Genomic DNA, 72089 nt, shown 5'->3' with positions numbered 1-72089 from the left:
ATAACGATTGTTTTTCTGCTGGCTGTTTCCCGCCCCCTTGATTAGCGAAACAGCCTTGGGTATTATTCATTCAAGATTTCAACATTTCAAATATATCAAGCAGGTCACCATACGTGTGAAATGAGTCACTGAAATGTGGATTGTGTATACCGAGAAGGTGTAAGTAAGGGAACGAAACTTTGCTATGCATGCGCAGGTGGAGATGAAATTGCGTATGCTCCGTACAAAGAGCAAAACCAAAAGCGGAATGCGTGTGTGATGGACCAGTAGTAATTGCGTGCAACTTCGGGTGCTATCTGGAGTAGACCATTATGTTCACATCTTCATCTGATTTGAATATACATCTAAAGCGCGATGCACACAATGCGTCATTTGCTGACGCAGTCTTTGACGCGCCTTGAAAGAGTGACATAGCACGCGATTTAAATGTATAGTGAACATTGCAAGCGTGTTGCGTTTAATATCTGTCTAATGTCTTCATAGGTTTAATTAGCGCAGGTAATAACGCAATCTAAAGGATATTGTTATTCATTGCGCCATACTTTTCTGGCTCCTTAATTAATTACCTTCAGAGGTTTGAATAGCGGGAAAATTAAAATAATAAAATAAAAAGTCTAGTATAAAACGAGTAATCTTGTTTATTGCGTCAACTTGCGTCAAACCACGTCAACCACGTAATTAAATAGAACACCGGACATATTTTGTACACAAAATAAGAAACAAAAAATGTGACAACGTGGGAACTCTTTCGTGCTTCACAAGAAGCTCACTGTTGATTACGACCATCCTTTTCCCTTACACGTAAAAAGTGAAGAAAAATGTTAGAAAAAGTCAGATATTGTCTACTGTATCGGAAATACTTTACGGTTTGCGGTTTTTGACGGTTGCTGGAAAGACAAGGGAGAGACAAGGCAGATGAGAAACCCGAACCCGTAATTCCTGCCATTGTCTTCAAGCCAAGTACACGGTACCTATAATGCTTCCCGTATGTCACTGAAAGAATTTCCAGCAGGCAGACATGCCCTCAACATACATTTTTACTTTCCTTGTAAGAAAAAAAAAAAATTACACAATAAATAATCAAATGAATCATTGCAAAAGAAAATAAACCAGGGGTAGTGATATTATGTATTTCTTGCTGCAATATAGACAATACAAGGAATAACAGCATTGATGCTGATGAGGCTTCCTTGTGTAAAATATATATATTATCATTGGTATCATCATCGTCACCACCATCACCATCGATACTACCAGTACCACCATCACCATGCTACCATACATAACCACGGAGGACCGTATGGCACTTTGACCCGAAGTACCAATTGATTTTGGAAGCTTGGAAAAACAAAGGTTAAAACCTTTTCACCATTGTATAGGACCAGCTTTTGCTTTCATTGGACATTTTTCTTTTTTCTGGATGTTGGAAATGTGTATTTTAGTGTTCCGATTGGTATTACAACTCCGATATTTTAACAGTTTAATGTAAAATGATACACTGTTACACTTGGTAACCCCCAAGCTCCTGGTTACTTCTTGCATGGCTTGAGCCTTGACTGTTTTAGAATACAAGACGAGCAGCAATTTTTTTTATTAGATTGCTTTTTCTCAAGTCCTGTCTTTCCTGCACGATGACCAACTATTCCAAGTATCATCGATGTAACTGAGGCTTTATCTCATCGCCAGGTAATTTTGGTAATCTATTGGAACCCATGTGAGATCATCATAAGAACGGACGTTGTCTGGGTTAATATTGAGGTCGCATCCTTCTCTCCCTGTCTCTCTCTCTCTCTCTATCCCTCTTGTCTTCTTATCCTATTTCATTTTTTGCTCTTCAATTTCACTCTCTATAGATATTTCATTTTCCTCTCTCACTCCCCGTCATTCTCTTCTCTTCTTTGGCTCGGTCTTTTAATTCATACCCATATCACATATTTATCTTTTCACATTTCTCCCCCCCCCCCCTCTCCCTCTCTTTTCTCTCTCACTATCTTTCTGTTTCTCTCTCTCTCTCTCTCTCTCTCTCTCACTCTCTTTCTGTTTCTCTCTCTCTCTCTCTCACTCACTCACTCTCTTTCTCTCTTTCTCCCTCTCTCTCTCTCTCTCACTCTCTTTCTGTCTCTCCCTCTCTCACTCTCTCTCTCTCTCTCTCGCTCTCTCTCTCTCTCTCTTTACCGTGCAAGAGTTGGAAGTACCCGAATAGCGACACTTCCTTCCGCGAGAGAAAGGCAGGACGATGGCACTGATCCTCCAGTGATTAACCAAGAAGAGAGGGCATGGCGTTGAGAAACACGGGGCGTCAATGGTCAGGAGGGGCGGGGTGGGGGAGTCCCCCTCAAAAACAGATGATGGGTGGACACAATGGATGTTGGGATAGAGTGAAATAATGTGAAATTCACTAAACTAGTTTTAAAAAATAGCAAATGAAACCTGAGGGTAAGAAGAGGGATACGTGACCTGGAGGGGTGGTAAATTTACACTTTCTATTATTATTTTTTTTATATTAATTAATAATTTTAAACATTTTAACCGGCTTACCAATACCAATTATAATTGACAGGTCAAAGGCTTCTTTAAGCAATCCTTCACTTTGCGGTGAACTGTGCATTGTAAATGTGTTTGAAGATAAGAGCGCCATTTCTAAATGGACGTGATTGAAGCAGATCTTGATATATTAATTCGATCCGATGTTAAACATTCCCTTGCGAAAAACGCACCTTAAATTCGACTGACCTGACCACTAAACCGAATTACCAAAATTATTCCTTACATTTTTGTTAAGCTTTGCACTTCTGCAGTTTTAGCCCATGATGGAACATAATGGCCTACACATACAACACATGAATATAGCACTGGCAACAGATTCGCGTCATCCTCCTCCTCCTCCTCCTTCTCCTCCTCTGTAAAGTACAGCACCCCTCTGACCCTATGTAGCTCCCCCGCCACCTTTGCGGCAGATCGCCCCGGAAAGTGGGACGCAGATAAAGGCCCTATTGGTTGGGTGAAGACGGAAAAGACCTAGATTGACCGATATATTTACTTTTTGTGTCTCTGGAATTCCTGCTTCGAATCGGATCTGATTTTTTTTTCATCTTCAACTTGGCGTTCAGATTTGCGTTCAAGACTGACTGCCAGTTGCTGCATCGCAAATGAAAATTGAAATTTACGGGGATTCCTAACTTTCTTTCTTCCTTGTTCTCTTGTTCTCTTGCTCTCTCTCTCTCTCTCTCTCTCTCTCTCTCTCTCTCTCTATTTCGCCTCCATTAACTTTGCCAAGGAAATGTAAGTTTCTATAATTCTATAAGAGGGCTTCCAAATGTTTTATTTTTCACAGAGAAAATAAATCAAAAACATAGATGAGATGAATTCGATATTAAAGTCGTTTTCATATTTTGCTTCTAAAATGAAAATATTAGCGTTTGTACGTTATGATACATAGCACTCTCAACTAAATGTGTTATAAGAAAAGCTTGACTTTGCCAACATTAATATCTAAAGAGGCATATTGACTATTAAAAGACGATGGGATAAATTAAAACAAGGACAACGTAGGTTGATTTGTTTGCAGAATAATTAACATCGTATGGAATATCAACTTTCATTTTCCTATACATTAAACGATACACGTTCGTACCATGTTTATTCGTTATAAATTTTGTCGGAAACACTTGAATCCACCTCGCATTGCGTGCCATATTTACACGGACATAACTTATCTTTTTTTATTTTCTCCTTCTTCTTTATCTTCCTGGAATTATTCCCCCATTTCCTCGACCGATGTCAATCAACCCCGACCCCTCGAAACAAATAGCTCGGTGGAAAGTTTACGACTTTTTTGTCAACACTCGAACTTGATGTACGAGGATCAATACAAATTGGGCGTACTCAACGCCAAGTCTAGCTGCCTCGGATGTAGAAGACGAAGAAGAAAAGAACGAGGACTGAGCTAAGATGAAGTGAAAAGAAGCAGGCCACCCAACACCCCAGACGTTTCCATCATCTTTCTTTCCGCCGAAAGTGAAAGATCGAGACAGAATTTGGAGGAATGGATGATGGGGATAAGAGATGGGGGAGGGAGGGCTGGAGGAGTAGAAAGCACTATTGGGTGGGATGAACTATGCCGCCACGCCTGTCTTAACGTGATGGAAGAACTTCCATTCATCTGCATCTCGTAACCACGGTAACCGAAGCCCATTCTCCATGTGCCAACTCAGGGAAACTGTTGGAACATGGTAATGAGTATGTTAACACGCGATTCACACATCTTGCATTGTGTAGTGCTTCACAATGCACTCAATGAGTCAAGAGAATCATAATTGCCAGGCATTGCCGGAACAGACATTTCGAAGAACTTGATGTAAGGAAATGACGGCAGAATGTTCTTCATGCTTAACCGCATTCTATAAATAAAACACTGATCCTGATTGACGAGTGTAACTACCAAAGATTTTATGATACGTCCCGATGTCAAAAAGCGAACCTCACAAAATGTTTGATCTAGAATAAATTATCATTTGAAAATGTGATAGAAAGAAAAAAAGATAAAGAATTTCGTGACAGTCATGTCAGTAATGACAAATCAAATATTAAGTGTTTGAACCTCGAACCTGCACGTGGCTTGATAGAGCTAGGCTACCAACCGCTTAACCCCCGCTGTCGTCCTTCAGCCATTGACCCTGGAGGCACATTAGCCCCATGGGAAGACAGCTAAGGCAGAATAGTGACCTTTCCCGGCATGATGCATGTGACATTTGCTATGTCTAAACGATCAGTCAAGTCTGAAGGCGTAGCCAGGGCACACCAGGGAATTACCCCCACCCCTCCCATCCCGTCCCGTGACCAGCATTACAGTACGGTTATACGACACTGGCTCCCGCGACAATTGCTCCTAACCCTAAACCTAAAGTAAAACCCTATTGGAACCCTTACCCCAATCCTATACGTTGGACGAAATAAAGCCCGGTGTCATTGTTGCCGGAGCAAATATCGGCGAAGTCAAGTGAGTTAAAAAAATGTATGACTTCTTGTTAAAAAATTGCATATTCTGCTTATAATTTATAAGCGCAAGAGGAATATCAACGTACAAAATGTGAATTATCATATTGAAAAGGTAATGCGACGTTACCGAAACATGTTTACCTCCAGCCTTAGACCATTACACCCCATTCCTGTTGGAGAACCTTGATATAACGACGTCGCGGTTTGATGCCGAAGAAATGAACTTGAGAATGGGATAAATTCGGGTTGGAAGACAAACTTTTATTGCCTTAAACTTGAGGTCAAAAACCACTCTACTGACTTGGTCATAGTCGACATATGGAAGCAGAGTTGTAAACTTTTGGGTGAAGGTATTGGTCCATTCCAAGGGCGGCTATCAATCAAATGGGAGTCCGGTATAGAAACCAATGCGAGAAGGCCTTCTGTGTACAAACAGGTAGACATGTATATGAATTATAAGCATCAAGAACTACATGTAAGTTTTGCCATACTTGATACCATGGCGATGATTTGTGAAGAATAATGAAAAAAAGAGAGTTACATCTTTTTCGTCTTTATAAGCCTCAGTTATTGTACCTCTTATCAGACATTGTACACACATCTGCACTGCACCTCAACAGCACGACAATACACCTGACGGTGGCCTGTACTGCAACTGAAGAAGACGATACATAAATAGATAAAGGAAATAATTGAAAATCTTAGAATACATTTCAAATCCAGTTGAGAAGGAATATGTTGTCACATTAAAAGCAAGAAATTGTAAACGTACCGTTTTTTTTACATTATACACGAATTCAAAATGTATGTTCAAATATTAATATTTGAGATAAACTACAGTTCAGAAATCGAGGTTGTCTACCCCATTTAACATTACACATCGAGCCGTCCGACTATCAACAAATCAAGTCGAAATGAGCTCCAAACTCCAAACAAGATTTCAAAATTTGATGAAAATCTATTTTGAATTCAAAGTCAGGTATGATAAAGAGTGTTTTTAATTTGCTTGTCACAAAATATACGTCAAAAACCTTTCTGGCTGTTTCATTCGACGTTTTACAGGAAATGGGTTCCTGGACTGAAATAAATAAGGGACAATATAGCAATGTTTCATTCACAGGTTTACAATGCGTCGAGAGTCGCTTAGAATGCCCTTTCCTTTTCGTCATTGTAATAAGCAAAGTTGGTTTCAATGGGACAGAAGTGAGTTGAAAACTTTCGGATAAAAACCTTCGTGTATACGGGCCTTCTTTCTCTCTTTCTCTCTCTTCCCGAACTATGGAATGCCCTGTGGGTCAAAAAGAACAATAAAGCCAATTTATGGTATATCATCGATGTATTAAATTCACGCTGTGTGGCTAAATGGAAGTACGCTAGGACCGTCTCAAGAAACCAACGTGGACTCGGATGACTGGGACTATTCAAATCAGTTTGTCATATTTGTTGTCTAGTGTGTCGTGTGTTCAGGTATAGCATAGGCCTACTGTAGATGGTATGATTATAACCCATACACCTTATCACCTTAAAAGGTTATATTTTTATTTGGTGCCAAAAATTAGAACAATCGGTTGAAATCAAGTTTATTTATCTTTCTCGAATTCAGTTTCTTGGGAGTGCACAACGTGGTAATAATGCTTGTGTATAGACGGAATGTGTTTACAGCAGACGGCATATTACTAATATAATCTTGGAATGAAATTAGTTCAAGGACATAATATGCCTATTTCCTTTTTCTTCTTCATTTCTTCAAGGACCCTTGGCTCTGGATGCTTGAAAGAATGACAACATTCAAATTATCTTGGTGATTATGACAGATACGTGAGAAAAGGATCTGTATCTTATGAGGGACAGTGTCTAGCTTTCATCCCCATCAGCTATCATATATTCATATTATTAAACAAATCTTTCTTTGGTATAAGATTACAATAATCTAGAAAAGGATGTATCTAAAAATCTGTATTGATATATTTATGATATTATGTATACTTATCACGTAGCAACACAGGATATGCCAAATGGGTGGCTATTTAAATAAATCGAAAGTGCTATTCATTATAGCCTAGTTATAATTATTTCCCAAAATTAAATCGTAATTTCTTACAGTAGCCTGCTTATTGAACATGAAATTAATATACTAACTGCACATTTACGATACACTTCAGTTGAATTGCCTATGTTTTCTAACAAATATAATTAAATGCTAATTAATTGGTCTCTTAGTTGATTTGCGATTTTCAGTTTGTTTATAATCCTTAAAGTAGCCGTAAACATGCCCTGACTTTACGAACAATCCCTTTAAAGCGTGTTTGAGAATGCCTGCATGTACGCAAGGGATCAATTTAACCCAGCTTAAACCCTCAAAATCAACAGTGCACTTTTCTGATTAGCAATCTATTTCGACTGAATCTGTCTCTGTTATTAAATGGCCATGAACCTGGCTCTCGGGTCCTTTCGGAACACTGAGTCTTCGCTCAGCCGGGGGTCTCGGCCTGGATGTCCGTCCAAGGCACCCCCTTTCATAGCTCCCCTTTGCTTCCTACATATTTCTTTCCAAAATTCCAGCTTGGAGGGCACGCAACCCTGCCATTCTTGGCCCGTGTGTTGTCCGGCAAGTTGAAGAATACCTGGTTACTCTTGTGGAAAATGATTGGGTGTCAAAAAACGAGGGAAGAAATTGAAAAGAAATGCCACAAGAATTCGGTGGAAGTATTCATGCAAGACGCTACGTTATGTACAATAACGGTCACATCACGCCAGTGCTTTACGATTTACTTGCTTCCGTCCTTGCATTTGTGAGCTATGTCTATAGCAATACTTGCTAGTAAACAGATATTTTTGAGTGGAATGCATGGATTTCGAAATCACACTGAATTGTTTAAACTTGTCACGTTGTAATTTATACAAGAGTTTTATATGTTTATTTCCTTACTACCTTTTCCGTCTAGTCTATTCCAAATAACCATAATCAGTAATTGATTTCAATACTACTATTTACTTGTTTAAACTTGTTATATTATAAATAAAGCTAGTAGTTACGTTTTAGTTATCAAAGGTTGAAAAAAAGGTGTAATGATAACGCATTCAGGTTTCAACTTATTTGAAAATCGACGTCACAAAATTTGTCTTACAAATATGCAAAATAGGTTTGAGCAAAAATAAAATAAAATACTGTTATCAATAAACATTACTTACCAGACCAACGTTATGTACATATGAGAGTATTGATTGTATTAAAGAAAGAAAAACAAATACAATGATTTTCTATAACGTTTTGGCAGATTGTTATTGTTTGGCTCAATGAAGGTATAGGGCATAAATAAATAAATAAATTCATTGTTTTATCACAATTCTTTAATATCCTTTCTTTCTTTTGATTATATAATTCCAAAGTTGAGGGAACTTAATGCAAAGTCGCTTTGAAATCAAACGATTTGAACGTTTGCATTGTTGTATGTTGAGTCCTTACAACTGCTATACCAGGTAAAGCCTCTCTGAAACGTCTCCCTAGCTATATTATAAACAGTCAGTACTAGTGAAATCACACGTGCTAAGGACTTCTCCCTGGAACGATACATACAACATCCATATCATGACTTTTTTTAACGTTGATGTTTTCAGAGAATACAGACTGGAGCAACCGCACAACATTATGTAAACATAGTACAACCAGACTCGCCGAGTTTCTTCCAAGTTCAAAGGTCATTGTTGCCGAGCACGACGAGATCGGTGAGCCCGATTAGATGCCCGAGATTGTGAACGAGAGCAAAATATATCCAAGTATGATATATCTGATATCAGCGTCTACCACGCTCAGCGTAGGTCTGTGATCAAACTTTCTTGGTAGAACCTCAATAAAAAGTGGTGGAAAATTGTTAAATTGTTCCATGATGGACCGCTTTGGCATGATTGTGGGGAGGGGGGGGGGGTAGCGTCTTTAGATTGACAAATAGCTATTGATATCAGGATACAGAAGACGATTAAATAAGTTTGTTTTGTATTAACCAATAACGGTTGCCAGGTTGTGTTTGCGTGCATAAAAATGCGATTTATATTATAAACAACACAATGATAGGCTATACGATGTTATGCTATATGTTATCAAATAGATCAACGTGGAAATTACTTCCTGCATAAAAATATTCTTAATTATTTCCTCCTTTATGATGTCAATCTCGAACCGAAGATCAATCTACATTACTCATCCAATCCTAATTTTCTTGTATGGTTGTATATAGTAGCCTCGACTCACCACACATGTATTATCACGTACCGAATAACATCTTATGTAGGGCATATTAAGTACTGATGATGAAACTGCATCTATAAAACAAAGTGCCTAGATTTAATAATTTATTTTTGATATGCAATGAATATCTATAATCACGGGTAACGTTGTTTGAAACTTTTTAATTTTCGAAAAAGTTATGAAACCTGGCTGAAGGTTGTGAACATAAAAGAACACTGCTCACATAATTATAACAACCATATCCGACTACTTGTACAGTGTACCACGAGTACTTGGCGGATTTGGTCCTAGTAATAACATGTTTCTATTTTTATTTTGATTATGAGACATTTCCACAAAAATCCTTTTAATGTTGCAAAGCTACATCGAGCTCGTTCACATACTAGGCCTAAGTTGTTAAAGGTTAATGTGTTGTTAAGGTGAGTTAAATAACATTATCTTTAAACTGGCAATTAACGAAAGCCTAGGTTTCAAGTGTAGTTCTCCTTTCTTAAATTTTCAAATATAATATTTTCGACAAGTATGTTTCCAACGCTCACAATTATCATCCATTTTAGCCCGTTGAGTACTGAATGATCATATTCTCCATATGTTTACTATAGGAATCACTTGGTTCCAATAAGTAAAGCGTTAATGTAGGCAGAAAAATAAATTTACTTTCAAATTTAAGGTTTTGAATTTGAACTCACCCATGTCTCCTTGCAGTCAAGTAATGACGCACACGATCCATCATGACGATGACTTCATGGTAAGAGAAAATGTTGCTTGTGTTGTAGACGTTGCTCCTATGATAGTACATCGATGTTGCTTGTGTTGGGGACGTTGCTACTATATGATGGTACATTGATGTTGTTAGTGTTGTAGACGTTGCTCCCATGATCGTACGTCGATGTTGATTGTGTTGTAGACGTTACTCCTCTAATGGTACATCGATGTGTTTGTGTTGTAGAAGTTGCTCCTATGATGGTACATCGACGTTGTTTGTGTTGTAGACTTTGCTTCTGCGATGGTACATCGATGTTGCTCGTGTTGTAGACGTTGCTCCCATGATGTTAAATTTAAGTTGCTTGTGCTGTAGACGTTGCTCTCGTGATGGTACATTAATTACCAATTTGAAGTCAGTCTCAGCGGGTATGATAACCGAAGTCAGTGGTCCTTGGGGTCCGTGTAACATGGAGATAACAGAGATGATGATAGTGATGTTAATGGCTAAGGATAATGACGATGATGGTGGTGATCAGAGTAACGGTGAAGATGATGGTGATGGTGGTGGTTGTGGTGGTGTTGGTGGTGGTAAGATGATAGAGATTATGAAAAGGAAAGAGATCTTGAGGAAACGGTGATTATGAGGGCAATGGTATTCCTGAAATGATAGAAGGCTAATGAAACAAGAGAAAAAAAAAGGAAAAATAGAAGGCAAATCGTCAACAATATTTAGTATTATGCCGGGCTAAGACAATAGTATTGGAGATAGCATGGTTTAAATGATAGTGGTAGAAGTAGTACTATAGTATTAGTAGCATTATTAGAGGTAGTAATAGTAGTAGTAGTAGTAGTAGTAGTAGTAGTAGTAGTAGTAAAAGTTGTAGTACCAGTACTAGTAGTAAATGGTGATACTACTACTACTACTACTAGTAGTAGTAGTAGTAGTAGTAGTAGTAGTAGTAGTAGTAGTAGTAGTAGTAGTAGAAGTAGTAGTAGTAGTAGTAGTAGTAGTAGTAGTAGTAGTAAAAGTTGTAGTACCAGTACTAGTAGTAAATGGTGATACTACTACTACTACTAGTAGTAGTAGTAGTAGTAGTAGTAGTAGTAGTAGTAGTAGTAGAAGTAGTAGTAGTAGTAGTAGTAGTAGTAGTAGTAGCAGTAGTAGTAGTAGTAGTAGCAGTAGTTGTAGTAGTAGTAGTAGTAGCAGTAGAAGTAGAAGTTGTCTAGTCATGCTATAGTACCAGACTGAGTATAATTTTTTATCATCGTCGAAGTAGTAGTAGAACTGGTAGTAAACGTATGGCAGAAGTAAACGCCTTCTTGATCTACCAAAAGGATTTTCATGCAGGTCCACTATAAATGACGTTAATGAATTAATGATCATTATACAGATGTTAATGACTATTTAAAATATTCTGATGACGGTTAAGAAAATGGTGGCATGCAGGAGATTAAGATAATGCGGAGGAGGTGGAAAAAGAGGAGGCGATGGCGGAGGCGATACTTCGGAAGGATACTTTGAGTGTATGGTTTATACAAGCTATAATCATAATTTTATCACTTTTTTATGAGGAATGAGGACGCGTAGGAGTTGTGGTAAACATGGTTAAAATAGGGAAATAAAAAATATGTAAAAATATAAGAATGTCACGAAAGCTCTCGAATACCGATGGTTATTTGGCACACATGGTGTCACGTCGATAATAAATGACAAAACAGATAACAGAGTAGAATATCGTGGATTAATTAAGCAGTTGAGTTTGTTGAACATAACGCTATCAGCATATTTCAAGATCATCAATTTCTGTTTGTGTAGCAGGCAATATACAATTACATTAGATTAGCTGTTTTATAGCTGTTCCTTTAAATCATTCTGGTCTAAAAAAAACCTACAAGAAAGAATACGGTCTTGTGGAAAACACCTGAAATATAGCACACACAGATGCAACAGATGTCACATTTTCCTCGCGAAAAACAAATCAAATATTCCACAGACGTAAAACTGCGGTAACCCCAAACATCTCTCTCCCTTTCAATCCCACCGAACACCTTGCCGAAAAAGAGATTATCGTGAGCTCTATTCGAATCAATATCCACTCAAAATCTTACTACATTTCCATCGTGGATTCCGTACTCCAAGCCAACACTTCTTGTCGTCTGCTTTTTATATTGTCGATGGTTTTTGGCGGGAAAACCGATCCGATCGATCGATAATGTTTGCACGATTTCATCGAATTTTGCTTCCACACTCTCCTTATCGGTTTGTGAAGAGTACTCAGGGAGCTACCGGTGTTTGTAACATTTGCATTCCTTAATTCTTCTTTTGGATTGTTGTCTCTATTTCTGCGTTTTCTTCTTTATTTCTTATATTTCACCTGGTTTCTGCTCTTAAAAGTGGTAGATTGAATAACATGGGCAAAGGAGACAACGCTCCCACACCTCCACATTTTGGTACAGAAATACCGGATAGAATAAGGACACGGAGGAGGGGGAGGTGTGTTATAAAACTAAAGGGGATATAACAATTCTGTACCATATGATTTAAATACACGGAGTATGTAAAATGGTGTCATTTGTCTCATCGCTTCCAAAGTTATCTCGCCTTTCAACTTACTAATTTTAGTATACAAATATCATTTAATTGATCTGAACTAATTAACTATGATGTTTTATGTTGAATTGTGTGTATGTGTATGTGTGTGTGTGTGTGTGTTTTCGCTGATCCAATGGTACACATGGACGTCTCATACAAGAGGGCTCAGCCAACCAGCTCCCTCTGATTACACCCGAGGTATTAACGTCATTCTGCCGTGTCTTCGAGGGTCCATTTTCCCTCATAAATTCATATATGGCTATCAAGTTCACCCCCACACACGTGTTCCGTTTTCAGAACACACCGCAGTAAGTGATATCTTACACCCGATCTTAAGCCAACATTGATTAAAATTCAAGTCAATTTTCATCGTATTCGCATTGCACGAGCCTAATTTTGTGTCGTTGCCGCTTTGAGAACTGAGATCCCTTTACCCCCTATCCTCCCAAACCCCCTCGAGTTCATATCCAGCTCTCGCTCTGCACCACACCGGCTCGATTGGACTAGAGAGTAGAGAACTGTTGGAGAAGGGGGAAAAGAGATCATCAGTAATGAATTTCGATATTTCCCCCTCTCTTTCAAGTCGGGGTACATGACAGATTACCGTGTACAAGAGCGGAGCGTAATTGATTTGGTGTGATATGATATCGTCAGCGAGTATATTCCGACCAGCGGATACCCGAGGTGCGGGGCTCCCTATGCCGCCGGGCTAGAGAACGCTCGGAGATCCGTAGTTTAAGGGGGATAGATACACACAATGATGGTCATACGGTCCATTTTGCGCTGCATCAGATAACGAAGGAGCGATAAACTCCTAATTGGAATCTGTGTGTTGAAGAGAGATCTTTGTGATACCCAGGACTAATTTCAAAGCATGTCAAGAAAGCCAATAAGTGGGTCTGATCTACTTTCACGTATTATCATAAATAATTGATGTATAAGGAAGAAGGCATTAATCATTTTGTAAGACAGAAGTGCATTAACCTTTGCATTCATTAAACTATAAACTTTATCAATTGTATTGGAAACGATATACGAAGAATGATTATGATTAGTGTGGCAAATCGAAATTGTTCATAACATTTAAGTGGTATATCCTATCACCTCTCCGAAGTGAAAAAAAATAAATTATTATTCAATGAATTACAATAAACTTTAACAAGTGAAAAGGAGATACAGTATTCTATGATGTGGCAAACACAACATATTTCTTTTACTTGAAGCATATCATTGGAATGTCTATCCTATAATAGTACAAAAGGCAGAACTATAACCAATACAAGTAAAGGTTATTATGTTTTGTTATCTCTAAAAGTTTGGGGCTCTGAGCTACAATAACCTATCAAAATATCATGAACAGCAAGACACTAAGAAAAAAAAGGGTAAAATCGACATATTTTGTTCTACAAAATCGACATTTGTAAAAGCAATTATGCATTTGATAAACAAAGGTAGATTACAAAGTGAAAGTAAAAAGTTTTTTTTTTTACACATTGAACTATAATCATATGCATTGAAACTATGCAGAATGTATTTTTGTAATAAGTTAAGAAGGATAGTTATTCAACACAACCCGCATCGCAGAAAATGTGGATATATGTACAAGAACACAAGCTTTACAGGGCTAAATATTTCTTCGTCATCATAATTATACATTTTTAATTGTTTATATATTAAAGAATTCTTATATGATTGCGTTCTAGTTTTGTATATTGGGTAAGAACCGTCGATAATAGTAAACACATGTATTTTCTTGAGTAGTATACTCCAATATATACTTGTCAGGGTTCAAACATTATACTGACTGCATTGAACCCTTCTTGCTCAACCGTGTCCAAGCTGTCGTGATTATAAAATCTTATCTTTACTTTTTTGTGTGACCTGACTTATACTTTCTTAGTAATACGGAAATGCATCTTTTCTCACATTTTGCCGAATTTCCTTCGTAATGAAATACCATACGTCAAAAAGAGGTCAGTGGTATTTCCACTTCCAAGCCTAATTTATATTTCAGACACAAAACCGAAAACAAAGATAACATATTTGCACTGAATGTTCAAAAAGTATAATTTTTTTTATTGAAATGATTTTTAGTAATTCAGTTATAAGTAAATTTGATTGATAATATTAATGAATCATAGTTGTACTGAATATTAAATTCAAGCAAGTTACGTATTATTTGCAAGTTCAAGTAAATAATTTGTTTAGAAATTGGATTGCACTGTAGACATGCAGTGAAAGGGGAAAGAAACATACATTCTTGTTTACCTTAACAACCAAAAATGATATCATGCCCTTTTAAGCATGAAATAATCTGATTAGGGGTTGATTATAATCAATCATCAATCAGGAATGTTTAAATTTGTGATTAATTTGTTAAAAACAGTTCATTTATTAAGATCCATGTGCAAAAAGACATTTTTGTAAAGCCTTTTCTATGTGGAGTTCTTTTGTGGCCTGTTCATGTTGACGAGTGTATCTTTGTCTGCTCTCGGTCTCCCCTTGGCACGCTTGGGAAGAATAACAAAGAAAGAGGAAGATAAATATTTGAATAACATTGTTCTCAAGAGTCAAATACAAGAGAGAAGTAATAGCATTCCTTAAATACACCTATTATTTACGAGCTCAATTAGACAGTATAGCTTCCTAGTATGTTTAGTATCAAAGCATATTACAAAACACGTACTGGGATAGTCTGTCGATTTGCGTTGAAATTATAATACAAATTTAAGTTTAAAGCCCCTCTAAAAGAGTTGAGAGCCCCCAAATTTGATGGCAAAATTTCACTTAAATTGAATTATAATATGAAAGAGGGTGTCATTTAAGACACATTTCTGCAAGGATTTGCAAAACAAATGTGTTTGAAGTCGAATATTGATGAAAAAATACAAAAATTTAGAAAACCGAAATTATGTTTTCTGTTATCTATATATGTCTTCAAAGTTCAAACAATTTTTTTTTTTAGGGGGGGGGGAGGGGGGATCTTTGCAGAAGTGTGTCCTAAATGACATTTTCTTTCACATAATGATACAATAAATTTAAGTGAAATTTTGCCATCAAATTTTGGTCGAATTTCGGGCTCAAAACACTTTAGAGGGGCTTTAACTTCAAAGTAAGAAGAAGAACAGTGACATGATCATATTTGTGTGTCAACTATCTCAATTGTGTTAGAAACAGCAGTATAAAAAAATATGGAATAGTTAAAATGATGTTTCATGTAATTAAAAATTATTTTTTTTTAGGATGATTATTGTTTAAACGGTTTTGTAATCACTAATCGCCATAATATTAATTTTAATTATAATAAGAGCCGCTTTGGTTCATGGAATGAACATTGATAATTCGCGATTATTCTCTCGAACTGATCCATTCTCATCAAATAATGTTGCCACACCGTAACGTATTTATATACGGGTGTTTTCATCTGTCTTTATTTTGCATCATCTCAGATAAACCACTGTCTTTAATGATCTTCATCGTCATCAGCTGGTTAGAAACATTACTGTCATCATGAACATCATCATCACCACCACCATCATCATCATCATCATCACCACCATCATCATCACAATCACCATCGTCATCATTAATCATATAGCCCATTTACCGAAATAAACGATTATGGTAAAGATTGTTATAAAGAATTCTATTTATATTATCATACCAAAAGAAAACAAGAGATTGTATTGTATGACGCAATAGCTGTTTCGTATACAATCTACGTTCATGAAATATGATCATGATAATGGAAGATTTAACCATAACAAATCACTTTCTTTTTGCAACTTCACATTTAGTGACAGTGAATGATTAATGAGCAAGTATTTGTATCTGCATGTCAGTAAAGTGTATTAAGTTTATAAATCGTATCTTGATTTGGATTTCAGCGCGTGATTAGTATCAAAAATATGATGCAATTTTGACAGCTTCATGAACTTTATTATCATTATATTCCATCACCACCAACACCACTATCATCACCATCATCGTCAGCATCATCACCATCAGCGGCAGCAGAAGCATTTCTTTTGGCAATCCCCAGGCATTTTGTCTTGTTGTTGTTCTTTTTTTAATCGTTTTGTATAATAATTGTTATTATATGTATTATCATCATTTTATCATTGTCTATGCGTTACATGTATAGCATTTGATGTTGTGTTGAAATTTGAAATTGAATAAATATATCAAAAAAATAAATCATCATTTGTATTAATATTATAGTCATCAAAATCATTCGCATAGTCATAATTAAACCGATCGCAAAGACTTTCGAGATATCAACTAAGGAGTTATTTTAATGCAATGTTGTACGTGATTACGTAATACGTCATTGTAATATTCGCACAAGGTTACTTAAATTGTCTTAGGTTGATGTTTCGTTTATTCTTTGCGATCGTGTATTCATCATCATCATCATCATTATCATCATCATCATAAAACATCAACGTCATCACTTATTATCACAATCAACAGCAGCATAATTACCACCAATATCAGCGTTATAATCACTAGTACACCCATCATCAAAAACGCAATCAGTCTCATCATCATAATTTGACGTAATAGCGGAATCACAACTATTATGATTATAACAAATTCCATCATCACTCATCGTCAATACGTGCATCCGCATTTCCTCCATGTTAAAAAAAACCTTAGACCAGTTCCCTTTTTTGAAATACATAAATTATATTACCGACAAGGGGCAAAATTATATTCCCATTTTGGCTTATAACAGCTCTTCATCCTATCATCTATCTCGATCGACCAACAAATCTTCCCTTGGGTATAATGGTGAGTCCTCTTTTGGGGGTAGAATGGGCTTTTCTTGTGGTTATATAGAGGATCGATAAACACCAGTAGGCTATGGGCAAGATCCATAATTTTATTCAATGATATCCTAGATTGCGAGAGATGCGTTCTGGAAGTGTAGAAGAAAAAAAAATCATATCTATATCTTCGTACCTAAGTGTTTGGTGGTGAATACTTACGGTATATTTCATTTCAAGAAAAAAAATCAAACAAAATATGAATTTTAAGTTGGAAATACATAATGTTGTATTTAGGCATTATGTCCAGGAATCTGGCAGGCTTGAATTTGATGGATGTAATGAATGAATTTAGACGATTTGCTCCTCTCTACACATGTCCTAACAAGTACCTGACTTTACATTTGGAAGATAGTTCCTATGCATGCATGTCAAATTGAGAATAACAATTAATGTGTTCAATTATAAAAAATTATTTAAAAATATTCAAGAATATTAGTTGATAAACCAATTTTCTAATTACAAATACGTATAGGCAGGTCAGGAAAATATGAAACATTGTAAAATAATAAATCATAGAAAATAATCTCTTCCTTTTCATTGAGCAAGAATGATGCCTCTCTTTATTTTCAATATTCATAAAAACAATAGTTAATATTTTTTCACTGAACATTTATAAACTTTGCTTGGACTACATCAATTATTGTCCCTGACATGAAAAAAGAAACACGATAAAAGAGTGATGTGACGTAAAAATAGAAAATCGAAATATTCGAATTCCCGAACTGACAACTGAAAAATTTCTTACACGAAACCGGCTGCGGAAATTAAATAGTAAATATACTATCCTTTGCTAATCTTATTAAGTTCTACATGACTTAAGACTACAAAATGTACACATTTGGGCCTTGTTATTAATTAATTTCACTTTGGCAAAAATTATTGCCGTTTAATATTACTAAATAAAGAAAGAATATGACTTAAGGACTACTTTAATTATATCATGGAAGCAACATAAACAAGGACTAATTAAACTTAACAGTGAACGAAAATGGTGACGTAACATTTACATGAGATCTTACAAAATAAACACATGTGAAATTACAAAAATAATATTTAGCACTGCATGGTCTGAGTTCTTGACGTTCTGAAATATGAACTTATTTTGACACAATAAAATATGACGTCAAAACAATGTTTTGGTATTCATAAACAGGAAAACTCAATACGACTAATGACAGCAATTCGAACGTTAAAATATCTATCTCAATTAAGTATCAGTGTTGCTTTTGGCAGACAAAACTTGATGTATAATGGTCATGATTTATGGCAAGAATAATTTACGTGAGCATACAGACAACACTCGAGTCTCCCCCAATCTAAGCCTGCATCACACCAGCCCTGCCATGCCTGCTGTCTGTCAGACGGGGTCGAGATTTCAATTAAATCGTAATCTCAAAACTCACTCATGGAAAATTAATCCGATTGAAACCATTTTTTTCTGTCTCTCCCCATACATTTTTTTCTTCTTCTTCTCCTACCCCGATAAGAGGTTCGACGGAGCGACTCGAATGCACGTATAAAACGTCGAGATTACAGACGCGTGAGCTAGCCCGAGTGTAAGGCTCAGGTGACGGGCAACATTTACATAGCGACACCACCTCACACTCTACCAAAACTGCCATATTGATTTATTTCATGTACGGCATATTAAGTCGATGCATGTGAATCGTGTGATGAAAACTATATAAGGGAAGAATAGGATGCCTTGAAATATGGCACTCTACATATTACGCCATAGTCTAATTCAGGTCTCGCGGGTTCGATTCTTAATAGGAATATGATTCCGTAGAGAGTTACCCCCAATTTGCGACTGCAAATTTGACTTGTTACTCTAAACCAGTCAATGATAGTGTTTATTTAAATTATCTTTTTTCTTCTTTTAGCACTTCGGGAGTTGATAACATTTTCACACATACTTAGGACGTTGCTTCGACCCCTTTTCAACATTCATTCATAGACGGTAGTAACGGGAATTAGAAACTTGAGAAATATCTTTTGTTATCAGGAATGACCTATTTCACGTGGTAAATTGGAGCAAAAGTCCTTCTTACTTATTATCTAAAGTTTATCTAAACACTTAAAAATATCCGTAATTTATTTATCTTACAAAAAAAAATACTTCACTTGAACTTTAACATCAAAATCAAAGTCATAAGGACGATTATTACGAAAACATAGATCATGTCGGGCTACCCAAAAGGGGGCAAGTTTCTTCGACGAGAGCGAGATATTGACAGTGAAATCTCCAGCCGCCCTCACTGAGATCACTCCCGTAACAATAGTACACCCAAGAGCCGAGACAGTATTGACATTTCTATTTATACATGGAGTTTAATCTATGCATTCAAGAACTAATTCAATTTGTACTGAAAGGTGAGATGAAATAGAAAGGAATTAGATCGGTTAGCAACCCCTGCTTGCTCTTTTCATTGGATAGTGAAAAATATAGTTTCTTCATCTTTCGGGTCATCGGTCGTTATTTTCTCCTCTCTATCGAAATGAAAATCGCTTACAAAATTCGTTTTCATAATCATGGGGATACAAGTGAGTTAAATTTTATGCGAATCGGTGTAAGAAATTATTCTTTATCAATAAAATATATGTAAAAAATTAAAACAATAAAAAATATAAATACACGTATGAGGAAAATTATCTGAATAAAGTATGACTATTAACGGTTGCATCATCGAGGTTCGGTAGACACTTAGGCAAAAATTAAGCTACGCTCTAACAGACATCTCTAATCACAATCAATAAACTCTTCTGATTGGTCAGATCTATAATGATATGCACATAAAACTTTCGTAAAAAGTATTAGAGAAAAGAATCCATTATCCATGAAGAACCCTGTTTTATCCGTGCCATAATTTACATCTCGTGCTTTGTGATGTTCTAGGTTTTGTTTGAGAAGTGGAAGACAAGACTTTGACATTCGTTATCCTTTCCCTCTTTCCCTGTCGACGATAAAAGTCTAAACCTATTACAGAACACAATTTCTTATCTCACAACAGATTAGAACAGGTACATGTACACGTACGTACACTACAAATATACACCCATGACAAATGAGCTAGAATTCTAAACATTCAGCAGCTCTTTAGTTTTTGCATAAGGTCTATATCAGAGAACCCTGCATTAGAAATACCAACGACACAATAAACACTTTACACAAATTCTCGTTCTAAATTCGACGATGAATTTCATAACAAACCCTTATAACAATGGACGCAATTGCCATGATTTTTGGAAAGGATTTTTCGACTGCTTTGTTTAAAGCTAGCCCCGAAAACCATTTAACTTGAGAAGATTTCCCAACCTATATACTGACCAGAATTTAAAGAAAACAGTAAATAATATGCAGAAGTTATGTTGGTTTATCGGAACAATACACCATGACAAGTGCGTCCGTGCAACGGTAACGTAAACCCCTACACCGAAGGATGGATTTAAATGGCAATACACCGTATGAAATTATTCTGGAACAAAATTAAGTTAACAACAACGTAAAGATAGTTTTCAGGCGATACATAAAAGAAATATGAATGATGCTTATCACTTTGTCATCGATATTTCCAACAACTAACGTCAAGATCAAAGGGACCGCCACATCATTGTCATTGTAGAGATTATAACAATTTGGTGGTCTACTAATTCTCCCCTATCACAAAGGTACAGCCCAGATTAGTTGATTGGAATTACACCTTTTGATAGCTTTTGTAGTCTGGTGCCTTGTTTGTACAACAAAGTGTAGGGAAATATTTTGTGATATTTTACTGTAGTCTGTTTACTAATAACTGTTGCTCAGTAACGTGAGTTATTGAAGACGAAGAATCCAGAAGAAAAATTATAACCGCGATCGTCAGATTTTTGTCTCTCTCTCTCTCTCTCTGTTGGAGAGAGGGGATTTAAAATTCTCAGGTCTGTAAATGTAAACTTTACCAAACTTGTTTTTCTTCAAATTTCCAAGAGATTTATTTGCCAACCGAAAGAGAGACTGACACTATCAGGATAGTGACAACTTATTAGCATCAACATTTTTCTAGTTCATACTACAAACAAAAAATAATTAAGAAAAAGAAAATAACGCGAGGTAAGATATAAGACATATACAAACAAACATTAGACTATAATGCACAATACCACCCCATGTTAACTTTGGTATATCAGGAGGAAAAAAAAGTATTTTTAACTTTTCAGAAAACTATCTACATGTACTTCTGTTACTTTCATGAGATTTTGTTTGTTAATAATTTGAAAGACTGTTACTTATGGGCTAAATTTTGAACAGAGAATATACGATTTTAACCATTCGGACCTTACACAGTTAATGTAAACATAAGTACCAGGTAAATATTATCTATATCTTCTGACTGAATTAATCATTAAAATTTTAACAGAGATCAACATAAATAATATATGAAATTTATTGTAGACTTGACCCACCAGTATATGTGTTTGTCTATCTGTCTGTCTGTCCTCTTGTTGCTCCTCCTTTCAAAGAAAGATGGAATATCTTCACACCATCACAATCACTCATCGCGAACTTTTGACTACACTAAACACACAACCAGACCATTGATGTTCATAATGATTTTGGTATCAAGCGTTTTTGTTTTTCTTTCGCCAATCGAAAGTTCAAACGTCATTTTTTTGGCATAGTCTCATCAGTACTTCGAACAATCGTAGCTGTAATGCGCTGATGGCGGGTACATAGAAGCTGGGGTCGAACCTGAGGATGATGACCGGTAGCTGCTCATCGCCGACATCGAGAGCTGGCAGCTTTCGTTGGCATTCGCTGAGGATGATAGTTGACCGTTTTGATGTGCAGCATGTGATAGAGACACAGATCTTTGAGGGTTGTACATACCGCCGTAATGGTCTTGACTCGACGTCGATGAGTGCACATCGGGACTTGTACCGTGGTACCATGAATTCGAGCGGTGTACATTCACGGTGCTCGATGGTGTGGTAAGGATCGGGCTAGGGCCGGGAGGGCTGAGGCGTTGATTGAGTCCATGCTCATGTTGAATTTCTTCAGGTGTTGGTGCGATGGCCATATGCTTACCCATCGCCATAGATTCAGGATCGTATGAAGTTGGACATTGGTATTGATTCAGCGAGCTGACCACGGGTCGCTTGGAGCAAGTGATTCGGTTGAACTGAGACTGATTGAGCTGCGGTGAGTACCCGAGCGGCTGCGGAGATAGGAGCTGACCCGTGCGGGGAGGTAAGGCCTGAGTGCTGGCTTGGATGTCGCTCCCCGTCCCACCGCCGACCATGGTGACAACGCCTTCTCCGCGCTGTCGCATGGCCATGAGGGAATCTACCGTGTAGTTAGCCGAGTGGTGTGAGGGTTCGAGCAGCGGGTTATCTACTGCCATCTGATGATGGGGTTGGGTTGGGGAGGGTTCATTTAAAACGTCCGAAGGGGAGTCCATGGGTTCTACTTTGGGTGTTATCAAAGCGGCACTCGTTTGAATCACATCACGATTTATGGAACTATCACCCATCTCACCAGTACACACAACCCCATTGGGCTTACCCAGTTTCTCCTCACTCTGCTGTCCAGTCGGATGGTTCACCCCTTCCTCTTGACCCTTCCTCAGCTGGTCACACTCACGGTCATCCTTGTCTCCTTTCATCATATCTTTCCTCTTGAAACGCTTTCTCCTCCTCAGATAACTCCCATTGTCGAACATGTTATAGCTATCAGGATCCAGACTCCAGTAGCTCCCCTTGCCTGGTTTCTTATCATCCCGAGGTATTTTGATAAAGCAGTCATTCAGAGACAAATTATGACGTATCGAGTTCTGCCAACCCTGTTTGTTTTCCCTGTAGAACGGAAACCTGTCCATGATAAACTGGTATATTCCGTTGAGGGTGATTTTCTTGTCCGAAGCATTCATGATGGCCATGGCTATGAGAGCAATGTAAGAATAAGGAGGTTTGACCATGTCCTTTGGGTTGGCTTGCTGAGGGGCATAAGGTCCATACGGTGATCGAGCCATGCCTGGATACTGCTCATGACCATACATCGACATCGGCATGCCCGAGTAGGTCGGGTGCCGATAGTAGCCCTGTTCTGGTGGAAACACCGAATGCATGACGCCAGGTATGGAAGGAGCCGCTGAATGATAAGGTTGCATCGCCATTCCTTGATTCGATACCGGGGCGCTGCCGGGGTGGACTTCGCCTGGCGAGGTGCGTGAAGCGTACATTGGCATGGAGGTTTATCTCACTGAGGCTGATTCAGGATTCCGACGTGCACCACGACAGAGATTCATAACCAAGAATATCCAACTCTGCAACCTATTCAAGCTATACTACTCTTTCACCATTTTTTCGCTCCGCCCCCATTCCCCACGTCCAGCCAATCAGCGCGGCCCATATCTACCACACATGACGAGCTGGCCACACACAGAGCGTACGCGGTCGATTGTAGCCGTTCATATATTGACAGCTACTTTTCCTTTACAAATCTCGACGTCCAAATGAGCTAATTGCTCCACTTATACCATATTCATCTTCAAGATTAATTATGAAACTTCACAGATATTTCATGTTCCAGCTCACTTGCACTAAGCACGAAATATACATCGAATCCTATCCCCATATTGATCTGTTTTGTACTCGTGAAACCAGTGTTTGTGTTCAACAGTTCTTGCTCGAAGAAAAATCACGTAGCCGGGTCATCATTAGGGGTAGGCTGTGTACATACATGTAGCAGACAAATCAGGGGCTAATAAGGGCTTAAACCGTCACTAATTCGACTAGTTTATTTGAACATTCACAGCTTACGACAAAACAGACTTGCCAATCTAAGCCCTTGTAACACGCAACATATAAATCTTCATTCCCATCGCTCTTGAGCAGTGCACCCGTCAGAAAAAAAAAAAAAAAAAAAACTTCCCGAGCAAAGAAGTATACACTGCATACATTTCTCGTCCATTCAAGTGCACAGAAGCAAATAATTTAACTATTTATCGGGTCAATTCTGTATGTCCACAGTGCGATTTACAGATAAGGGTTTTTTAATACATCAATATCTCTCGATTTAATTTCTCGTTGAAATTTCGGCAACAAAAGGTTACTTTATGCGAAAGCATTCTTTGGAATAATTCCCAACTTATAAATAGCTTAGGAACTAGAAAGATATGAGAAACTACGATGGATCAACAAATATTATTCACTGACCCTCTTATAAGTTATAAAGGAGTAAACCTATACTAGTTTGTTGTTGTCCACTTTATTTTGAAAGTATAATCTTCAAAGGTTAGGATGTGATATTACATTTTCGTGGCCGAAAATAATTTAAGCCTTCCTACAAAAACTAAACAAATGACATTTTTAGAAGTTACATATACATTGGGGATTTTGTTTATAGAGAAGAGCTGTGAGTAGACAATGATAGGGAATAATTACTATGGTGTTTGAATTTACCCTTGTGATTTTATATGCCCTTCATGTTAGCCTGTGTAGAATTTGATGAGCCTGTTACATGTTGACATTTGTTGGACATCATGGTTTCGTTTTATGTCAAGTTTTAACCAATATCTATGTTTCCCCAAATCACTTAAACTACCGGTAGAGGCTTTTAAAACTATATTTAATATTAAAAATATGGTTATATACAAATATGTTTTTAGATAGAATATATAAATGCTTTCTATTTATAACTACCTATGCCTTTATGATAGTACTTTATAATATAATTATTAACTCAAAGATGAAAACTATAATTTAATGTCGCTCTCCAAAAAAGAGAGACTCCAAAAAAGGGTAAATTAAGCAGATTGCAAACCCCTGGTCATGTATAAATTCAAACTTGCAGTGGATTTCACCATTCATGTACACCGTTTCTAATGGAATTGTAAAATCTATTCATTTGGATCACATTAATGTGAATGTCTGATTTTCTTTATATTCAATCTAGTAAAAATGATAAACAGCGATAAAAGTTCAACTCTCATTAATAATAATGTATATTCGTTATAGGAGAAGGGAATTTTGTAAGGGTACTACTTTTTTCTACTGTGATCATCCACCTAGCCTATCTATATTTTCTAGTACAAAATTAACATTAGCCAAATTTGTATAATCACGGGAAGAATGATCAACATAATTATAACGAATCCTTTACTCAGTCAAATCTCACATCATTGTTCTTTGTGATCATTGTTCTAAGGAACAATTTGAGCATAACGTCGTTGTATGTAGTGTGACGAAATCGAATTGTCGTGTTGTATACAAGCTTGGCTTCGCCTTTCCAATGGCTCTCCGAACGCTTGCTGATAACTCGACCAAGATTGAAGAACAGCTTTCTTTCTGGGTAAACTCTGATTAAGAGGATGAATGATAACGATCTGACAGGGATTCTCCTAAGAGCATTCCATCTTAATTGCTCTGTGTGCCATAGGATTTACGGAACACAGCTGGTTGTTGAACAGGGGGTGGCCAATGCTTATCGAGTCCGTACGTAAATGCACGGCCAAAGATCTGGCGAGCTGTCATAAGCGACTGACCGATAGACCATGGAGGGTCCATGAATAGACCAGGGACCTTTCGTTTTTTAATTTTTGTACGTGAACTGAGCAACCTACTGATAATTGAATGATGATTTTCGTAGCTATTAACACGAGCACGTACTTAGATATATAATTGTTATGTTCGGAAATCTTAACGGTTTGCGCATGTACATTTATTTTGTGTATAAATAAGTATTATAAAGCCCACTGCAGCAGAGCCGCTTATACATGTAAGTAATGAGGATTGATAATGTAAACTTAGGGAGGTGTTTAGTGTAATCTTTAGGTAGATCAAAATACCCACAGTATGTTTATTAAATGTGTGAAAGTTTTATATAACAGAGCAGTAAACATGTGAAAGGGTACCATGGTTCTTATATAGAAATTTTGAATTAATTTATTAAAAACAAATGTGATTTTTGCTTGGGGAAAAAATAATGGTTTTGGTTATAGTTATATTAACTGAATACAACGAGTTTTGTATTATTCAATTTACCCGAATATTGTCAGATACAGTCAATCTCTAAAGACAGCACTATATCCTGAGATTTATCTGTTTAGTACAATACAATGAGATCTGCATAATAATAAACTAATTACACTTCTTTGACGGTTGTCTTTGCTCTTGCAATGGATATTGTTGTTCCGTTTGTCTCCCCAAAACAGACGATTGGTTAGATAGTTTTCTATGTTTTTTATAGAGCTATATTTTTAGTCCTCGATATAAACAGATGAATGGAAAAACTCATTTTTGTTCAATCATTCTATTGATTGTCATAATGATAAAGGACATCGTCAGTCGAGCCAAGCCGTTTATTTTCGCCATCTCCGTAAAAAACGATCAACCTAAACTGAAGTGAACTGGAATTATCTGATATTTGATTGTGTTGAATCGGAAAATGGCAAAATGAATAAAGAAAGGGTTTGGGGAAAGAAATACTCGACAAGACGGAATTGAAACGCGAAAATGAGCTAATCCAAGACGGAGCTCTCAAACGTGGAGTCTTTCCTTACAAGTCCTAAACTTTCCCACGCCCAACACAATGCATAAATGAAAGTGCGTGTAATAGTATATGCCAGGCTACCTCGACCGTAGTCAAACTCAAAGAGGATATGGGGACTTCATTCTTTTTTTTTCCTCGTCGAAAATGTCCTTTCCGTTGAACCTGTAGCAAGCGAATTGAATGACCTGACAAAATGCTACACAATGATCAAATAGCTAGAGGTTGGTTTTGCTCAAAGAATGGTAATTTTCGAACAGACAAAATTTGCAAAATGCTACCATAAATAAGTTTGTATTACGTGTAATTAGCCTATATAGAATGTACCATATTTAGGTAAATATCATGAGAATTGACCCTGATTTCCAAGAGAGAAAAAGGGAAGTAACATTCATCTAGTTGGAAACCGCCAGCGAAATATGATGTTGATCTGTAGATTTAACAAAATACATGCACACAATATTGTATGCCAACACACACCAAGTACGATATTTCTTCACAGACGTATTGATTACAAAATTAAACATGATATAATTTGATACGATATATGATATCTTAAAACTATATTGCGTGTAATGTGAGTTGTTCCCCTTTTATGTCATACTGGGATTGTCGAACTGCACAAGACTTTGATGAGATGTGTCTAAAGAGGGCGATAGATCACTTCTCCGCACGGTGCGGTATCCCCGAAAATCACAACTCGTTCGCGTTCTCTCAGGCTTACCCCCCCCCCTCTCTCTCTCTCTCTCCCCCTCCCCCCCCCCCCCTCCCTCTCTCCCTCTGTCTACCTCTCTTTCTTTCTTTTTTCTCTCTCTCTTTCTCTCTCATTTCATCTCCTAATTTTCTGTCCTGATTTATTGTTTTCGTCTATTTCACAGTATTTTTTTTGGAATACTTTTTTTCTTATATTTATATATATATATATATAACTCTATCTAATTTTTATCTTCTCCCCGCCCCCACCTTCACACTTCTCTCACCCACCCCACTCTCAGCCCTTTCTCTTTCATTCCTTACCGTGGTATCATTTTGTGTCCTTTTCGCTATACATCTGGGGTTTTCTTTCCTTCTCACTACAATCTCTCATTTTCTCCTCATCCCTCCATCAACTGCACCGTACTTCATTTTCCTCTCTTCTCTCTCTCTCTCTCTCTTTCAATCCCACATTGCCTAAGGGATATTTTCTGCTTCAGACCGGCCCAGTAATCAAGACAGTGCCCTAATATCGCTTTGAGAGACAGGCCAGTTGAAAGAAATTAACTAGGGCAGATATTTTTCAAATGTTCACAAACAAATTCAGCTATTGTCCGATCCTCTAAGTAGCTAGAAGCTCTATTTTGTGTGGGATCGCGTTTTGGAGGTATTGAGGTCTGCGTTTTATTGAAGGTTTCCGTAAAATCCCGTCAGGTTCATCATGTGGGAAATGCAATTTCTGATTGATTCTATTGTGCTTTATTGAAAATCCGCTCGCATATTAGCTACAGCCTCGCCACCTCAAGCGTCACTCAAATCTCTCTCTCTCTCTCTCTCTTTCTCTCTCTCTCTCTTTCTTTCTCTCTCTTAATCCATCCCCTCTCTCCCTCTCCCTCCATCTTTCTATCAATCTACTTCCTAATATCCTTCCGTTCTTTCACGTTATTCCCACTCCCCTGTCTTTATTTATTCTTTATTTCTCTCCCTCCTTTTTTCTTCTATTTTTCTGTCTCTTACTCTCTTCATCTCGCTTTCTCTCACCCCCCCCCCCCCTTGTCCACCCTTGCTGTCCAGCCTTTCCCACATCCATTCTATTTTTACTTAACAATTTGTTGTCCACATATCTTTATGATTGCTTTTTTGTAGATCTCCCATTTATTTCTAAATACCTTTCATCTGATTTCTTTTCTTCAAAAGATACTTTCCATGTTATTGCTGAAATCACATTGTATACTAGTTGTTCCTTTACCCATTTACCATTACAGTACAAAGGGCACTCTAATTCTGTATCTGCTGCACATTTTATATTATTATAGAAAATAATCATTTACAATGGTATTTTCAATGATATACAAGCTTCCAGTGTTTTAATCACCATATCACACAGTCTGTATTTCAAACTTGAAATAACGATGTCTCATGTTAATATTATAATTTCTTGATGCCGTGATAACCTTTTTAATGTTTACTCATTTAGCTTATTGCATGCAACCATTACATATTTACCGACGATCGATGCGGTTGCTAGAGATTTAGATTTATGCGAATATATTTTTTTTTAAAGGCTTTTCATTATTTCTTTAATGTAAAAAAAGAGATACTGATATTCCCATAATATAACTCTTGAATACGGTACCCATCCATCATTTTGAACCATCATTTTGAACATACCAAAAAATAACCCAAACTTGTATTTTGGAAGAATATTTTTCTTAAACAGATTTATTATCTGAGAAAAGGATAACTCTTTTAACGTTATAATAACAATTATAGATAATAAGCCAGACCTAAGAATATATAAAAGATATAGGATGATCTTACCAAAAGTATACATGTACTATCACAAAGAAATCTACCTGAGGATGAAAATGTTTGTTGGTTTTTGTTGATTATAAAAAGATAACACGTAATTTTTACTACCATCACTAAATATCCCAGTACTTTCATATTATTTCGTACAATTTTTTTTTTCTCTAGGATTCATTCTAACATAAATACACAGACAGTAGGAATCGTATAGAATAATACTTTGTCCTGTTTAAATTAGAAACATTTCATAAGCCATGACTTGGGCACGTGTTTAAGATGAGCAAGCGAAAAGGGGCGATAATGTAATTTTATTCATGTTTTATTCATCATTTGGACGATTATCAAATTAATTTCGATTTTTGACTGTCGGATCTCGAAATTGGCAACAGTTTTCTCCTTCCCCTTCAATGCTGGGCGATGTGATTATGGAAGGCGGGAAAAAGCGGGAAGAAAAATTCATCTTTTTTCCACCTAAGCTAAAGACGAACTGCAGTTACTGAACGCATCGATGATTTATGACGTAATCAAGTGGATATTCTGGGCCAAATTTGTTTTATTGTGAAATTCAGCGCGCATTCTGCATTATTTGTTTCATTTTTTTTCTTCTTGATTTTGCTTCATTTATTTCTTTAGACTACTATTGCACGTACTAACCCCCAGTATTCCGGCTGCCTTGGTGGGATTGATTTTTGTTGCATTTTCATTGTAAAATTTGGAATCAATGTACCGTGAAATTTCCTATGAATCATTAAATATCATTACACTAAAATTGTAATGATAATGTTATCATAAATGTAAACATGGCAACAGAAAACAATTATTTGGTGAACATGATGAAAATAATCGCAGCTCAACAGATTTGCTAATTACTTTGAATTCGAAATTGTATTATAATCAAAGAATTTGCTTGAAAATCTTTTTTCAGGACAGCTGATATTTTCCTTTATATTTCGCGCCTTGTTTCCTTTAGTTTCCGTTTATATTGATCGATTTCGGCTTTCTGTTTCATTCTTGCATTTTACTCTAATGAGTGAAAGTCGAAAAGCTTTAGTATGGCTCTTTTCAACGCTATTCTCCGATTTATATTTCAAGTACAATTATGAGTCTAAACACAAAACATATTATACTTTAAGAGCACAAAATATGTTAATTTTAAGGGAATGTAACTCGATGGTTATGATGCGATCATAATTATTCTGCTGAACTTTAAAGCGTGAAAGTGTAAAGGCAACGCGATAAAGAAAATCTCGCATGGCTAGAATCTTATCATCCAAGATGATAAATACATAAAATTAATTTGATAAAAGAGGAGGTGGTTTGACTTTGAATGTATTATTAAATAATTGGGACTGGTAAGAGCAGGCATAAACTGCTTCAACTAACATCCTCTTGTGGTTACGAGGAATAAACCATAATCAATTATAGAAACAAAATAAAAGTACATATGCCCCTTCCTTACATTTTCACTTTCAGCACCTTTTTTTTCTTTATTTTTACAGGGTTTTTAAAACATTGAATTTCTTCTTGCTCATGCTAGGATTTTATCTGATTTATAGCAAAGAAGCTTTTTGTTTAAATGAAAATTATACCATGTGGACTTTAGTTGGTTATTAATACATTGCTTTCCAAATTCCGTAGGATACATATAAGTTAAAACCCTGAATGCTGGCCATTTTCTTCAAAAGAAAGTAATTCTATTTTTTAAAGGCCTTTTCTCCTTTTTATTTTTGCAAAAGATATGTTTTCTTTTATATACACCAGTCCCTAAATAAAATATATGTGTTTCAATTGTAGAATGAATTATAGTTATACAGACTATTTAAAGTGAACAGGGGGTGGCTTTCGAAATTTGTTATTGTTTTTTTACGGCGTTTATTATGTCATAAGAAGCTCCTTAATTCCAAAATGATTATATCTGAACGGGTCAGACAAAACACAAGTATATTATTTGTGTGTTATATATTGAATATTTGCAAATTTATTCTTAATTATGTATGTAATCAAGGACAGAATGAAAGGAAGAACTAATAATAGGTTAAGAAAAGAGAAAGAGAAACAATATGGTAAGTTAAAAACGATATTTTTCGTTGTAGACTCACCTGAAAAATCAAAAAGTCATATATACACCTTGATTCAGATATTTGGGAAGAGAGAGTTGCGTCATTTTACCTGGGCCTGTCTAATGAATTTCGAGATCTTGCGTGAAAAAGAAAGACTACAAACGGGCCAGTCAATCAAACAAAAGTCAGCGGATACGTTACCTATCCCCTTAGCCCGATATAAATAGCAATTGCTAGCTTTTTTATTTGAACGAGATAAAAGTTTGGAATCAATAGAAATACATGGATAAGAAATGTTCAGTTGGCGGGCTTTGACTAATCCCAGCACGTGTGAATTGGTGTTATCACGACAAACAAAACCATGTTTAGACGGTGAAACGAGAGAGCTACCAACTCGTGGCGAGTATTGACTTAACCAAGTTATTGTACAAATTACGGCGAGGCGTGGCGGACTCACTCCGCAGTCCCACGCATAGGCTTAAGTGACATCTTTTCTTCCTGAGCTATCAAAATCGTTCGCGCCCTTTTATTCTTTTTCATTGATACACAGTTTTTCCTGGTCCCTCTTTTGTCGAGGGAATCCCGGACTAATCGGTCGGGATGAGCAGGGTGTTTGGAGTGTCTTCGGGGCAAGATATGGCTCTGTTTATTGAGCGTATGTTTTCAATCGTCTTTCTTGGTGGACATGTTTTCTTACAACTTATTTGTCGTTCGATCTGTTGGACTGAGGGAAGTTGCACTTCTTTTCAGCTCGGAGCCCGAGGAGCTCGAATTCCAACAAGTTTAACAATCGTTTGGTTCTGCATTTGTTGTCTTTTAGATACATTTAACTACAAAAGCTTTATCTGTACTCATGTTTTCTTCTCTCATGCTGTTATATCCGTTTCCATAAGTATCGTTTAGAAGATGTGATTTTACTTTCAAATTCAAGTAGAAACGAGTTTTCTGTGTCTGCGTTATTTACAATATGAGCTATAAATGAATGCGTCAGAGGGCGTTATCACAATCATAATCATACTAATTGTAATTATACAATTTATGCAATATGCAAACAAATACAAACTAATAAAATAATCTAAAATGGCCATAGAACACCAAAAAAACAATCCTATCCAACGAATACGACGTAAGCAAAACGTTAATCGAATGCTAAACAGTCGTATTTGAGTAATCTTCTAATCGGGATGTATCCAACACAATGTAACAAGTTGTCCAACACATCATTATACACTGACAAAGAGCAATCAGTTCAAATGGAAAATTTTAATTTTCTGGTAACAATAATCTGAATTTAGCTACTTCTAATTGAGAAGGAGAATTTGCCATCCCTTAAAACACGCCCGTGGATGTACATATGAAATGATTCAAATTCCACTGGACAACACTAGTTAGCCGGGTCCCTATTAAAAATATCTACTTTTTTTACATGACCTATGCGTGGCAGTAGGCCAGTGTTGCACCATACTTTACTATTATTGTACAGTTTTATGGATGCATCTTGCCAAGTTTACTTGGGAGAACGAATTCTTGGAAAACGAGTGCATACATTTCAAAATAAGGAATGGTTTGATTGATAAAGGTAATTCATCGTTTGAAAACTACCGCGAAGAAAAGAAAAATGACATATGGAGTGATTTCAATCAATCAATGACCACTCGAGAGAAGTCCGAATCCCGTTTTTGACGTTACAGCCATTACATTTATTATTTGCGCGCGCTGTTTTTGGCGCGTTCGTCACCGCACCGCCGAAAGGGCATTATCATCATGGTTATAGCGTCTTTCTAGCAGTAACTCATTGTGGTAAGCTGGTGAAACATGGGAGGGATACGGCCCATTGGTAAGATGGATGGATGATGGGTAGATGTTTGTAAACATCCATGTATCATTTCATCTACCCTTCGACATGAAGTCAAGGTAACTGCAATTGTAGCGTGACTGTCAATCCATTCTGATTTGGGCCGGGATTGGGGAGCAGGTATACTGAAATTTGTGTTTAGCTCACTTCAGAACAGAACGAAAAAGCGGTCCGAAGGTGCTCGCTTGTGTCGAGTCGAGACGTGTCGTATTTGACATTATCTCGAGCATTATTTGCCAAAATTCATGGCAGATGTAGAAGAGGAGAGCAAATGAGATGAATAATTAGAGGCAGATATATTGTATTTTAATGGCGGAGTCGTCACAAATTGATGACCGAACCTGAGCTCTCGTTGTCATTTGCATTGCTATTATGCTGACTTTGAAACGACTGTGGCACACTTGACGTAAATAATGTTCACATTACTGGTATTGTAATGGCGATCCTTGATAGATAACCAGTTTCATAAACACATAAGTCTCATGTGAGACGCTTGTTATCTGCGTTTTATCTCGAAGGTTTCTATCTCTCCTGTCCTCCTAAAAATGACATTATTCGTTGTTTGGTTATATCGGTGTCAGGAGTGGGCTTAAGTGGAAAAAAAGTTGAAAGAATGTAATTCTGATCATGATATCCATCAGTCGTCTAGGTTTTATAGCAACCATTACAATAAATGAAAATGTTCATTGTTAGCTGTAATCCCTTAGCCATAATATCAGATTTTTAGATACCTTTGTGACATTTTGTCTGCATCCTCTAAGTGGCAAGCATAATATTTCCCGGTTTGTTGCATGTCAAAATATATGAAACTTTATCCTAATAACATCGAGTCACTAAGCCACCAACAATACCCAAAGGTTACGAACGTGCAAGTCTTTTTCGGAACCTATAACATAATCCATGGTATCAATGGAACAATACAATCATCGTAATCTTTTTTTGGCATTCAAACAAATGATGAACCTCCATATACACTGAATACTGCTAAGGAAAAATACGGAAGGTGTCAAAATTCTGTCTTAGAATTTTCCAACCGCAACCTTTACAATACAGTCTACGGCTTTTAACAATTATCATTTCATTTTAGACGAAAATCCCTTTTCAGAGATATAATTTAGTCCTTTGTGGCTCCGTCAAAGACCCCCATTTCTCCACATCCATTTCCTAAATACGTGACAGAATAAAAACCACATATTTCGACCATTGTACTGGGACTATTATATGAGCGGTTTTATGTTTTATTGTTTTCTTTGACACTATGGAAAACCTGTAAGCCAATTTGGGGACGTTCTTTTGTTGATATACAGTAAACTGCCCGGAGCTGAAGTTTGAGGGAACTCAGTAGAAAGAAAAAACAGCACTTTGCAAGATTTTCATATTTCATACTGCGTGCAGGAGCAAAACAATTTTGACAGACATTTATAAAAGCGTGAACTATAGACAAAGTATAGTTAATGCAATTAAATTTTGTTTATCATTCATAACAACAATAAATGTGTACATAAAAACCGTATTTATGTGCAGGAAGTTTTTAATGAAAAAAGTTGTTAAAGATGATTCAAAATGTGAAACACGAATGTACAATTAAGGCAAAGAAAATACCAAAGTTTGGTATGGGGAGATTGAAATATGGAAATATTCAACGTGTTAAAATATCTGAAAATGTCCATTATCTCATTTATATCAATAGGATAGATAGATAATTCGACTATCCGGACAGAAATGTTCTCGCTACATGTTTTACTTTGTTATATCTCTTCTGTCTCGCGATCCGCATACAATCATTTGTTTTTATTCAAAAGAATTTTACTTTTATCCCTTTTTCACTATCCATCATGGCTATTGATCCCCCCCCCCACCCTCGCTGTATCTCTTTCTCTTTCTCTCTCTCTCTCTCTCTCTCTCTCTCTCTCTCTCTCTCTCTCTCTTGACCTCTCGTTCTCTCACCACTATTTCTAAAGCCCCTCTCCTTGTCTCTCTCTATCTCTCACAACTCTTTCTATATAGTCTCCCTCTCTCTTTCTCTTCCCTCTCGCTTTATCTCACTCTCCCCCCCCCCCTCTCTCTCTCTCTCCCTCCCTTTCTCTCTCTTTCTCTTTCTGTCTCTCTGTGTATCTCTCTCTCTCTCTCTTTCTCTCCCCTTCCCCCTCTCTCTCCCTCTCTCTCTCGCTCTCTCCCTCCCCCTCTCCTTCCCCTCTCTCTCTCTCTCTCTCTCTCTCTCTCTCTCTCTCCCTCTCTCAATCACTCCCTCGACCCCCTCCAACATTCCGACCCACTATCCATCTCCGTCTTGGGTTTTCTTCCATAGTGTCCCAATCGCCTTCAGGTAGGATTTTGTCTTCGAGGTTTTCCTAGAGAACATCAGCAAGCGGAAGTGTTAGAAAAGGGCAGCAACCCCTCGTTTCTATCACTACGACCCCCTCCCCTGCAACCAGTTACAGTTTTGTTTTGAGTTCTGTAGATCTATCAATCTCTTAATTGTGTGCTCTAAATTTGTATGTAATTTTATCTTTTTGTCTACAATATTTTGTCACAATGTTCATCATTGTTATTTGTTATTACATTTTTACTTTCACTATTATCATTATAATTGCTATTATTGTTGTTATTATTATTATCATCATTATTGTGAGTATAATTATTGACATTATATTTACTATTATCATTGTAATTTATATTATTATTATAATTATTATCATCAATATTATCATTTTATAATTAGTGTCATTATCATTATTTCATCATTAAAATAATAACTATTTATAATTATTACAAATATTATTGGTAGTGGCAGTGGTATTATTATAATTGGTGTCAATATCATTTCTGTCATAAATGATTTACATGAAAAGCTCGAAAAATGTAAAAATACGAGAGCCCATGACTGTTACAACTTACCGTGGCAATTTGCAAGGTTCAAGTTATACACGCGTACAAATAAATTGACAAATTCTGGATTCGAGCCTAACTAATGCTATAAACATCAAGATCATTAATGTAAACTGTGTGTTCATCTTTTATACCTGTTTTTTTTTATTATCCTAATTATTCTCTCTTCACAAACCATTCCGTTTCTCAAAAACTATCTGCATCTAGGTCAAGACCCGAAAGAGTCCTTATTTTGGTTGGTTTGTACTTTTCGACTGAGCCATCTGCTTCTTCTGTGGGTTTCCAAAGTTTCAACACTTGATCGTCACCTCGCCTGACCACGCTTAGTTTCTCATCGCGACTCGAATATCGCTCCGAGTGTCTTGTGTTGTTGTCAGTGACCAGCTACTAAGTGCGACTTGTCTTTCAGCCTGGTGGATTAAGCCCGTCTGTGACTTAGCTAAGATGAAACCAGGGCAATGAGCCCAGGCCAGGTTGACCTCCGACGAAAAAAATAGAGAGAAATTAGAGTGAAAAAAGGGGGCCGACTTCGTCATCACTGGAACAATCGTGAAGAGATTGTCATGACGAAGATGATGCTAACATACTCGGGATTCCTGACATGTGTGACTTATGAAACATGTGTCACCATTACGTCACTTTATGCCAATATCGTTGTGACTACATATTAATTGTTTTATTGCTCTTAAAATGAGGATTTCTGTTTTCTGTTTAATTGAATAATACACTTGCATCTTTGCACCAGAATAAAATTAATCATTCTTAAGCCATGCCTATACATCTTATTGACATTGATGCTCCTATCAGCTCGCTATTAAAAACAACTACGTCTTTTATCAATCAAATAATGCATTCAATCCCAAATGAAGGGAGTCAAGAATAATACTAAAACTTCTTTAGACGCCCCCTTCTCTCCCCTGAAAGTTTCCTTCCAACCATCAGATGAAATTACTATTTTAAAAATACAAGCATGACCAGTCTCAGGACACTCTGTAGTTCTTCAAGGAAGGGAAAATGAAAAACATCATTATTCAACAACATTGTATTTTATTCTGTATGTTTTCATTTTGTTCGATTTATATCGGAATATAAATGTGCCAGATATGTTGTTATGCATTCCAGTGACTTTTAGTGGATATATCTGAAAATAAATCCAAATTGATCGAGGCTCGGGTAAATGAACACGCGTATGTCGTTCGCATGTGTGAATCTATATCCCCGCCAGGATGTATATACTTCATCTATCAATTTTTTTTATTTTCACCTGACGGAGAAATGTCTTTGTGATAAACTAAACGTATTAGTATCTTGATATTTATCAAATAGAATCAAAGAAATCAATTTTTTGGGGACTGAACTAAAACTAAAACTATACATGGGTTTGACACTATAAGGTCAGGAAAATGCGTCTTTAACTTGATATGGTTATTTTTGTTTGCTTTGTTACTTTTTGTTCAAACAATGAACAGAAACATTTCCAACAATTATCCCAACAGTGTAGTACAATCATAATCATGTTTCAAACTCTCTTCTAAAATTAGATTTCTAATTTTTACTTTTGTATATATTTACTTTTTTATCACGCTATAAGGAATTGTATAATCCCAATAAACAAAATCACGTGAAAATCACGTCAATATCAAGGTATCGACTTGAGGAGAGTTACGTTCTTCAAACACCGGACATTTACGTAAATGTGTTAATACGTTTATTGCATTAGGTAACTTGAAACACACGTACACTAAATCACGCAATTGTCACTGCAATATCACCATTATAACAACGTGATTATCCCTACCTTGGAGACCATGGTTTGTAAACCTAATACTCCCGTGTTTGTTCGGTTATGAAATTACATCTTCATACACGAAATTATCGCGTCACAGAAACACGTGAAGCGTTAGTGATAGTTTTAGTCAAAATATCTGCGTGAAATTCACGTGAATATTACGAGGCTGACTTGAGATGAATCATGTTCTTCATTCACGTGAAATTTACGTCGAAGAGGAAGTATGTTACTGTAACCCGCGTTCAACCCAATAATTACGCAAATGTTACACAATAAATGAACCAAAATAATGACGTTCTCATCCCGTTTCTGAACATCGTGTCTTGGATCTTCCATAATTACGTCCAGGCGCGCCGGAAGCAGTTTGGGATTGGAGGGGGTTGGGGGGGGGGGGGGGGTGCAAACATCCCAGATGAGAAAGCTAGTTGCAACTGGTCCAGTTGATGAACCATTTAATGCCAACTGGTAACCCTGGAAATTGAAATGGGCTAAATGATCCAGTTGATCCAGGCCAGTTATAATTCAACTGATCTAGCTGAGCCATTACAACCATTTGGTAAAACTTCCAACCAGTTGAACAGCATCAATACTTCAATACTGGTGCGTCTGTATTTCCAATGTAAGGGCATTGGTAATAAGTAGACTTACATAATTGAATTAATCGAAAACATTTCGTATACTTGTACTTTATTGAAATTATTTTAGTTCACAGTTAATGTTTCCCTTATTCATGTTTAACTATTTATACGAAGTAGCGAAATGTCCTAATAACTGGTAATTTATATTTGTAGTATTTTCGAAATGAATTGCATATAACTAAATCATCAGTAATTAAGAAATATGCTGTAAATTCAGATAAATTGTTTAAAAAACATAGATCTGCACGCACCCCATATTCAATATGCAAATGAATTGGTGTCAGCTGGGTCAACTCGAAATATGCCAACGCTCAGTCATCAACTGGTACAACTGGAAATATGCACACTCCAGTTATCAACTGGTGCAATGAAAATATGCCAACAGTCAGTTATCAACTGGTGAAAATAGAAATATGCCAAAAGTCACGGGATTATCACCACGGAACTTAAATGGTAACTGTGAAACCATCAAGACACGCAAGAATAACTCCTTTTCACACATGGAAAACACGGAATACCCAGCTTATATTAATAATCCGTTTGAGTCACGCGATCATCACCGCGGAACTGAAGGCAGCTTTGACTACGATTTAAATAGGTGTTTTGAGACACCTAATCATGACTAATTTTTCACACCTAAAAGTAACGTATACCCAGCTTAGATTAATAATCCGTTTGAGTCACGAGATCATCACCGCGGAACTTATGGCAACTTTGACTTCCATTTAAATAGGTGTTTTAAGACACCTAATAATGACTAATTTTTCACACCTAAAAGTCACGTATGCCCTGCTTAGATTAATATTCCGTTTGAGTCACGAGATCATCACCGCGGAACTGCTGGCAACTTTGACTACCATTTAAATAGGTGTTTTAAGACACCTAATAATTACTAATTTTTCACACCTAAATATCACGGATTCACAGCTTAGATAAGTAATCAGTTTTAACTACGTGATCATCACCAAGAAAGTTATGGTAACTTTGAAACCATTTAAATAGGTGTTTTAAGACACCTAATAATGACTAATTTTTCACACCTAAAAGTCACGTATGACCAGCTTAGATCAATAATCCGTTTGAGTCACGAAATCATCACCGCGAAACTTATGGCAAATTTGACTACCATTTAAAAAGGTGTTTTAAAACACTTAATAATTACTAATTTTCACACCTACATATCACGTTTTCACAGCTTAGATTAGTAATCAGCTTGAGCCACGTGATCATAACCAATAAATTTATGGTAACTTTGAAACCTTTTAAAGAGGTGTGTAAGACACCTCAGAATTACTAGTTGAATATAACCAGAGATTCACGGACAGAACAATAAGACGATTAGCCGGTGTAAGTAACGTGATTATTACCATCAACCTTGGATAACATGTGAAACCAATCAATAAAGGTGCTTACAAGACCAAATAATTACGTATTTATCGCCACCATCGGTTAACTGACAAAAAACTCGTTGCTTGGTCAAGTGGTAATTTGGTAATAAACACTTGATTTACAGAGGTAAGTGGAATCACGTTACTACAGTCGCGTGATAAACTGGTGGTTTTTAGGTTAGATGAAAACGTGAACAGGAGTACATTTTTTGTTTAAATGAAGGCACGTGTCGATAACGTTTAAATCTAGTTCAAAGGGCACTATACTTTAAAATCACTTAAAATACACTCCCAAAAGAGGTTACATTTTGGTGTTCTGTTTATTGGGATGTTTACAATTCAACCGTAAAGGTTTGCGAGTATTGAATTAAATAAATCTTGAACATACAGTCTTTTGGAGATGTATTCCCCAAGTACACGATTTGGCATGAAGTTAATTTGGAAAAAATGTACTTTGATTTGATTTGATTTGATTTGATTTGATTTATTTTCCACTCAAATATCCAAAAATTAAATGACATATATAAACCATACAGTAATACAATATATAATAAAACAAATTAATTATACAAGTAACGAAATACTGACAAGTATGTTCGTAATGAAATAAGTTTACAAAGTACATTTATGTTTTAGGATTAGACAACATATTTTAAATTGCTTGATTTAACTAAGAGGGGAAAAAAGGGAATCTCAGAAAAGCTAGGCTTGTTTAGCGAGATTCCCAGTATATATTAAATAATTGCTGTAAATGATTATGAGACAATTTGTATTCTAAACTATAAAATTAAAGATAAGAAGGTGGCCCATAATCCCAGTCCTATGAAATTCAACTTTTTCCAGAAATGTCATGACCCGTGTGAGACAATCACGGAAAAGTGGGACTGCGGATTGATGATTGTCAATTAAAACTCTGTCTGACTTCGCCATGCGATTTAGTAGGACTCAAACTATATAAGACTTTATAGGAGTTTGGTCTTCTTTTAGAAGAATCGTGAAAGTTCATCTCAGGTGTCATTGCACTCTCCAAGTTGAGCTGGAGGGAGAGGATGGTGGATGTGAATGATAGCAAAACAAGTCAGAGATAACCTAGGCTCATTCCAGTCATCCCTGATTAATATATATTGCTCTGTCAAACTGAAAGGACGTTTGCTAGAATAGTTTAAATCACGGCGCATTGAAATCAAGTTATGAATACATGTATAGTGAGATACATGCCGTTGGAATTTGTGTTTGTTTGAAGTGTTCTTTTAAGTATCAATTTGGATTTGTTAAGTGTAATGAAGAACTACGAATCTTTAAAAGAATTACTATTACCAAAACTAACTAATATTAAAGGCGTTTTTCTTCTTCAGGGAAGGTCTTACGTCATTAAAGAGCATATATTGTATCATTATTGCCTCCATAAAACCGGTTTTCATACCAAGATGTATAAATATTAAGCATTTGGGAAGATGCTGAATCAGAAGGAAAAAATCGTGAAAAGAACTGAAATAATAACAAACTTAAGTAAGAAATTATACTCGGTGGAGACGCTGATGAATATTCGCAAAAGTCGAGCGGCTTGGTCGAGACTAGGCGGGCATGCTAGGGTGAAAGATCGAGATGGATTGAGGAGGAAGAGGTGAAGACAGGTTCCCTTAGCTTGCCTCTCTTTGCACCCATCACTTGTCAAGTCTGGGTCCCGAACCGGGGCAATAAGAGGGGATGCCCCCGGGCTGGGATTCCATCGACCAGCATCCGAACTCCATTTCGGGCTTAGAGCCTAGCTGTGATGACGCGCGGCCCTTCTCCCCTGGGGATCATGGAGTTAGGGAGGGGTGGGCGGGGGGGGGACCAGGTAGGGTGAAGGGGTACATGGAAATTGGGGGGATGAAAAATATTAGATTTTTCATTATAATATTACTCTTTTTTTTCTCTCTCTCTCTCTGTTTCTCTGTTTCTCTGCTTCTCTCTCTCTCTCTCACACACGCTCGCTTCCTCCATTTATCGTGTCTAGATAAGTTCGATTACATTGACGCAGTAATATCAATTGGGGCACCGGAAATGAAGTATAACACTCTTTATTTTGGGGTGAGAGGGGGTGGGGTGTTAAAGTACACAAACAAAAAAATTGATCGGTTCATTCATTTCCATTGTACACACACGCACGCACACCCCCCCCCCCCCTCTCTCTCTCTATCTCTTTCTCTCTCTTTCTCACTCTCTCTGTCTCTCTCTCTCTCTCTCTCTCACTCTCTCTCTCTTTCTTTCTCTCTCTCTCTCTCTCTCTCTCTCTCTTACTCCATGGATTTTCCAATTTTAACGAGTACACTATACTATCAAATATGGAATATAATTATGAAGCATGAACAAAAAATTCCCCAAAACATCGATGCGCGTAAACGCAATGCTACTCATGACGAGATTACGTAACGCTGTAAGTTTGATGTTCGTTCAGATTCTGTAGACATTGCACAAGACAGAAACTAACAAAAACATTAATCATTTGCATCTTGCCCATGCGATTTCAAACTATCATTGAGGTGAAATTGGGATTTCGTGGACGAATTCTTCTTTAGAATGGAATTGAATAAATGGATGCTTGTATGGAGTTTGGATAGTGGTATAGGATTCATGTATTTAAAGGTAATACCTTCTCTCACACTCTCCCTGGTAATACAAAGTTTTGGTATGGGGTCATCAATTTGGTCCAAATGAACATATTGGAAGCATATGCGATCCTACAATAGCAGAAATATATTGGTGGACTGGGGATAGACTGAAAGTTGAATATTCTTATAAGAAGCCTGGAATAATGTTATGTTCTATTGACTCAATAATGTCATGATAATACAATTTTTAAGGGCTAAAAACGTATGTTCGCCCAATGTGGGGCTCGAACCCACGACCCTGGGATTAAGAGTCCCATGCTCTACCGACTGAGCTAACCGGGCTGTGCGTGAGCGAATTACAGTGTAAACATTTAGGCGTCAATAGGTATTCACTTTTTGTATACATCTTTACACACATTTATTTAGATTCCACACTGCGTGTTATTTGAATACTTTCCACCAAGATTACCATGAACCCTTGCTAAATGATTATCTGATTCGAGAAGAAAAAAAAAGGCGTTTTCCTTCCCCCTTCAATAAAAAATATTGTGCAAATTATAAAACTCAATTCAAAGATATTGAGTATTACTTTGCTTTTGGTTTGTGTTTGCATTTCGAATCAGATTGTATATAATGTCAGTCGGGAGAGGATTCGAAAATGCATTTATTTCAAGTTTGCCATGTTCAAATAAGAACCAACAAAAATAAAACGCTAATTTCAAACTGCAAGGTTTACCATCTCTTCTCAACTTTCTCTTGATATTTTGTTTTTTTCAATTAAACCAATATAGCTCTATAATATAATATCCAAAACACGACAAATATCTCTACAACTCAGTAACAAGCCTCTCTGAGTTTTCACCATCAGCATAAATAGCCTGGTGGGATCTGTCAACGAAATCACTTCACAAAATCTCGGGCATGTTCTGGTAGGTGGTCAAATCAATCTGTCACAGAACTTTCAGAAAATTGGCATACAATTTCCTTCGCGTGCTATGGTTAATATGAAAAGTGCAAAAGGCGAAGATGGTATAGTCTGAGGACAAGCTAGCATCAAATTGCGATGCAGACATGCTTGGTAGAGAGGTATGCAGGAGGGCAATAGAGTTCACACACTCTCACGGGTGGATATGATTAAACCGTGGACCTGCTAACCGTGGACCTATACAAAAGGAGTATATTCGTGATTAAACTTAAATCGGAGGCAGAAAGCTGGTGTGGGTTTAAAAGAATGTGGAGAGAACGTAAAGTTCGAAAAGTCGGAACGAACTTGATAGAGTCTGAACAAAGAGGCGAAGACATGGATTGCGCAATTATATGCGTTTACACTTTTTAAACTTAGATAATGATTCAAATAAATAAGCTGTAGAGATGTGAAAAATAATAAGATTCAAAATAGTTGGTTTTTGTATTACACTCATGTCTGTCAAACTTGACACTCATAGCGCTCCATTGCTTTAACAACTATGGCGCTCTAACATTTCAAGGAATTCATTCCTGCTAGGTACCCATGTACCTTATATGGGTGGAGTAAGGTAAATGCAGATTAATGTCTTGCCAAAGGACATTAGTGCTGCGACAGGGATTCGAAACCCGTACCTTGTGGTTCACAGCCCGGGGACATAATCTCCACTAGTCCACAACACCTCTACATGAAGGTTAGAAGAAACAAATAGTTTGCTGTTTGAAATTTGTGGATACTAATTTGAAATAGATTTATACATGTACTTCTCACCTCAACGCCCTCCAATAAAATACAAGTCTACGCCCCTTAATAGCCAGCCACCTGACAATACCATGAATATTGATCATGTTACATAAATCATTTCTCTTCTATATTGTTCAAGAGAACAGTACTGATAATAAAACTATTAGTAAATAAGGTGTACAAAATAATGAGCCAGTTAAAGTCAATTTGTGAATAATTAGACTTTAATTTTAGACCACGTAACGTCATCAATATCAAAATTTTGAATACGATCTTAAACTTCTAAATTAAGCAAATGTATGTATTTCAGAATATCATTCATAAGTGTAAAACGTTTAATGATTGGCTAATTTTTATTTAGTACTTTAACTCTTATTATCTAAAGTATGTTCGCACTAAATCTACTATTAGTACATGCATCAAAAATACGTTGTTTCTTATTATCCTTCTTCATTTAAATCACTGACAAAAGTTGGCATCAATAATTATATGCTACATCTAATGAAAATAGACGTGGGGTTACACATTTGTCCATTCAATTAGGGAAATATAAATGGTTGACTAGACTACCAGAAATATCATAATTACTGGCGTCACCACCACGACTTCAGAAGATCAAAAGTACGTCTCAATGAGTTCATTTGAGAATTAAAAGGGGGCAATATAAGAAGGAAGGGGGAGGGTATAAATTAATGGGAAAGAAAAAAAGTATAACGACTTATTGGTGAAAAGGAGAGACAAGACGGGAGAGACGGAGAGGAAGAGAGAGAGAGAGAGAGAGAGAGGGGTGAGGGTGGGCGCGCGAAGGGATAAAAGGGCAAATGGAGAAAGAGGAAAATAGAGGAATAGAGAGGAAGAGAGAGGAAAAGAGAGAGGGATAGAGAGAGAGAGACAGACAGACAGGGAGATACAGAGGGACAGAGAGAGGAGAGAGGAGGAGAGAGGGGGAGAGAGAGAGAGAGGATGGAAGGGAGGATAGAACATAAACATGATATAGATTTTTTGTTAACGGAGAGAAATTCAGGATGAAAAAATAAACACGTAGAGAACTTTATACCTGGAAAAATAGAATAGCGGAAAGAAAAACACTTTAAAGAAAGAATAAATCATATTATACCGTATAGAAAACAATGGAAAGTGAGGTAGCAGCAACAGAGAGCGGAGAGAGAGAGAGAGGGTGGGGAGATATAGAAGGGGAAAGAAACAAAGAAACGAGACAAATTTTGCAGAGAGAGATAGGGGGTATTAAAAAAGGCATCTAGGTACAAAGAAAGAAGGTTAAAGAGAGTGGCAGAGAGAGAGAGAGAGAGAGATAGATAGTAATGAAGACAAAATCAAGTACAATTTTAATGTGTGCTATGGGGGACGGTTGTCGACCATCCGTCGGCTTCACCAATTTGACTGTCTTCCGCCCCTCCGAATGAGTTCATGTCTGAATTGGTCTCCGAGGGCTACAGTCGAGAAGAGCTCTTGTACTTTCTGAAAACTAAAAAATAGGGTAAGATAGAGAAAAAATAAGATGTATCCCGTTAAAAAATGTTATATTGGTGAGACTAGAATTTAGATAGAACGAATAAATAGGAAAGGGTATGTGACTATTGAAATGATTTCGTTTGTTTCAAATAGAGAGTCATAATGAATGAAAAATGGAAAATTATTCTTTAAAAAAAACCAAAACCAACAAAGAAGGAACAATAAAAACAGAGAAGAATTAAAAAAGGGGGAGACTGAACAAAATATCTTTTGAGATGATTTGAGAGACAAAAGGAACTATGAGATGCGAATTTCAAGAGGCTATCTTTTTCCATTAAACAAAGATGACCAACGTAAAATTATTCAAAAGTAACCAAATGATTCGATTATTATGTTGAAGGGACTTTTATAGGCATTTAAAAGTGTGAAAATCCAAAAGCTGTGGCAATATGGAATAGCGGTGCGTGATAAGATACAGAAATAAAGATGATTATGCCATAAAGTCTTGTTGCAAGGTTAGCCAAACCACGTGACCAAGAGCTCAAGCGCGTATCCCTCTCCCAGATCGTCTGCTCAAGAAGAATTTCATCAAATCAGAAATTCCAATTTAAGGATGCGGATTACCATGGTAATGATGAGAGTGATAAACATGCAGTGTCATTTCGCAGCGCTCCTGTCATCGAGAAACCAATACTGGTGCTTGTTGACAAACAGCGAATGCGATCTGGCTCGAAAAGATGCAGTCCTTAGTCTACGTCGTCCACACCCGGTATTCACTCTCGTTTTAAAGATAATGATTATCATATTAAAGCCTCTATTAACCATTTCCAATATAATTCAATAATACGCCAATCCTCTGATTAGCACGAATAAAATGAGTCAAAGAAAAGGAGAATTCTCCACCAAATTGACTAAATAATCTTTCGACGTGAGAGAAAAATAAAAGACGGTCCACGAGGGTTTGGGATGAAAGACTAGAAATAAAAAGAGGACTTTAATTATGTTTGCAACCGTAATTAAACAAATGTTTCACTCATCGGGAGAAAATCATGATCTCTCCCAACCAGACATCTCAAACTCCTGCAATTCAATTCTTTTAGTCTCACTTCAGACACCAACAATTAAAAAAATATATAAATAAGCAAACTCTTGTGGTTGTTCTTTTCCTTTGATGATTGGTAATTGTAGGCTACTAAGGTTTTCTTTTTATAATGGAAATTAAAAAACCTATTTAGATGATTATCTACGGGCCAGTCAGTTTTCCAATTATGTTACTTGCAGGAGTTTTAGGACATTCATAAAAAGTTCCCCTCTTTAATCAGTGTTGTTATTATGCACTTTGTCTGACTGCAATAGACAGCATTTGAAGAAGAAAAAACTATGTAAGATACTTAGAATTTTATTTTCTCTACTTTTGCTTTCATGTTGTATGGTTTAAAATAGAGAAGATGGGTGTTCGCTGGAAAATTCGCCCGATGATTATGGTCCAACAGTTGCCCGCAATGTATTTTGAATGAATAAAACTCGAATAAAATGTTCGGACACATGAGAATACAATGTATTGTCCTGTTGATTCAAGAGAAGACCTATTGATTTCCTACTTCTGAATAGTTTGCGTTGTTGTTTAATTTTGCCGCACAGCCCGGTTAGCTCAGTCGGTAGAGCATGGGACTCTTAATCCCAGGGTCGTGGGTTCGAGCCCCACATTGGGCGCACAATTTTTTTTTTTTTTTTTAAATTTTGTATCGATTTAAAATGTATGATTATTATGACAGCTACTGAGTCAATAATGCATTACGTTATTCCAGGCTTTTTGTAAGAATTAGATGTTTCTTTGTTGTATGAGCAAATCAATAGAAAACAATTGTTTTAAATTGTATTCAATATTAAATCCTTTGTTGACATGAAACAGAACAAGTAATGAAGTGGATTGTCTTATCAAGATTTCGCACTGTTTTTTGTATACTTCTTTCTTTATCATTTTTATAAATTTTATCATGATATTCATAATTATAAAATTAATAGCATTTGGGCTAAACGAAAATAAAATGAACTTGTAATCTTGGTGGAAATTCTTCAAGTAACATACAGTGTAAAATTAAAATGACAGTGAATTGACGCCTAAAGTTTTACATTGTGTGTGCTCATGTACAAGCACAGCCCGGTTAACTCAGTCGGTAGAGCATGGGACTCTTAATCACAGGGTCGTGGGTTCGAGCCCCACATTGGGCGCACATTAATTTTTGTCATTTAGATTTTTAAAAATGTATTTTTTTAAAATTATTATGAAAATTATTGAATCAATAATACATAATATTCATCCTTCAGTCTATCACTGTTTACCAGTTTATTTATGTTACACAATTATGTTTATTTATGTTACACAATTATGTTTAATAATGTTACACAATTATGTTTATTTATGTTACAAAATTATGTTTATTTATGTTACAAAATTATGTTTATTTTGTTATTGATGATATTTTGTATCTGAATTAGATGTTTCTTTTTTTTATAAGCAAATCAATTAAACAAAAAATTGGAAAATTATATTCAATAAAAAGATCTTAGTGTTGACATGAAATAGAACAAGTTTTCAGTAATTCTTGACATAGCAACACAAGTGAATGTCAAATCTGTATTCAGTAAGATTTTGCACTTTTTACTTCTTTGTTTCATATTCTTTAAATTTTGACATTGTGTGTATTCATGTACACGCACAGCCCGGTTAGCTCAGTCGGTAGAGCATGGGACTCTTAATCCCAGGGTCGTGGGTTCGAGCCCCACATTGGGCGCACCTTCGTTTTTGACATTTAAATTTTAAATGTTAAATGTTTTATTAATTATCATGAAAATAACTGCGTCAAATCTACATGCCATTACTCCAGGCTTCTGGTAAAAATATTCAATTTTCAGTCTATCACTAGTTCATCACTTTATATCTGCCATACATTTTTTGCTTATTTTGTTATCAATGATATTTTGTATCTGAATTTGATGTTAAGCAAATTAATAAAACAAAATTGGGGGGGGGGGGGGGGGGGGGGTTTGTATTCAATAAAAAAAGTCTTTGTTGACATGAAATGGAACAAGTTTTCAGTAATTCTTGACATAGCAACACAAATGAATGTTAAGATTTAGCATTTTTTTTTTTACTTCTTTGTTTCATATTCTTTAAATTTTGACATTGTGTGTGCTCATGTACACGCACAGCCCGGTTAGCTCAGTCGGTAGAGCATGGGACTCTTAATCCCAGGGTCGTGGGTTCGAGCCCCACATTGGGCGCACATTAGTTTTTGTAATTTAGATTTTAAACATTTTACGTTTATTAATAATCATGAAAAGTATTGAGTCAATAATACATAATCTCTGTTTACTAGTTTATTTATGTTACACAATTCTGCTTATTTTGTTATCGATGATATTTTGTATCTGAAATTAGATGTTTCTTCTTTTTTTTGATAATAAATTAATTAAAACAATTTTGGAGGTAAAATTGTATTCAATAAAAAGGTTTTTGTTGACATGAAATAAAAAAAGTTTTCAGTATTTGTTGACATAGCAACACAAATGAATATCAGAAAACAACTTACTGAAATTAATAATATAAAATCTGAATATAAAACAGTTATATATGGAGTGCCCCAGGGATCCATTTTAGGACCAATTTTATTTCTTATTTATATAAATGACATCATATTTTGCACTCAGTCGATTAACTTTATTTTATTTGCAGACGATACAAGTATTTTCTCATCAGGTACAAATTTTAATTCACTGTACCAATTGGTAAACATGCAATTAAATAATATAAGTCAATGAATGGATGCTAATAAGTTGATTTTGAATACTGGAAAAAAAAATTGCATGATCTTTGGAACTCGCCACATTGGAAATATTGATTTGAAATTATATTATAGGAATGAAGAAATAATAAAGGTTCAAAATATTAAATTTTTGGGCATCTACTTAGACGATAGACTGTCAAGGAACTACCATATAAATGATCTCTGTAAAAAAAACTTTCAAAGAATATTGGTGTACTCTATAGGTTACAGTTTTTACCATATAATAACTATTGTACTACTCCCTTGAATTTTCACACTCGAATTACTGTTGTATGTACACGCACAGCCCGGTTAGCTCAGTCGGTAGAGCATGGGACTCTTAATCACAGGGTCGTGGGTTCGAGCCCCACATTGGGCGCACCTTAGTTTTTGTCATTTCAATTTTAAATTTTAAATGTTTTATTAATTGTCATGAAAATTACTGCGTCAATTCTTCATGACACTATTCTAGGCTTCTTGTAAGAATATTCAACTTTCAGTCTATCACTTAATTTGACTTTTCTTTGTTTCATAATCAAATCAATACAAAAATTATGTTTTAATTGCTTTCAATGAAAAGGTCTTGACTGACATAAAATGGAACAATTTGTCAGTAATGCTTGACAAAGCAAGACAAATGAATGTCAAATAATACTGTATTCATTAAGATTTTGCACTTTTTTGTACTTCTTTGTTTCATTTTATGAAATGTTATCATACTATAAGTTTAATAGTGTTCGGGCTTAGCAAAAATAAGATGAAAAAGGTTCATGGTAATAGGAAATTATTCAAATAACATACGAACTCTAGCAACCTCCTACATACAGTTTAGAATTAAAACGATTTGTATGTCTTTGTTACGATAAAGATGTATTCAAACAGTGAATACCTGTATATACATCTATGTTTTCCTTTTGTGCGTGAACACTTTACGTCACACACAGCCCGGTTAGCTCAGTCGGTAAAGCATGGGACTCTTGATCCCAGGGTCGTGGGTTCGAGCCCCACATTGGGCGCACCTCTGTTTTAGTCTTTTAAAAATCATTATCATGGCATTAATTGAGACACTAATACAGTACATTATTCCAGGGTTCTTGTAAAAGTATTCAACTTCCATTCTATCACTGTTTACTACTTTATTTCTGCTATACGAATATACTTGTTTTGTCTACTACCCATGTTTTGTATCTGAATTTGATTTTTCTTCGTTTTATAATCTAATCAATAGAATGTATCTTTAGGGGGCAAATATGGAATGAAATAAAAATGTCTTTGTTGACATGAAATGGAACAAGTTTTCAGTCATTGTTGACATAGCAACATAAGTGAATGTCAAATACTGTGTTCATAAAGATTTCGCACTTTTTTTAAATTTCTTTCTTTCATTTTCATAAATTTTATTATGATATTCAATTTCATAAACATGCCGCACAGCCCGGTTAGCTCAGTCGGTAGAGCATGGGACTCTTAATCCCAGGGTCGTGGGTTCGAGCCCCACATTTGGCGCACACAAATTTTATTAATTTCCGTTTTGAATTAAAAAAAAAATTGTCATGATAATTACTGAGTCATTAATACATTACATTATTCCAAGTGTCTTGTAAGAATATTCAACTTTTAGTCTTTTACTGTTCCCCAGTTCATTTCCGGCGTTATAAAATTTAGCTTATTTTATTATTGATGATATTTGTATTTGAATTTGATGTTTCTTTCTTATATAAGCATATCAATGTATTCAATAAAAAGGTCTTTAATGCTATATATTACTCATTGTGGATATAGTATCGAAAATAATATCGCTAGTGACATTCGTTTGTCTCGCAATGTAAATGTATGGTGAACAAGGGATCTAAAATATCACGACGTTTCGTGTGCCGCTGCTACACTTCGTCAGGTGATAAAGTATATTGTAAGCAAGCGTGTTTTATACTCTACGGTTGGACCGGCGGTCAAATAAATCGATCAATAATATTGTTGACCATACATTGCGAGACAAACGAATGTCACTAGCGATATTGTTTTCGAGAAAGGTCTTTGTTTACATGAAATGGAACAAGTTTTCATTTAGTGTTTGACAAAGCAACACAAATGAATGTCAAATACTGTATTCATTAAGATTTCGCACATGTGTTTACTTCTTTGTTTCATTTTTATAAATGTTATCATGATATTCACAACTAAAAAATTAATAGCGCTAGGGCTGAAAAAAAATAAAACGAACTTGTTTTCATCGTTAAGCAATGGTTCATGGTAATCTTGGTGGATTTAATCAAACAAAATACAGTGTAGAATTAAATGGATTTTTTGTGTCTATGTTTTGCGAAGATGTATTCAAACAGTGAATACCTAAATAGACACCCAGGCGCGTACGCATTCAACTTTTTTATGTGTGTGTTTTTGTTTAGTTAAAAACAAATATATATATAATAAAAATTTAAAAAGTTGTGGTAATGGGTGACCATAGGGTAGCTGACCTTACCCCCCTCCCCCCAACGAAACAAAATATCGATCGGCCAAATTTTTTGGGGAAAAAAAAGTGCTCTTACTAAGTTTGCCATTTGTGCTCGAACATGTAACCCTACGCACAGCCCGGTTAGCTCAGTCGGTAGAGCATGGGACTCTTAATCCCAAGGTCGTGGGTTCGAGCCCCACATTGGGCGCACCCCTTTTAGTCTTTTAAAATCAACATGACATTAATTGAGTCAATAATACATTACATAATTATAAGCTTCTTGTAAAAATATGCACATTCTATTTCATCACTGTCTACCAGTTTATTTCAGTTATACCATTTTGCATTTTTTGTAACTAATTAAGTTTTGTATCTGAATTTGATTTTCCTTCGTTTTATAATCAAATCCTTACAATACATTGAGGGGGGGGGGCAAAATGTTATTTATCAAAGTTGTTTTCGTTGACATGAAATGGAACAAGTTTCCAGTACTGTTTGACATAGCAACACAAGTGAATGTCAAATACTGAATTAAGATTTCGTACTTTTTTTTAATTCTTTGTTTCTTTTTTATAAATTGTTATCATGATAATCATTATCATAAAATTATTAGGATTTTGGCTACAAAAACAGAAAGTTGTTTTCATCGTTAAGCACGGGTTCATGGTAATTGTGGTGGAAATTATTCAAAAATCATGCAGTGTAAAATTAAAATGACAGTGAATACCCATTGACGCCTCAATGTTCACTATGTATGTTCTCATATTCACTCACAGCCCGGTTAGCTCAGTCAGTAGAGCATGGGACTCTTAATCCCAGGGTCGTGGGTTCGAGCCCCACATTGGGCGCTCACAAGTTTTGGCCATTTAGATCTCAGAATTTAACTGTTTTATCAAATGTCATGAAAATTTCTGAGTCAATAATTCATTATATTATTCCTTTTTCATGTAAAAATATTAAACTTTCAGTCTATCACTGTTCACCAGTTTATTATACAATTTTTCTTTGTAACAGTTTTTTATGTATTATTTTTCATAATCTTAAACATCTTATAATATAATGTTAAATTAATTTGTATACAAGTTTTTGCTTTGTAAACTGACACTTTCAGCCTGAGGTGCTGTTACTCTTTATAGTTACACAAAATTAATGAACAAATAAATAGATAAAATAAATGCCGACATAACTTTAGGAAAGATGTCAAAAATGATCCCATCGACGTGGACAAAATAACAACAGAGAGTTTGGATGGGTAGACTAGTCCTGAACGAGATCATTGACTCTCGACTGCTCATGCTGCTACTTGACAAATTTGATGAGCACCGTGTCACCAAGAACTCATGGGAGACCAGTAGGGAGAGATTAATGCCTGGCGAGATGGTGCTTATTATCACCTGGAGGACTAGAGGGGCATTAATGTACCCCTCCCCTCCCCCTCTAGAACATGAGATGGGTCTACATCTCAACAGGTATTGACACCAATAATGTTTGTGTGGGGTGGGGAGGGGGAGGGGGGTTCCGAATGGGGTCTTAACCTCTAAGTGTCTCCTGTTATCTTCAACATTGATTATATTAAATAACTTTTGAAAAAGTTTTGAAGTTGATCATTTCTATGAATCGCAATTTATGCTGTTTTCTATTTTAGTTGGATCTTGTTGAATATTATTTGGATTCACTATTTCCTCACTGCACTGTGGTCCCTTTTCTTTCTTCTAGACTAGGCCTATGTCAGTTCCTGTTTAGATGGGACTTCTCTGTTTATTTTCCACTTCCTTTCCAATTAACTTTACCCACAGAAGATGGATATGAGATTGGGATAGAAACAAGCAAATCCAATTTTCACATTTTATGCCATCAATATTTAATCTCCCCTCAGCGACGCCTTCTACCGTCTCGTATAATCTTTCATTTCTGAAAGCACCCAACGTCCTACTGACAGAGTGATGTGGTCGGCCATTTTGAATTGGTCCCGTCATTCTCTACGGGGTGCTAATGATGAAAGCCAGGTGCTCCAGCAGTCATCGCCCCATTACATTATCCCGTGCACATGTTCTAAAATCAAATCATTGCATAAAGCCAGCCCAATTACATGCATGTTGTTGACGCTGAGCCGGTATTTCTATCATTCTGTGTGTGTTCTCGACGAGATGACTGGTAAGATCATAGCAGCATTTACATTTCCGCCGTCTTGTATTTCCTCTGCCACTCACCATAGCTCACAAGTCTAATTCTTGAGACCAAAGCATGGAAAAGTGTACAGATCTCTGAAATTTAAAGTTAGAAATATGAGCATTGGAACGGTATGTGAAATATGGAATCAAAGATAATTTTGTATTCAAAGGAAATGCAAAGAAAATACAGAAAATGGGGAAAAACGAAGAAGAAGCGCTATAAAGTGATAGGGAAGAAGAAAGAAGAAGAAGAAATGTGCAGCTATTACCAATCAGCCTAACCCTACCTGTATCCAGCTTAGGTTCCGTCATGTACACAGGTAGTTGTTTTCTTTTGTACTGGGATTTGGCGCCTTTTGGTAGATCAACAAGTCACGTGACGTAATAGGTGGTCGTTGTGCGTATAAACATGATAAAGGCGCCATCTGACATATTGACGAGTTAAAACTGCATTGATCATGCCAATGGCATCACCATCATCTCTCTCTCTCTCTCTCTCCCTATCTCTGCTGCGTGATGTATTATGTGCGTCTACGATTTTTGTTACTCCCCTCTTAATATCTTACACACATTCGCGCGCACACACACACACACGCACAACTATACGTCGCACATACGCGCACACATTGAATGTTCTCTTCTTGTTGTTGGCATTGTCTATTCTCTCTCTCTCTCTCGCTTTCTCCCCCTCTCTCTCACTGCCATTTTGTATCTACTCTATTAAAGCTTTGTAATTAAACATACTCGAAAATTAAAAAAAAAACCTATTGTAGTTATGCGCACATACAATCTTGGAAGACAATCCGATATATCGTTATAAACTTGTGGCCTATTAAACAGCGCTGAAAATACAGCAAACTTACAGATCTAGTTGGTACTTCACAGTATTTATCACGGTCAACAAAAGAAACAAACATCATGACTTATTTGAAATTGGTCGCATTCTGAATGGGAAGGGGTCAATCAACTTTCGCCCGGGAGCTTCATAACCATCGCACCTCTCCCAAATTTTGATGGAAAACACCCATTTACTTGAATATCGCTGGTTTCCGGAATTTCTGTCAAACCGTGCTTAAAGACGCTTGCCGTCAACAGGTATCTGGTCTACCCGAACCTTTCATCAATTTTTTGACAATCGAGAGAGATTCGGGAGAGCAAAGCCCGGGGCCCTTATCGCCTCGTAGTGGCACCCTTGCTACCAGATTAACACCAGACCCGTGCTAATTTCACTCACGTCTTAATCCCAGGTTTGGTTTCAAGCGGCTCAGGAGGGGGGTCTAATGAGGGCCCGTCCCGCTCAACCGTGCCGGGCAAGGCTCGAGAAAGAGTATTGGGGTGAAAGCTCCAAGCCACATGGAGCGAGAGAGGTGAGGGTTTCTACCTCACAACCGCTGCTTATAAACCGACATCAGGCCACACAAAATGTCATCTTATGAATCATTCAGTCGTTCTAACATTTTTTTTTGGTTTTATGGACATTTAAACAAACATTTTGGAACGAGAAATGAATCATAATTCATTAATAAGACTTGTTAAAAGCCATTCCGTCAAAACTCTTTTCAAAGTAAATCAATCAAAGAACTAAATAATGAATTATATGAATTCAACTAAATTGAATAAGCTTAATACATCTGTTTCAAGAGTCTAAGCGCGCGCATCGCGCAAATCAGGGTTTGATTTCGCTCAACCAGGGCACCATGCGTAAAGAGCGGAGGTATACGGTTTCGCTGACTCCCGCTGCGCAGGGAAGGCCCTACGTAGTGTAACGTTACAGATATTGGTGTCAACGGCCTCATTGAGTGCGCTGGTCCCCGCGGCAAGGCTGCTGCGGCATGTATCATGCGGGCTATCAATGGTTGACCTCCCCGAAACTCCCCGATAGCTTACTCTAAGCGATACGCTATGTGCGCACGGAATTGTCGTATGATTATACTCTCATCGCAAGGAAACGAAATGGATAGCAGGCCGAAGTGACATTCTTTGAAAAGAAAAGTCTACCATCAATTATCCGAGCACATTCCAGATAAATGAGTGGTGTTTACCGCTGTGAATGAATGGTCCGATCTGAGATAAACCATAGACCGGTGGTAGGTCTATGGATAAACCAAATAAAACCTCTAAAGTGACACAGGATAGGAGTGGCATGCAGGATGGGTCACTCTGTTTTACGAACACACTTACCTCAACTGAAATTGCCATTAACATTACGATAATCTTTTCCATATGATTATAGCACTGGAGGTCTAATTCTTACAGGGGTATAGATAGGCCTATTCCTTTTTATCACAATGTCCCCATCTTGCCCGAAGTGCATTAGCCATCATTATAAGATGGTGAAGCGGATCATGTTTGGTTGAGAGCGTACACGTGACCAGGCATTTATTTTGCCTAAACGTAATTTTACTAATGACCGGTCATTAGTAAAATCATGTTACAAAACGTCATTTTTATAGAACAAATAATACATCATCTTCTAAAACAAATAATACACACCATTTTGTTCAGGCATTAATACAATTACCATCAATCGGTACCTTCAAAACAGTCCAAACACCCTCGGCTACCGCCTCGGGCATGTTAGACTGGTCCAAAGGTACCTTGTGTGGGTAATTCTTACTAATGCCCTCACTGCTGTGTATTATTTGTATATTAACAGATTATGAGCATTGGTGTCCCATCTATAGCTTCCCCAAAACCATGCCTAAACACACTTTCACTCTCCAATAGGGCCATCGTACAGCATTGTTTATTTCTTGGGGACAGCAATATGAAAACGAAGGTTCAATGTCTTTTAGAAGAAAAAAAACTTTCAGAAAAAAAAATACTAAGTGTAAAAATGTAAGAGATACATTTACACAGGTCAATCAAAAATATTGTCCCTTTTCTGGATGGGAGCAGTTACATGAATAAGAGCATTAATAGAACGAATTTTAAATGGGGGACAATTTGCAATACATTATTCATGTCGTATAGCAAATAAAATTGTTCAACAGAATGGATAATAATATTGGCATGTCCTATGTTGCGAACAATCCAACCTTACATGCGCTTTCCACACACGCATTTTTAAACGACATCCAGTCTTGAAAGAAAGAAGAGGCAAAACATTTTTGTTTTCAATGTCTGTAAAAGTCGTTTCAATGTTATTGATTGTGATAATCGATACCCTTTGGAAAGAACGGGAAAATGCGCCTAATTTGATTATTGGACAACAACTGCCAAATTAGATTCCGGACCATCCTAACAAATACTACCTAGGGCAGTTACCTACCCGGACATTAACCCTACGAAGAATCCTTATGTTTGTATGGTCCGTCTTTGACAACTAATTTTTACCCGGACAACCAGCCCTATACCCTATCCGGACACAAAGCCCCTAGACAAATACCTACCAAAAGACTATTATTATCTGTGAATGCAAAGTAAAAAAAAAAAAAAAAAAAAGTAATCTGACTGGTTATTGTTGGGTGGACTCTGTCCTATCCTGCCTGATGAGGGAATTATCCTGGGGGAAATAGTTCATTATAGAGTGGTAATCAGATAATGCAGGTGTAGAATTAAAGTAGAATTCATCTAGGGAGTATCGTACAAAATTCAGCTTCCTTTAGTCAAAATACACTATTGACCGAATAAATGAAATAAGACTATTTCTACTTCTACTGAAGATAGTTATGATATCTCGACACATACTTTGCCAAGGTCGGGATTGTGCTAGTATACTAACATACTAAATGGTATAAATACGCTTTAAAATGTTTAACTATTTAAATTTTAAATTAAGCCATGAACACACAAAATTAATATGTAGGCCTAAATCATATTTGACAGTGTTGCTTTATGGCTCATCTGAAATAAAATTATTTGAAGAAGAAAAAGAGTAACAATAGTCCGAGACATAATTTATCATCTAATTTCTTTCTGTTATCACTTATTTGAAAAAACGACCGAAAATGATTTTACAATAAGAGAGAAAGAGAGAGATGGAGAGAGAAGACCATTAATAGGAATTTTTGTTTCCTTTCCTTCCTGAAAATAGACACCCAAAAGTTCACTACACTGTGATAATCACTGATGCGCGCTAAATTAGCAACAACGTCATAAGACAAACGGGGAATGGCCTCAACGATTCGTAAAGCATCTGCTTTTCGCTGATCCTCGAGCAATTTTGAAGCTTCACTAAAAAACCTAGGCCCAGCGGCCCTCACACTCTGCGACAAGGAAGACACAATTCCGGTGACAAAAACGTCTATGGATTTCTTTTTTTTTTCTCCCACCTTTCTACTTTTTTGCAACTCCCAATGTTGTATACGCTCCATCGACTTTGTTGAGGCAGTCATTCCAAAATGCGTCTTCCGCCATTCTTTCTTTACTAATTCAATTTCAACTACATTTAGCGTCTCCAAACTTCGATCCTTTATCCCCCTCCCTGCCTTCCTGCCCCTTAATCCATATACATCGCTTATTGTCACCAATGTATGGCTGGGCACTTTGGCGCGCTTTTTGGCTTCTTCCTTCGCTGTCGTCTGCGTAAAACCTAGCATGCTTTAGGGGCTTTTTATCTCTCAATTTCCAGCTCTTCCTGATGTTTCATCCCACTCATTGCGTCTTCCTCTCCTCTCCTTTTCTCTCTCATCCTGCCTGTCACTCTGTCGTACATCCTTTTTTGTTCCAGTCTTTCCTTCCATGATTTAGCTTGTGTATTTCAAAGTGATAATTTCAAAATAATCGTCATTATTTTGAATCAAAATGTATTTGTATTTGTTTTGTACATCATTCTATCCCCAAATCATAAATGATTCTTCACGCCTTCTCATCCTTTTGCCCCCCCCCCCCCTCTTTCTCTCTCTCTCTCTCTCTCTCTATTTCTCGCTCTTTTTTTTTTCTCTCTCTCTCTCATCACATCTCCCTATATCTCTCATATATTCGCTCCACAAAAGTTTCTCAGCACTCTCGCCACCACACCAACGAAAAAGATGCACTCTGGTGAGGTCACCGCCCTCCACCAAAGATTGAAAAATTGGCCTTTCTGGAGGAGAATCCTCGTCGATAGTCCAGGTGCTTTTGAGTATCTTCACTAATCAAATTGCTCAACCTATAATTGACCCTATCTCCCGGCCCCAAGCGAAACAAGCCCCCACAATGACAACCACACAATACCCGACAAACGATGCTGTCCAAGATGATGACTTCATGACGAAGAGGAGGAAGAGGAGAAGGAGGAGGAGAAGGAAAATATGAAGAAGAAAAAAAAGAAGAGAAAAGCAAAATAATAGTCGAGAAAATAAGATTTACCGGTACGAATAATTATACTTTTGTACCATAGGGTGTGATGGATAGTTGAATGAGTAATACAAACCACATTAACTTTTTTTCGGGGCGCCAAATTATAAACTACACTCTATAGTCGTCAAAAATCAAGTTTATTTTTGTGCAGCCAAAGAGGGGATAAGGGGCAGAAAACAGAAAATATTTCTGTTTTGATCATCATTGAAGTACGTTTATGACATTTCCAAGTCTACAGCGATGTTTTTTCATAAATAGAAATAAATATAATCATATATTATATTTGTATACACGTTTTTCCGAAATGTCAGAAGTCTTCCAATTTTTTCCTCTAAGAAAGCATGCAAATGTTGAGCATTGACATGGGTTTTTGTTTGCTTGTATGTTTGTTTTCTTGTTGTTTGCTTGTTAGCTGTCCATATGTATCTTCCTTACTTCCATTCCGAAATAAAGTGGCAAAGTAGGCCCATACGATTTTGTAATGGTACTATTAAAACGCAAAATGAAAACTTGTTTATTGAAAAACATTTAATACACTCTCATCCCAAAATATCAAGGAAATCATCGATCTACGTAGGTGGGCCGTATGGTTATAATAGAAGGGAATGAGAGGATCAAAAGGTAAAAGTCGAGATAGTATTCCGATGGGCTGTATTGTAGTAAACAGGTATGCCATTCTCTGCTGGGTGGGAGTGCTAGTATCGTTCCAGGCGGCCAGGGCCCCGAGGCGATGAGTAGAGTTGATGACTCGATCTCTGCTGCCTGGCATGGTCTGATCTTACCTGGCAAATCACCTGGAGCGCGGGTCACTGAATTCTGAGCCATTTTCACTCCCCCTCCCCACCCCCCCCCCCCCCACCTCAGCTCAGATTGGGTCCGAGGGCATATACCTGCATTTTAGAATTATATTGAACCATGAGAAACTAGTGCAGAACATTATATAGTAGACAGTCGACGTTGGAGACAACAGAATCGATCCGGTGCATAAACACAGACGGATTCATTTCTGGAAAAGAAAAGTGAAAGAAAAGGGACTGTAGACACTAAGTGATATTGATTGGGATCATTAAAATAAAATGATATACAATGTTATTCAATAAAATTGAACGTAGACTGTTGTTTTTGCAAAGGCCTTCATCATTAGAAGTATATATTTAGACATCAAAACACATTGTTTCCAGGTAATTGCTCAGCGATTGCTTAATGTTGTCATTTAAAGATAAAGTTGAGTTCTGGTCATGCGATTGCATTGTGAAAGAAACGGTGTGGGATCGATCAGAAAAGGTTGATCATCTAGCATAAGTACTGGCAGGCGCGTACGCAGGAGGGGGGGGGGGTTGGGGTTAAACTCCCCCCCCTTGAGTTTTTGTATGTGTATGTTTTTTCTTTTTTAACCCCCCCCCCCCCTTTTGAGTTTTTTTTTTTTTTTTTATAAAAAAAATAAATAAATAAAATTATGCCAAATTATGCAAAAAAGGTGACCTTACCCCCTCCCCGCTTATTCAGCGGCTGGCTGAGTCGTTGCGATTTTTTTTTGGACTAAAAAAAAAAAGATGTTCTTCCACAATAATTATTGCATAATAACAATGATAGCGCTCACAAATTATTTTCACCTCTTCCCAGAATTCAACCTTCTCTTTAAAATTATAATCAATATTAATTTTCTCTCTCTTGGAATTATATTTTTTTTCTTCAATTTTCTATCACATTCCTTTCCCAGGGACACATACATTTTTGCCAATGGAATGATTATGTCAGTCAACTTTTTATCTAATGATGCTATGTACAAAATAGTTTGATTTTTCTTATTGTGCTGCCTAAAAAAGATTTTGTTTAAATGGATGTAGCGAATCTTTAATCATTTGTTATAATGAATAAAACGATGATACTAAAAGCAACATTAGTCTGTTGGGATGTGATAACATCTCATGTTCACAACATTTTCCCCTCCTGCGTTCAGTTGCAGATTTTGGGGCGAGCGACCTTTGTAATTTAGTTGGTCTCAGCATCGGCAGGGAGAGCCTGAACTCTGTCCCTGGCTATACCATACCTACTGGTGGCGCTATTCATAGTACCTTTGCACACCAGTTTGCAGCTCTGATGATTGTTATGGCAAATTCAGAAATACATACTGGTATTTAAAAAACATCGTAATTCAACGAATTCATTTTCGAAATGAACATTATATGGGGTACATTACGTTTCTTCAACACATTTTGATAGTTGGGATAGTCGTTGATTTAATTTCCTCCGCCATGATAAGGATGAGAGAAAAGGAAATGAAACTAGGAAGAAGCAATACAAACTAAATTAATTCACGAAAATCGGGATGATTTAAAAGCTCATAAGGTAAGTTGTTACTATAATGAAAATTAATAAGATTAACATGTTTTAAATACCAAACTATATACTTTATTTCATGTCTATCCTCATGCCATCGTAATTATTGTTTAGTAGCGATTAAGATAATACTTCCAGATTGCACAACTTCATACTAGATTTCAACTGTTTGGTCATCAAAAGATTTAATTTCCAAGGACTTGGTACTTGTATTCTTTTTTAATACTCGGTGTTTCATTCAAAAGTCACTTCAAATGTTTTTGTTTTTTCTACATTGCGGGTGCAGCTCCACAATACACTGTATATATTTTTGTATCTATATAATCTTTATTATTTCTATAGCCTATTATTATGATGCATGGTAATTTATGACACATGGAAATTGTAAATAATATGAGATTGAGGGGCACATGCACATTATAAACAATTAGCCATATTTATGTACATCGTTTTCTGTTGTTAAGTGTTGTATTGTATTTTCTATCATTCTTATGTTCACTGTCAAAAAAGCCATTGGAAGCAAAATGTCCATGTAATGTTTTCCTACATGGACCAATAAAGTAATCTTGAATCTTGAATCTTGAATTAAGTGCGATTGTACAATTATATATTTTGCTTAGTTTAATCATGGATCTACTGGTTGAATATACTGCAGATCTATCCTCACTTACTTACGTATAACGACTAAAATGAAAGACTACATTACGGTAATAGATTACACTGAACACGAGATGGCGACATTTCACAATTATAGCGAGGACGATCGAGCTCACTGGGATTTTATACTGGAGGAGAACAGACATCGAAGCACGTTTTAAATTCGTATTTAAATGGATAGTCGGTGAATTTGTACTATGGCGGTTTCGTTAAACGCCGTTCAGACAGCCACTGGGAAACAGATACATCTTAATCATATTCCATAGTCCGTAGTTTACCGTAGTTATAAGGTTAACAAATTAAAAGTACGCAAGACACTCGTCCAATTGCAAGAATAATACAACAGACTACGAAAGCCGTATAATGACGTGACTTGTTCTCATTAAGTTTCATTAAGTTGAATTTTGTTAAAGCTAGACTTTGAAATTATTACAATGTAAACTGAGGGCCCATCGAAAGACGTTGGGTACTAAATGTGGGGCTTGAGCGTCTTACTTTTTTTAAACAATCGAATTCACACTCAAATGCATAAATCCTATATAGTTGGTCTCTCGGCTTGTTTCACTACACTGTTATTGTTTTAATTAGTCCTAATGGATAATGAAAGATCGAAGGATTCGCCTACTGTTTGGTATTGGCATCTCACTTGTTTCTTGCAACCCAAAATACTCACGACCCCTTTATCTTTTCTATAATTTTTTAACAAATAATCTACAAGATCGTGAAAAATGAAAAAGATATACTTTCAATCTAGCGCATGCATGACATGGCAATGACGCCATCACAAGGGCAGCTGTAGATAATTGACAACGGATGGAGTGGTATGGCTTGAAAAAAAGGCCGATTATGGAGTTTGAACCCAATTAATATTTTGTATCCAGTATTCAAGAGAGCATGACAAAAAATAAAAGTTTACATTGATATTGCATGTTGTGTTATAGCATTTCAGCCACTAGGATAGTGCAAATGTGATATTCCCCCCCCCCTTCAAAGTATAATAATTCAGGTCGTCACAGACAGAGCTGATCCACTACACGTCTTGAGATGGCGCTACAAAGCGTCCCGTCGTAGAGTAGGGGGTTCGCGTCTTATATTTCATATCTTTATAATATTTCCTACACTTGCTGCAAGCCGCCGAAGATGGCGTTATCAACGTTCTCGAACACCCAGCCTACTCTAACTCACCATTTGTCAAACTTTTTTTTTTTTTTTTAGTTACGGCACCCTTTTCGGAATTTAAAAAGTTTTTCGCGTCACCCCATATTTTTTGTCCACCACTTACTTTAACAAAAATGAAAAAAACATAGGCGTACGGGCATATTTTCACGTGGGGCATACGCCATATTAAGTTGGTTGCCTGAATGTTTACTATTAATATCTGGTTTGTTAATTCTGTGAGCGAGCGAAACCTCTTTTTTCACGTCAAAAATAATTTTGTTATCAGTATGATGATATATATATATATATGAAATTCTATATTCAGGCACCTCGATACCCGAATATGCGGTCATATCGTTGCAAAGAATCATCCTTTTTTTTTTGAAAGGGGGGTATAATTTTGCGAGCGAAGAAAAATGAAACTGTAAATACAATGGATATTAAAAATACTATGTCCCTTTTGCAGCCAACCTCAAATTCTGCAGAACTTTGCAGGAATTATGAATATGTCATGTATGTCCTATCTGTGAAATTTAAACGTTAGCAGTGTCCTAATATTCAAATTATGCAAGGAAATCCGTTTACTTGCTAGACTTCACTGTCAGACACTACTATTGAGTGACTGACTGGCTTTTTTCTTCTTTGGTAATAACATATACATAAAATGAGCTGTAAAGGGTACATGAGCATTTGTCTACATCAATAACCCACTTCTTGTGATGGCCAAAATTAAACTGATTGAATCTTTGCGCAGCATAAAACGAACGACCATTCGGTGCAATGGTCTGAAAATCAAGACTATTACTTATTGGCTCTATAGCTCCCAAGTCGATTTGAAAACTAATAGTCGTTATTTTCCCACTTGAAGACATTTTCAAGCCCCACCTTTTTTAGGGGAGTTCTAAATTAGTATCATCTTTCATATGGGACATAGTACCTTTAAAATACTAGATTGAATTAGTTTTGGGCAACTTGCTGCCCGAATATGACTATTTTGGGGCAACCACCTGCCCGTATATCGTCGAATGGGGTTGTTCCTGTAACTGCCTAAAACCACCCCGAAATACCCCAAGTAAAAAGTGCATCTTGAGTTTTCTGATACTTTTTACGTTATTCCACGATATATTTCCGATGTAAATGTAATTCTCTCCCGGCACCCCTAGCGATGCGACACCTCGGTTGAAAAAAAACGCTGCTCTATCCCATTGCAAAGGCACTGACCATGTATGGAAATTGAGGCGCAATGAATGTACAGATTTTATGAGAAAATGCATTTCCTATCATGTATTCATATCATAACATCACGTAGACTATGGTTTCTTGCTAAATACTGACTCCTTGGACATAGGAACTAAATATCCACTAATTTAAATTGTTGATAATTTTTTATTTCGGATTTTCACTGGTGGGGAGGGGGCTAATATGCAGACTTATAATTTTGTCGATGAATCATTTTGTAATTAACTCAGGCAAAAGGACGATAGTTTCACCGGCATGACCGAATGGGAGGAATGAAGATTTTTGATTGAGATTGAACGTTTGCCATGATTCATCTGTTCATTCCTCTGATGGGATCATGAAGAATAAAAACACCTAAATTTTCCTATCCGTCTCTTTTTTTCCTCTCTATCTCTCTTTCTCTCTCTCTCTCTCTCTCTCTATGTATCACTATCTGTAATTTGTTCTCTCTCTCTCTCTCTCTCAACCTTTACATCTTTGATAATTTATACCAAATAATCCAAGTAGGTTTCGTGAAAATTTCAATCAAGAAATTGTTTATCGCTTTTAATTCAAAGCCATTTGTAGGCCTATACCTTTTCGCCAAACTGCTGCGATGAATTAAAAAGTGATTCAGATAATTCAAACTATAGATATTCCTTTTAAAAAGCAGGCTGTACACACATTCGTCATAACGTACAAACTGAAAGCCCCTCTAAAGAAGTTGGAGCCTCAAATTCACCAAAAAATTTATGACAAAATTTCACTTAAAATGTATCATTATGATGTGAAAGAGGATGTTATTTAAGAGACAGTCTTCTGCAAAGATTTCCCCAGAAAAAAAAGTGTTTGAAGACTAATATTGATCAAAGAATATTAATTTGGAATTTCGGTTGTATGCAGAAAACCTAGGTTTGTATTCTTTCATTAATATTCGACTTCAAACAGTTTTGAAAACCCTCGCAGAAATGTGTTTTAAATGAAATCATCTTTCACATTTAATATGATACAATTTAAGTCAAATTTTGCCATCAAATTTTGTGGGGCTTCCAACACTTTAGAGGGGCTTTAACATTTCCTGTATTGCTAATATTTTGAAAACTTTTCTTTCTCTTTCTAATCGGATTTCTCCTCTGTCCATCTCAGTTTCGCTTGCTTTTGGGCGGTCGAAAATTAAGGAAAAAAACGTGTATGCATATGCTATCATCACCGTCTTGTAACACACAAACTTCAATATATACAAATCACTTCCGACTTCGTGATGCCCCTACCTCAATGTGCTCATCACAATGACCAAATAAACAAACAAATCGATTTGCAAATTCAAGGTTTTCTACCACCATTTGATCATCTAGGACTGTCGAAAAGGATAAGATTTCAGATAAAACTATAAGAAGACAGCAGATTAGGAAATCGACCCAGGATCTTGCCGCGTTGATGCGCCTTTTCCCACTTGTTTTCAACGCCCTGTTTTGCCCTCGTCGAGATGATCTAGACTGAATTCCAGATCTTACCGATTTTCTCTGAAATACTGGCATATTGTATTTTAAACGATTAACAAGTTAGGAATCTATTTCTTTTTTAAATAGCTAAATAGTGCATTACTTGTGTTTTATATTTTCAAATTTTTTGAACATTCGAATGAAAAACAATGATTTTCCAGTTTTTGTTTAAGAAGTGCGCATTGGAAAAAACTAGTTCGACCCACTCGGCGCCCAAAATTCTCGAGAATGGCGCCACGGTAGTAAAGGTGGTGATGGGATATTTTCAAACAAAGGAAGGCGACTGCGAAGTAGATCGCCTCCAAAAAAAAAGCTGACAGTATGTGGGAAAAGCGAAAAAATTGAGCGAAGAAACGAAGTCGAGTTAAAAGTAGAAATGTAAAGGGAGACCTAAAAATATAAAGCATGCGAATATATTTTATATGAAATGCCCACGGAAAGGGTGGTTTAACATCACCAACATCTCTTAACAAAACAAAAGCCCAACTCATATCTACTTCATTCTTACGCAAGCTCACAAAAAGCGGAATATTTTTGGGAATTAACGAAATAGATATATCACACATCGTCTTAAAAAAAGTAAATATATTGAAAACACTAGCTGCTCAAAACTTCCAAAAACTTAAGTTGTCAGAAAAATAAAACATATTGTCATATTTGTTTAATGTTATAGTCCTCGATAGGCATAATCAGATTATGGGTGCATCTTGATTTTTTATGTCATAAATTACAGAATTATATTAAAAGACTTTTCTGGGTTGTTTCATTATTCATGTTTTTTCTCCCCCTTTTCGATGAATACGTAAAAATGTATTAAGCAGTGCTATATCCAGAACTTTATCAGTGTGGTTATAATAATTTTCGATTGCATTTTGGAGTTCGAAGTTAAAATTGTCGATGACAAATCTATTCGGGGGAATTCTGACCTTATTTGGGATCCGGAAGTAATTCCAGAAAGTTTTGGAAATCAGGCAATGGGTAATAATTCTCTCTGAAAATAAATACTTCTGAAAAACTGCTTCCCAAAAATGCAATCAGTAAAATCTTTATTTGTAGAATTAACAGTTTAATCCGTGGGAGGTTTCGCTACACTAAGTTAGCCGAATTAAAAATAACAGTTTTAAATTATTTTTTTTTAGAAATTTAGAATTATGAAGTGATTTATTATTACTCCACGATAATTGTATAAAACAAATAAACAACAACGAGATTTTAAATATACCGTACAGGATTCGTTCGTTATGATTATTTTTGATCCATACACGGCTCTCAGAGAAACTGTTTCATCCTTTCCTTCATTTTTTTCTTCATTTTTGTCCTTCTTTCGGCCTCTCAGTTTTCTATCCTTGTATTCAAAGTATTTATTTTTCTCAGAAAGACTTAGATTATGTCACTGTCTAAAAAGTAAACCATGGCATCCAAGTTTCTGTAAGAGACAGAAATTCAACCATACTAATTTGATTTGTTCATTGCAAATAGAATGATATAGGATTTCCCAGCCAAATTCGCGAGTTTGTCATTCAAATTAATTTGTCTTGCGATCAAATTCGACGGTTTTAGTGCAGTCAGGTATATTTCGGGTTTATATTCCCTTTTCTAGTTTTCAAATCTATGGAATTTTCGTTAGAATCTACGTAACTATGTTTCATTAAAATTAATGAAAAATGTGCTTCCTTCGCTATTTGGTCATTCGATTTGGCGCAACACGATTTTCTGACAACGCGACGGTGTACTTCTAGCATTCTAATTCATTTGTAGCATTCAAATTAGCACTTTGTGCACTTAAATTGATGGTCAATATACATTTCTCGTTTATTACACACTTTGTATAGCTCATTCTTTTTCTTTCAAGATTGTTTTTTCATGTGTAGTTCATCATATTTCATTTTCTTGCATTCATACACTTATACTTATTAGATTTATCTGATTGTTAAGAAGAAAAAAACGACTTACATCTACGGACCTGATGGTCTCAGTATATTTGTAAATGTTCATGTAAGGAAGTTGTTTGTCTTATGTTTCATCAAAAATTTATCATCATTTCATCATAATTTCATTATGGAAGAAGTGTACAATATTGTGACTGGGTTAGAGACTAGAGTCAACAATTTGAACATGATTCATTATTTAGCCATGTCTTTAGCCATCGATCTGCTGGCGGGCAAGTAAACTATGAAACTCTAAGAAAAACAGAGGGGTGTGCTGGGTATAAGAGACGATGTGAATTACTTTTGTAAAATCCCGAGTCTGTAGTAAAAAGGGGCGATTGAGGGTACCCCCACCTTTCCCGGGTATATGAACATGTCCGTGCAGAAATGCCATATTCCTTGATTTCGCCCCTTCTTTACTTTATGTCTGACTACACCCATCTGCGTTGTCCTTAAAATAAATAAATGGAATAACAGCTTAGACCCCAATGGCAAATCATGCATTTAACTGCATTATTTATAAAACTGTAAAAGTTTGTTGCAATTCTTCCCCCTAACATTCCTAACTTGAAGAAAAATATTACGAATACGAATGACAGGTGTTAATTTGAATGATAAAAATTACGCTTCAACAAGTGAATGTTAATTTGAATGCTAGTTGAGCAGTTTCTAAATTGAATAACAGATCTATGAAACCCTTCGACCAAAATCCTAAATTAAATACAAAAACTGGAAAATTGAATGATATTTGGCATGGCATAGCCGATCTGCGCTAACTTAAATGCAAAGAAAATGAATTCGAATGATAAACACGCGAATTTGGCCGGGAAATCCTATAATCTGGCACATTTGTTTATACAACCATACCAAAGTTATCTTTTTTATCGGGATACCAAACTAATCCTGATAAATTTGTAATCGTCGACATTCTTGAGATGCATTTAAGGCCATTGTACTATTTCATTATTACTGTTTATTTCTTTTAAATCAATTTAATGTGTCTTGTACATGAGCTAAAATGGTGTTCCACAGATCAGGGAGTTGGGATGGATTGAAATTCAGGATGGACATATCGTCTTTTCATAACATTGCAATGATGTAGCGAGATATGAACCATTTTATTTCAAGGGCACACTCCACTTGGCCAACCATCGGGGACCTGTCGGGGGTGATGGGTTGTGGGTTATCTGATGAACCAGGCCGAACTACCCTCGATGTAAAGCCAGCCAAGCTAGGGGTCGAGATAACCTTCGCATACCTCAGGATGTTTTAAAAGCGATGAAATATGTGATCTGGGCCTTGTCGGATTAATTAAAGTGCGATAAAAAACGAGGAAAAACAAGGGAGGAGAAACCATACAGACCGCTAAAGACAAAAGACCTCGTACAAATGTTGTTCTTGCCTGCGTAGCTTCGCAACAGCCCCGTGTTATATATCTACAGACCACACATTACGTGTGCGAGGTAGGTGGGCTGGCGAACTGGACGCTAAGTGATCGCGTCGCCGTAGCTGACGGGGTCGAGTGATAGTGAGGATCGTAGTTGGTAACCGGCACCGCGTGGGATCTTTTCTTGAAAGGTGATTCAAGCTTGAGTTTCTTTCTGGCATAAACATGGTCGTTATGGTTTCTTTCCATCGTTAAACAACAAGCTTGTTGATCTACTCCTTGGGTTGGTCAATAACTCCTCGCCTTTGACCTCCTTATGACACTCCTCCTGCGAGAGGAAAGGTGATGGTAGCCATCTTTATTCCTTCAAAAATAACATCAACAAGTATCTCAAAGATGGAGCAAAATAATAACAATTTTAACATGACATTGAATATAGAGATTATCATTTTGTATATCAGTTTAAAAACAAACATCGCAGATGAACTCTTTAACCTCTATGTACATGCCCCCCCCCCCCCATATCTGAACACAACAAATACAAAATTATTTTTAAAAAAATCCTGAATAATCAAATTTTGAAGCAGTACAAATTTGTGTTGAAATAAAGATAATCAAGCATATATTCAAATCCGAATTAGTATTTGGATTATAATTATGTTTCCGAAGTTACAAGGAGCATCGTCAGTCTTGATAACTTATCGTTTGGTAATTAGATGTATAATATAAGCTAGGATGGACATACTTATAGGGCAACAAGTTCTTTAGTTAAGGCCTATGTTAGCTCATAAGTGTGCATGAGCTAATTGGCATGATTACAAAATCAACCTCAAACAATTTTCGAGGGCCTTGTCCATCTAGAGTACCGAAGTATGACGTCATACTGGCCAAGTTGTCAAGGTCGCTGGTTCCCAAACAATTTTTTGCTCAACAAAAAACACCAGCCCTAAACACTGAATTTGCCCTGTTCCAGCCCTTTTCTTGAATGATTTAGCGATGAACTTCAAGTCAGGCTCTTTTGTTTAGAATCAGTCAACTGGACGCCCCCCCCCCCCCCTCCCGCCCACTCCGGGAACGGAGGGGTACCATGCGTGTTCCCAAACTCTCCGGCTCGTAAAAAAAGAAAAAGGTCTACCCGTATTGACTTTACACACCGGACTTTTGCTGAAAAGGGGGGGGGGGTGTGCTGAAAAAGGCTCGTATAACAAAAGAAAAAGGGTCGACCCGTATTGACTTTACACATCGGACTTTTGCCGAAGGGGGGGGGGGTCGCTGGGAACACGCATATGGGTACCCTAAATAACACTACTGGGGGCGGGGGGACTGGGGGGGGGGCGGGACTGGACGAAGAGCGAACATGAAGTTAGCACTTCGGTACACCATGGACCTATCCTATATGCATGAACATTACAATGACGTATTACAAAATCCCAACATGATTTATGGGATATACAGTAAGGTTTTGATATTGAGCTTGGATTCCTCAAAATACTTTGCGACTGTGTTTAGTCTCAACTGTAAATTCATAAGTTAGTTAAGAAAATTAACATAAATATTACCAAATATAAATAATCGAACAGGGGATTGAATAGTTTCTATATACATTATCGTTTTGTTGTGATTAGTTTCAATTAAGCCTGCTTAAAGTGACCCCGTATGTACTATTTAATGTAAAAGTAAATTCTATATACTTCATGCAGTAGCCAATTTCAAGTCCACTATTAAAAACATTGTTCTCAAATAGTTAACGTTATGAACAACTATGAATGTGATTAAAGTTATTAAGACTATACAGATAATGATTTATGGTAAAGACGTTGAACCCTTTTTAAGCTTTAACTTTGAATTAATAGGCAATATGTGAAAAGTTCACGACTTTTAACATAATCACATTAATCATATCCAAAATAAGAGAATAAAAAGTGCAGCATTATTTTAGCTTTCGTATAAACAACAAAATGCCGAAATCTTCATCGTCATGTGTAACTATGAATATGATAATGGCCATCGAGATTTTAAGGCTGCACACATAATGATTTATGGTAGATAAGGTAATGATATACATGTAATACAGTGTATACCACCCTATTATCTGGGGTTCGATTTTGAATAGGTTCTTCTTCTTCTTCTTCTTCTTCAAGATAATCTGCCTCCTTCAATACTGAAGATTCTTGCAGATGCCGTATACTCGGCCTGATTGGGGTGTGCAGATTTCTTCTGAATAACGAATATTGAAATTCTCGATCAACTTTTTCGACATAAATCACGGACTGTCATTCAGAATATCCTATTTATCTTTATCGTAATACTAGAATATAGCATTTCAATGAAAACTTATGTACTTTTGCACGTTCTCCCTAGATAAATAAT

General features: G+C 36.5%; 1 protein-coding gene and 10 non-coding genes across 11 annotated transcripts; 9 read left to right on the top strand and 2 right to left on the bottom strand.

Moving 5' to 3' along the window:
* Positions 1 to 19894: 19894 nt before the first annotated feature.
* On the bottom strand, positions 19895 to 23741 carry LOC575199 (forkhead transcription factor C). Its single transcript, XM_003727734.3, has one exon. It carries the CDS (start codon positions 23596 to 23598, stop codon positions 22039 to 22041), a length of 1560 nt encoding a protein of 519 aa, XP_003727782.1. The 5' UTR covers positions 23599 to 23741; the 3' UTR covers positions 19895 to 22038.
* A 19143-nt stretch (positions 23742 to 42884) lies between these two features.
* On the bottom strand, positions 42885 to 42957 carry TRNAK-CUU. The gene has a single exon. It is a non-coding gene; the product is annotated as a tRNA-Lys (tRNA).
* A 4479-nt stretch (positions 42958 to 47436) lies between these two features.
* TRNAK-CUU lies at positions 47437 to 47509 on the top strand. The gene has a single exon. It is a non-coding gene; the product is annotated as a tRNA-Lys (tRNA).
* Positions 47510 to 47955: 446 nt separating this feature from the next.
* On the top strand, positions 47956 to 48028 carry TRNAK-CUU. Its single transcript has one exon. It is a non-coding gene; the product is annotated as a tRNA-Lys (tRNA).
* Positions 48029 to 48518: 490 nt separating this feature from the next.
* On the top strand, positions 48519 to 48591 carry TRNAK-CUU. The gene has a single exon. It is a non-coding gene; the product is annotated as a tRNA-Lys (tRNA).
* A 417-nt stretch (positions 48592 to 49008) lies between these two features.
* TRNAK-CUU lies at positions 49009 to 49081 on the top strand. The gene has a single exon. It is a non-coding gene; the product is annotated as a tRNA-Lys (tRNA).
* An 848-nt stretch (positions 49082 to 49929) lies between these two features.
* Positions 49930 to 50002, top strand: TRNAK-CUU. Its single transcript has one exon. It is a non-coding gene; the product is annotated as a tRNA-Lys (tRNA).
* Positions 50003 to 50566: 564 nt separating this feature from the next.
* Positions 50567 to 50639, top strand: TRNAK-CUU. Its single transcript has one exon. It is a non-coding gene; the product is annotated as a tRNA-Lys (tRNA).
* A 417-nt stretch (positions 50640 to 51056) lies between these two features.
* Positions 51057 to 51129, top strand: TRNAK-CUU. The gene has a single exon. It is a non-coding gene; the product is annotated as a tRNA-Lys (tRNA).
* A 1081-nt stretch (positions 51130 to 52210) lies between these two features.
* Positions 52211 to 52283, top strand: TRNAK-CUU. The gene has a single exon. It is a non-coding gene; the product is annotated as a tRNA-Lys (tRNA).
* A 567-nt stretch (positions 52284 to 52850) lies between these two features.
* TRNAK-CUU lies at positions 52851 to 52923 on the top strand. Its single transcript has one exon. It is a non-coding gene; the product is annotated as a tRNA-Lys (tRNA).
* The last annotated feature ends 19166 nt before the right edge of the window (positions 52924 to 72089 follow it).

The sequence above is a fragment of the Strongylocentrotus purpuratus genome, unplaced genomic scaffold, assembly GCF_000002235.5.
Source record: "Strongylocentrotus purpuratus isolate Spur 01 unplaced genomic scaffold, Spur_5.0 spur5_scaffold_8, whole genome shotgun sequence".
Lineage (NCBI taxonomy): Eukaryota > Metazoa > Echinodermata > Echinoidea > Camarodonta > Strongylocentrotidae > Strongylocentrotus > Strongylocentrotus purpuratus.
The sequence above is the reverse complement of the archived record's forward strand: the minus strand, read 5'-3'. Positions and strand labels throughout refer to the sequence as shown.

What these genes read in the sequence shown, in the direction of transcription:
- LOC575199 (XM_003727734.3), bottom strand. Translation starts at nt 23,598, where the DNA reads ATGCCAATGTACGCTTCACGCACCTCGCCAGGCGAAGTCCACCCCGGC.